The following is a 70,656-nucleotide window of genomic DNA, read 5'->3' as shown; positions in this document are numbered from 1 at the left end:
CAACTCATTTTGCTAAATGATCTGACGTTCCTCAATTTTTCTTCTTCATCCCACCTCCTGATGTCCCTGGCCTTGGCCACAGGAGTTAGTTCCCCAAGAACACGTGCAGACCTTCTCCAAAGCCTCTCATCCAAAGCAACAAGAAGGAAAGTGTGGTTTCTAATAGAAATATTCTGCATGTTCACTTTTTTGATTGTTTCTCATGAAGCAACTGTGTAACATTTCCAGGTTTTGCTCTTGCAATGTTGAAGGCATTGAATGGCACCTGACTCCCATATGACTGCCAGGACATGAAAAACATATTACCTACTTTTTGCTGGATATGTTTAGTGCCATTTAAAGATGAAGTCTTGACGGCCAGTGGATGAGGTTTTCAGTCTGATCCATGTTGTAGATCGGGTACGGTGACCACCAGCAGTAAAGCAGGGTCCATTTCTGATACTGCCTCAGATGCATTCCTACAGACATGATGCAAAGGCCACCGAAAGCAACAGCATCCTGGACATCAGTGAACTTCGGGCTGAACACATGTTATTTCAGAGATTGCTTTTTGGACGGGGGGAAGTGCTTCAGCTTCCATGAGCACTCAGGTATATAGGGCAGGAGGCAACTCATCTACCCATGACCACCTAAAGCTGGCTACGACTGATGTATCTACTCACCACAGACCCACCTACAGCCATGAGGAGGGACAGGCATCACCCTGGGGCGGTTGATCCTACGTCAAATAGTCATCCTACAGCAAGCAGAATGAATTGCTCTCGGAAAATGCCTCTGTCTTCATGGGCTATTAAAGTAGATGACTAGTCAAATGACTAACTTAAAGTAGACACCACACTCCTAGATAGCCAAAAGGAGATATTCGGGCTGGATTTTTATCCTCTCCAGTTGCACCCAAGAGCGCCTCTTTCACCAGGGGCTTTTGACTTCAAAACGGAGTTTCTGCAACATCCACTGACAGAGAAGAAATCATCAGAAAATGTGGTTTTCTTTGATTTCACAATATTCTTTCCATAACTAGGGCTGTCAGGCTTGTGGACATGGTCGTTTTTTAAGTACAGTATCTCTGAGCCCCGGGTAGGGCTCTGTAATTCAGGAATTATGCTGAATTAACCTACTCTACGTCAGTCATCTCCTCCCAGCAGCACTTCTTCCTTTCTCTTTGCTCCTGGCCATGACTGCATTTAGTTCTTTCACAAAGACCATCTTTTAGCTTAAGAGTTTTCCCCCAGAGAGTTCATCATCAACAGCTACCTTACTTTAAGTCCCTCTTTTAGTCTGAATAACATTCCCTGTGTAGACCAGCATTATAAAAAGCTAAGAGATGTGAGTCCCTGTTAAAGTGAATGCCGTCATTGCCCAGTCGCAGTGGGTCAGGGCACTTCCAGCACGGTCCACGGCTCTTGGGGGTCGATGGAAGAATTCAGCTCCGTCGGGAACCTGCGCTTAGGCTTGCTCACCGGCTCGGGCAGCCCGGGTGAATCGACATCTTTTACCATCACCGCCTCGCTTTTACTTCTGGATCTTACTCCTGCCTTACGAAATCCGCCTGTTGAACTGCATCAACAGGGATGAGGGTGGGCTGGGCATCTCGGAGCGGGCGGCTTCTTTGTGTGAAGGGAGGCATGGTCCTTGGGCCTGGAAACATCTCTAAGTCAGGGTTGTTTTGCCGTCCTGGGTGCATGTTTCAACGGCAACATTATTGTAAAACAGCTTTGTGTTTACTTTGTGTACAGAAAAGATAAAATCAGCATTTATATGCAAACATGAACCAACAAGGAATTTCAAAATCCTGCCATTTCACTCCTCTGAGAAGGAGAGCCAGGGTTATTGTGTAACCAGAAACATCTGAAAGCCGGGGATTTTCTGGGTCTAAATTCAATTTAGATTATAAGAGGCTAATTTAGGATCTGACTGTATCACCTTGGGCAGCCAAAATAGGATCTGAAACACACGGAGACAAGGGCTTCGGGGCGGAGAGTCCTCCGTTTTGGACAACCTGGGACACCGCGTGGATCTGAATTCTCCCTTTACAAATAAAGTGAAGAAACACGAGAGCCAGCTGCTCAGCCGGGGTGGGCCACCTCAGCCCACCCTGATGTCCCCGGCTGCCCTGGGGGACAGGGTTGTCCATGCGCCCACCCCAGCCCTGCCTTTCCAGGGCAGCCAGCGCGCACAGCTGGAGCAGAGCTCAGCAGAGGTGTGGCCGCTTGAATGTCAAGGCCTGAGAGCGTCAAACATGCAGAATAAGGGCTTTAACTGGGATTTCATAGCTGGAGCACTGTATCGTGCCTCCACGCATTTGCGGTTGCTCAGGGACGCGTGCGGGGGGGAGGGGGAACTGGGAAATACGGGGTTCAAAGCAGGGCACTGCTCATGGTTTCCTAAAAGCAAATACCCACAGTAAAAACTTCAGGGCACAGGTGTTACCCATCTCCTGGAGGTCTTGATGCTCGTTAAGCACCCTGGAGAAAAAGGCTGACTCTATTTAATGCAGAGCTTTAGCCCTGGTGAGTGTGGCCCTGCTTCTGGCTGATTGGAGCTGTGTGGCTTTTGCTCTTCTGGTGGAGCTGCACCAGGCTCAGGGCACCATTTCTAAATACCTTCCCTGGCTTTAAAAATGATATGTGAGGAGAACCCAGCGCGATGGATGCTTAAACTCTGTTTGAGGAGAAAAATAACCCTGTGGGAAGCACTTGTGAAGAAGAGCACCTTCCTCGTCACATCCAAAGCCGTGCTGCCTGTCCCAACACTGGGTTCAGCTTCCCGTGGGCTGGCACATCCCTACCTGGTAAGTGGGAAAGCAAGGTGCCCTGCACCGCCTCTCTGCCCCCCTGCAGGGAGAGCAAGGGGATGGTAGGACAGGGTGGTGTTTCTCTGGTGACCTGAGGATGAAAAAGAGGAGTGGTGGGACCGTTTGCGGTGCTCGCTGGAGGAACCCCATTGCATTGCCATCCCTTGCAGCCAGCAAAGGCAAAGCTGCCAATGCAGGACCGCAGCCCTGGCAGGTGGCTGAGCTCTGCCAAAGTGAGCAGAGACTAATAAAGATTGATAAACCAGCAGGAACTGAAGGGAAACAAATGCAGGGGGGGAGAAAAGCCAGGAGGGGAGCGAGCAGCCCACAGGCACGGCGGGACGAGCTGGGGGTAGGCCCTTGCCTGCGCCCAGACCAGCAAATTTCTTTGTTTCTCCCCCAGTAAACATCCCTGGTGCAGGCTGTGGCTGGATATTTGCTCCTCCGAGGCCCATGCCTGAGTGCCATAGGCCACCCCAATGCAAACATGGCTCTGCCCCGTCCCTCAGGGCCTGCTGCTATGGGCATTTATGCGTGCTGGAAAAGGGGACATGCTGTCTTTTGGGGCCAAATCTGCAAAAGCTCTCTGCGCCCCTTGGCTCACTGCGGGGTGCTAGGCAGGTTGATTCACCCCGGAGCACCACCACCCCATAATAACATCCCCATGCTCACGGCCCCAGTGCCACCACTGCCTCGCTGGGGGCAAGTGGAGGTGCAAAAGGGAGCATCCGCCCTGGGGGCACTCTCCCTCCCACCTGCCGCCCTCCCCTCTCCCCGGGGTTTATTTACCCATGGGCGCGGGGATAAATGGGGATAAGGAGGTAGAAAAGGTCAACTGGGTGGTGGCCACAAAAGGGGACATTGTGCCTCTGGGGAGGGGGCGGAAAGGCCTGAGGAGATGGGGGCACTTTGATGCAAGCTGGATGAAAGCTGGGGGGGGGGGGGGGGGGGGGGGGCGACACCAACACCTCTCCCAGCTGGGACACAAGTCAGGACAGTCCCTTTCTTTAGATGGATAGAGCCGGGCAGAATGCAGGGAGGTGTTCCCCATGTTGTGTGTGTGTCGCCCCCCACCCCCCCAGCCCTTTCAAGCGCTTCATCCCTCCTCAGCCTCTCACTTTCTTCCACTCTTTCCATTTTCTTTCTTTCCTTCACTCCCCCGCTCCACCTCCCGCTTCCAACTGGAAAATGGGGAGATACACAATGCGAAGTTAATTTAAAGGAGTGGTGGGGAGGGGAAGACTGAAGGCAGCACTGGAGAAAGATGGGCTCGGGGAGCCTGTGAGGAGACCCCCTCCATACACAGGAGCCATGACATCTGTGTTTCACCATGGTTTTTGGAGCCTGGTGCATGCTGGTGACTGCAAATCCTACGGTAGGGCTCAATCTTGGGCAGAGAGTTCTTGGGGCTCTTAAGCCATGTGGCCCCCTGCCCTCTGAGGTGCTTTAGGAGCATAAAGCTGGAGCATCAAGGCTACCCCCATGGCTGGAGAAGTTTGGGGACAAGCTCTCCCCTCTCCAGATGCCCCCAGCTGCTTGTATGGGGTTTGCTGGGGCCAATTTCTTGCCACAGGGGTGGCTGCAGCGTGGGGCACTGCCCCTCAGTTCCCCGGGGCTCGCTCCTGGCTTGAATCTCATCCGCTCTTCTAGCCCCTCGGTAAGGAAGGAGGTCTGAAGTCCTACTGCCTCAAGTGAAGACGCGAGGCAAGCAGGCAAAACCAAAACCCCACCATACGTGTTATTTCTTCCAATCTGCCAGTTTTCAGCTGGCCACCCGACTTTTTCCGACACAGACTTGCTAGCGCTTTGTTAAGATAAAGGCAGAGCCCAGGATTTTTCAGGTAGCTCAGATGCCACTGCTGTACTTTGATGCTACAATTCAGAGGTGCTTCAAAATCTCAAGAAAACTGAAATTTAAAATAAGTTGATCCAAAGTGGAGTCTTTGCTTCAGCAAATGGTCTGTTTTACGTTTCGACCATGCAGATCTTTGGAGATTTCAATAGAATGTTTAACATTTTGGAATCAAAAGTCATTCTATCCAAACAACTCCCAAAATGAATAATTTTGTAACCCAAATGCTGTGCTTATAAAATGCTTCTTATTCACTGCATCTTCTTTTTCACTAAAAGAAAAAATTTTTTTCTTTTTCTTAATGGGAAAAAATCTCCATTCAGATAATAAATTATCAGGGGAAAGAAAGCAGCAACGAATCCCCCACTTAGTTTCTTTTCAATAAATAACTTAATCAGCTCTGGCAAGGTAATAACTTCCACAATGCTCAGCTCAGAACTTAGTTGGAAGTTCACTACTTGCTTTGTCGCACGCTGACAAGCAATGCTTGAAGTGAATTATTTTAACTCTCCAACAGAAGTCTCAACTTGCTTCTCTTGTGCAAATAACAAAAAAAAAATAATCTAAATGGGCCCGAATAAATTAACACAAGAAATTTACTTTGCACTTATCGTAACCCTTCTGGCTTGTAACAATCCGCGAGGAAAGAGCCACACAGCTATTTAGATTGCTTCTGTTCAAGCAGCCGTGCATCGCTACCCGGTGCCTGGCTATGCCAGGGCTAATCCAACCCTGGCTTCCTAGTGGGATGAGGTAGCCTACACTGAGCTCCTTCGGCGATGCCTAAGCCGCTCCTTGCTGTCGCTGTACCGAGTGCCCTCCACGGTGGCTGAAAACAGCAGCTGCAAGACCCAGTTATTGTACCCTCTACAAGGATGCAGTGAGACAACGATGCACCGACGCAGTGATGATGCTGCTTCATCAGGTCAAGGCTGGTGGCGGTGGGAAGCTGGGATGGGGGGGGGGGGCAGCAGCACAGCATGGGTAGCTGTTTGGTTCACTCACAAGGAATGGTCCCCGGTCCTGTGGCCCCAAACACAGCAGAAGGCAGCCTGCCTCTGCTCCCCCTCCAGCAGCCACAGAACTCCTCATCCTCTGCTCCTTGTCCACCTCCGGGTGATTTCTGCCACGTGCACACCAAGTGTAGCCCCTGTCCTCTACCCCAGATCCCACCAAGCGTCCTGTCCACGTAGCTCAGGCCCAACTGGCCATGGGATGTGCAAGACACGGACACTGCCCTTGCTTTCTCCGGCGTGTTTTGCTGCACTGAGGGGGTTGGTGATGATTTCTGCTGGGCCCGAAAGAGTGCTCAGAGGTCACTCTAACAAGTTGCGTGCTTCTCTTTAACGGCAAGACTTGCCTGCCGGCAACCATTAGCTCTCTTCAGCATCATAAACAGAGTCAAATTGAGCTTACACCACGTCTGAACTTGGCTGAGGCGCTATTTTTTCTGCCAGTACATCGCTGTTTTCAACTCCAGTCAGCACTGGTTTGAAGTTATTACTGTCTGGTGGTTGGGGTTTTTTTGGTGGTGTATGCATCCTAAATGAGCTTTGTGGTCTCCCCACTTCAAAAGCGTCTCTGCTCTCACCCCTCTTTACTGGCTGTCCTCTAGCAAGACCAAAGACCAAAGGGTATAAACTATCTCAGTAGCATCCCAGGTCCACACGGCACGTGAGGATGTAGCCTGCGGGACAGTCACCCGAGCTGCTGGAGAAGAGGTTTGGGGGAACCAGGCAAGGAGACGGTGCAGAGCCACGCTGGGGCACACCGAGACCCTGTCCCCATCCTTGCCTCCGTTCAAATCAGACCCAAACACAGCGCGCGCCGCAAACTTCAAGCTGCTTACAGCGCGTTTCACCCTCTCCGTTGCCCAGTTTGCTCCGGTGCCAGGTGTCTCCCGGGCAAGGAGAAGCAGTTCTGGGGGCTGACTGGCGGGTGCAGAACCCCCTTGGCAGGAAATCGCGCACAGGTGCTCCACCGGGGGAGGGGAGAAACCACTTCCACTGACACCAGTTGGCTTCCCTTCCATATAAGCAAGCCCACGTGAAGGTGGGCTGGTGGCAGGGATGTGGGAGCCACCAGCCTGTGAGGAGGGCTTTGCAGGTACTGTGCTGGTAAGAGGATGATGGTATTTACTAATGCTTCTAAACTAGATTTTTATTTACCCAGTGGGTTTCACCTGCTCTTTCTGTGTATGGTTCTGCGTAAAGGGGCTGCGGCTTCTTTGCGGAGCCTTGGAAGAATTGTGTGTGTGTGAAAGTGGGAAACCGAGAGAAAGGGAAAATATGTTATAGTATTGCAACACTTCCTCTTAGTATTTAATATCCTGACAAAATTCATCTTTTCTTAAAGAAAAAAAAAATATCTTGAAGTGCTTCACTCAAGGGAAAGATATTTGCTGTGTTATAAAAGTGTCAACATTTCACTAACAAATTGGTCATTCCTTTGGCAGTGACTTTAACAGAAAATTCCCCTTGGGGCTATCATGCCTCTCTCTGTTGGTTTTTCTTCCCCTTTAAAAAAAAAAAAACAAAAAAAAAACAAACAACTTAAAAAGCAAGCACAATTTACTGGGTCTGGTGACTGGATAACTATTGTACTGCAGGCTTTAAGTGGTGGGGCTGAGGCCAGGAGATGAAAGGAGATCAAGAGGGGAGAGAACTGAAGCTTCTCCAGCAGCAAGGTGGATGCTCGTAGGTCAAAGCTTGAAGCGCTGCCCTGGTCCCTGCAGCTAAACAATCATCTTACCAGAAGTTTCTTCTTTTCTGTTGTTTATATGTCTGATCTTACTAACATCTACCCATAAACAGAAACATTTGGGGGGGGGGGGGGTACAGCCTAATACTTGAAGTCATTTCTCTGGGCTTCTTGCTCTGATTTAATGCACTATGCCTTCTACTGCTGACCACTTTCTCACACTTGTTTCTCCTTTTCATTTCCGTGTTCCTCTACCCGACTGTTTATTTCTCCTCTATTGTAAAACAACACTGATCACTTGGGCAGATATTAAATGTCTGTCTTGTCTTGGTTTTTTTCCGCTCACCATGTGTAGATGCTGGTGTTGGAGCCTCCCAGCTGGCTGGGGTTTCTCTGATGGTCTCTCTCCTTCCTCACCTGTGTGTAGCGCAGCCATGCTAAGACTTGTGTGGATCACGCCGCTTATTCATTTCACAGAATCACGGAATTTTCAGAGTTGGAAGGGACCTCTAGAGATCGTATAGTCCAACTCCCCTGCTAAAGCAGGATTGCTGAGAGCACATTACTCAGGACCGCATCCAGGCGGGTCTTGAAAATCTCCAGAGAAGGGGACTCCACAACCTCCCTGGGCAGCCTGTTCCAGTGCTCTGTCACCCTCAGCGTAAAGAAGTTTTTCCATGTATTTGAACGGAACTTCCTATGTTCTAACTTGTGCCCATTTCCCCTCGTCATGTCACTGGGAACCATTGAAAAGAGCCCGGCTCCATCCTCCTTCAACCCACCCTTTAGATACTTGTACGCCATTTGCCACCTTGTTGTGCCCTGGGACAAAAGAGAGGTGACAACGGGAGTGAGGGGACAGGCAGCATACTGCAGAAAACAATTTATTCATCCTGATCTGAACAATGATCTCAGTCTGATTGTAGCCTCTCAAGAACAGTGAAGGACCTCCATTTAAAATACAGTGGAAATCCCAGTCTCTTACGGTTTTGCCACACTTTCCCTAAGCTAAGGATGCTGATGTTCCCCTTCAATTTTCCCCTCTTGGTGATGGTGACAGCAGAGGTGCAAAGCAGCCCCTCTTACTGGGAAGCGCCTTAGCTGTGCCGCTTCTCCCATTTTTATACTAGCTTTAGCCTCTTCCTCCATAGATCTTTATTATGGCAAAATAATGGATGGAAGAAATCATTTGGATATAATAAAAAGACTGGGCACTGCTAAGCGTAAAACCTCTCCATATCCTCACGGGAGCATCCACTCGCCTCTCCGAAGAGCAAGCCCGAGGGACAGGCTTGAGAAGACCCGTGGTGAGGTCCCGAGGGATGCTCTGAAAGCACCTGGCAGAGCTCCTCCGTTCACGTGTGCCGGGGCACGCACAGAGCTCAAAAGGCACCGGGGCTTCCCGGTGTCCCCAGGACTCAAAGTCATTTTTTACACTGCCTGATCACCTCTTAAGGGTGCCACGTTAACTTGTGATTACAGCTGGTGCTGCTTTAACGTTGTCAGCCCCATTACTCCCAGGTACACCTTTGGCTCGTGCTTTGTCGATGGCAGTTTCTGGGAAGAAAACCGAACCCTCTTTGGCCGATGCCCAACCTGGGCAAAGCCAGGCCAGCTCTGCCCGCTGTTGGCTGCGCGAGGGGGCCGCCTTTCTCTCCCGCACGCTCCCGGCCCGCGTCCAACGCAGAGAAGAAATGCCTGAAAACTGTTACTTGTTAGCTGGCTATTCTGTGACCTGCAGGAAAAGAGTGGAATGACCTCGGGCCTGGTCTTAGCACACGGCCGTCTGCCCGCCAACCGTGGCAGGCGAAAAGCCTCGGTAGGCAGACCAAAGGCTGGCAAGACAAGTATTTTCCTGGCGGCCGCTCCCCGCAGACGGGAGGGGAGGCAGAAGCAAGCTGATACGCAGAAGCTCGCCTCGCTGCCTCTGTAACAAGATCTTTACAATTTGTTATAAATTGGAAGCCAACCCTCGGCCGTTCTCTGCAGGAGGATCTGTGGTAAAGCTGGTCGTTGCTGGTGATATCACGCTGGTGGGAACAGGAGGAAGCCCTCTTCCCTTGGGCTCTTATCTCTTAAAGTGGTCTGAGGCAGCGCTCTCCTGGAGGACCCCTGTGATGCTGGGGCTCTGCTGCAGCCACTTGCTCTACGAGAAGGACCAGCAATGCCATCCTGCCATGGAGATGTTGCAGGGCACCCTCGTGCCTGCTTCCTGCAGCTTCTCATGGTGCACGAGCCTTCACGCAGGCTGCATAGCCCTTGCCTACTAAATTACTTTCTTAACAACACGTGAAAAAATTTGGAAGGAGTGCAGCCGTGGAGCTGAACCTGAGGTTGCCCACAGGGGGGGGTGACAGCATCATTTAGGGTGCAATAATGCATGGTTGATTGCAAGGAACTATTTTTACCATGTGCTGGGCTGTATCGGCTTTGGGTAACCAGAAAAGCTTCAGCCTGAGCGACTCTAAATGCCAAAGGAAGGGACCATAGTTGAAAATTGAAGAGTTCTTTCAGCCTGGGGAGGGAGGCAGCTAATCCTGACACCATCCTGCAACTTGTTTCTGCTTCATTAGACATGGCTGTGACCTGTGAAATATGCTGCACAGGAAAATAGGAACCTGTCAGTGGACGTAGGTATGAGAGGTTTACAGAAGCTTGCTGCTGCTGCTGCCTTTTTTTTTTTTTCTTCTCCCCCCCCCCCTTAATTCTCGTAATTCCTCAGTGTATTTCTGCTGCCTGAATCTGACTCTCTCACAGCTCTGTACCTTTGAGCTGGGTTTGTGTCTTCCTGGGCAGCTGGAGTTTCCACGTTAGGCACTGGATTTCTAGTTATGCATCTAAAGAGAAATGATGTGCTCATCAGAGACGTTCCCCCATCCCTCCTACAAGTGTTTTGGGTAGCGGTTTAGGCAGGTACCCAGGCTTCCTGGTAGCCCCCACGGCAGCCCTTGGTTGATGGCAGCTAACCCGAACACTGCAGGTCCCACCATCACGTGGAGGTGGCTCCTCCAGGCAGGGGAAGCATCTGGCTGAGAAGGTAAATCTGGTGTTACTCTTGCTGCTTATAGGTGACTTTTATGGTTAGAGGTCTTTCATCTTCAAGTCTTTGCTCTGGCGCTATTTTGCATAAATGGAGCAGAGAGGTCTAGGTGTGAGGTTTCATTTGTGAATCTTCTCAACTTGGTCCAAGAAGTCTTCAGGTGGCTGCTGAAGAGAACAGGAGCGAGCCGGGCTGGCTGAAGGTACCTGCTGTCTCTGCAACCACCAGAGAACCTACCTTGCATCCTCCCTAATGCTTTCTCAAAAGGGCAGAATGATTCAATACCCTTCTCCCTGGTGTAGCGTCTTTAGATCTGAGAATCTGCTAGCGATTGTAGTCACCGTGGTTGGGGAAGAAGACCCTCTGCCCATCTTGTGTTTCTAAAGCAGGTATACACGCTCCTCCCTGCACCCTCAAGTGTTTAGAATACTCCTGACCACCTTGGTGGTTTGGTTTTTTTTTTTTTTTCCTCAAAGTGAACTGCACATTCCTGATTTCACCCTACTTAGTTTCTACTGAAACCCTGGCTAAGGTAACTTGTGATGCTGACTAAGCTCTTCCCCCCCCCCCTTAATATTGCTTAAGCAAAAATGTTCACAGCTATTTTCTTGCCAATGCAGTTACAGTTGATGCTGCTTTAATGACGCTGCAACAGTACCTTGATGTGATGTGATGAACCTAGTAATGATGCTGGGAGTTACTCGACTGAGAGCTAAATATCGCTCTTGGAAATACAAAAATAATCAGTGCTCCTAAGGAAGGAAAGCAAACATCCTGCCAAGCAGCAGTAAAACTCTCTAAACAAATGCATTCTGCCATAATGGGACACTTGTGCAGATAAATGCAGCGGTTCTGATTTCTAAATTGCTTGGAAAAGATGGCACGCTGGTGTTTTAGGCTGAAAGTATGTGGGAATCTGCATGGGTTTGTGCCCGACTGAATTTTTGCAGGTCATCTGTGAGGATGAAGCCCCTAAACCCCCACTGGGCAAAGGTACCGTGTCACCCCCTAACCCCACCAGCTGCTGTCAAGTATAGCGGATCACCCAACACCCAGGTCAGCTCACAGCTCTCGCTCCTACCTGTGGGGCTGTTGGAAGAGCCAGACGGGACAAAACCTTTGCAAGTAATTTATTAAGCACTTCAATTCCCCGCCCCTTTGAAATGGGCCTGTTTATTAGAGCAACTTTGATTAGAGAATGAACTTGAAGCACAGTAACTATTGCTCCTGCTTGCAGGCTCCTAAATACTACTTGCCATTACAGCCTGCATGTTCCCTGGGGTTTTTGCTTTTTTTTTTTGCTCTTCAAATGGAATCACATATGTGGAACACTCTTACAGATCTGGATTACAGAGCATCTACTGCAATTACTGAATTTGGGGCTGCTGAGTGATCATACGCCTGAAAACTTCTACCTTCCCAGTACTAACACAGCAGAGAGATTACGCACACAGTCCCTGCAAAGTAGGTCAATTTTAATAACCCTTTCTGCTTTGTGTTCGCTCAGCATATTCTATAGGACAGCCCATTTTGCTCCATTGGACTAATAACATTCACTAGAACTATTTCAGGGAAGTAACAGTCTCCGCTGTAGTTTTTCATGCCATCGTCGCTGTGTTTTGTTTCGCAGCAAGCTGTCTTACCTCCACTGAAGCAGGGCTTCAGCATGAGCCAAAAAGTAAGGGACAGAGCTTAGGAGTCTCTAACAATAGTTTCTAAGGAGCAATTCATGTTTGCTTATTGCCTTTAGATAAAATATACATACAGGCAGTTGAAGTTAGAGCAGCTTAGAGTGGGACACTGTTGGTTATGGGTGGTTGTTGAATGACAACACTGTTCCCAGAGATGCTGCTGTCCTGAATAAAGGCAACCCAACTCCTAACTAACTGCCAGAGCACAAAAGACTTTACCTTCCCATGACTCTCCCATGGCTGTAGGCAAGGGCAGTGCAGCCTGCAGCACCTTCTGCGCACCCCGGAAAGGAGTTACCAGCACTGAATTGGCCCTGTCTCCTCTACACGTGTGCATCTCCCTGTACATCATCTCTGCAGTACTTGTGCCGAGTTCAGAAAACTTGAAGGGGGGGGGGAAATCAGCCTGGAGGTTATGCTGTGCTGCTCTTTCTCTTCTGCAGATGAAACTTGGTCCAGGAGAACTGCCTCTCCACAGTACCACTCATTACTCCCCTCTCCCACCCCCTCAGGCAGAAGTTACTTTGGACATTTGTGGCAAATACATGCATCTTACAGCCCTGAAAGCATTTATAAATAGAATTTTTATTTATAAAGTCAATTTACATAAAATATGATACTCTCTTAAAAACTGCATATGTACAACTTAAGAAATCCTAGCAAGTGCATACAAAAATGCCTTCAATACATTTTTTTTAAAAAAAAACAAAAAACACACAAACACAACAACAAACTTCAGTTTTCAGAGAAGTGGACCTTCACACCAGGCAAACTCGGACACCACATTAAGACACAACATAACTTTACAGTCTTTTACTAAAGTGTTTGGCGAGAAAAAAAACCCACTTTATATAAACCATGTATGTTCCCAAAACATTCTAGCTGGCAGTGTTCAAGAACAAGGGAATAGGACTTGCTAAAAATAGAACCGTCTCCTCACCCCTTTTCTCCAAGGTTTCTTGTACAAAAATAAGTCTTCATACACCAGTGTTCCCACAGGCAGTTCAAGTTACATATAAAATAGAATCTGACATGATAAAAAATTCCCTCCTCCTCCAGAAACAAGGAAGCAAAGGGTTTTCAATGTCTTTTTTTTTTTTTTTTTTCCACCCTTCCACCGGGAAGCAGCCGTCGGGCGGGGGGGGGGGAGGGGGCGGTAAGCGGGGTCGCTCAGGTCTCCTCTCTCGGTCGGCGGCTCCCGGCGGGCAGGTGGAGCCGCGGCCCCGGAGCCGGTATCGAAGCCCCGCCAGTCCTTTACACCATTGCACTTTCCACAGCCCGAAGACGAAGGGTGAACCCGGCGAGGAGCGCAGCTAGCGGGGTCCCGCCGGGATGGTGGTGCTGGTGGGGATGAGTATTTTTTTGGGGGGGGGATGCTGGCTGCTGCGGAGAGCGAGGGCGCTGAGGTACTGCAGGCTGAGGGCGGCTGCGGAGAGATGTGCAAAGAGCCCCGATGGGTACGTGCCCCGCTCCCCCGAGGGGAAGCGGCACGGCACCCCCCACCCCCCATTCCCCTCTCCTCCCCTCCGGCTCCCCCCTCACCTCCCGCCGGCTTCAGTAGCTCCCGAGCCAGCTGGTGAAGTCCAGCAGCTCCCGCTCCTCGGGGCTGAGCGCCGCGTCGTAGCCGCTCTCCTCGGAGGAGCAAGGCGAGCCGGGCACGGAGGAGGCGAAGGAGGGCGAAGCGGAGGAGTAGCCGCCGCCGCCGCCTCCTTCCCCGACGGCGGCCCGCACGCGGCCGTCGGGGAAAGCGGCGGCGGCGTCGTGCTCGTCGAGGAGCCGCTGCAAGGCGCGGATGTACTCGACGGCGGAGCGGAGGGTCTCCACCTTGCTCATCTTCTTGCTGGCGGCGCCGTGGGGGACGTGCTGGCGGAGGGCGGCGAAGCCCAGGTTGACCAGCCGCACCCGGTTGCGCTCCCGCTCGTTACGCCGGGCCACGGCGGCCGCCGCCGCCGCTCCGGTGCCCGGCAGGGCGGCGAAGGCCAGGCGGCGCTTGCAGCGCAGCAGCTCGGGGGAGGCGGGCCGCCGGCGGCCGCGGGGGGCGGCGGGGGGCAGCGGCGGCAGGGCCCCGCCGTTCATCGCCGGGCGGCCACGGCGGCGGGCGGAAAGCGCAGAAAAAAAAAAAAAAAAAAGTAAAAAAAAAAGTAAAAAAAAAAATATTTTTTTTTTTTTTTTAAATAATTTTGAAAGGAAAAAGGGGGTGGGCAGCGCGGGGGGTTTTACTTACTCCCTCCCTCCCTTCTGCTCCCGCCACCGCTCCGCGCCTCTGCGGCCGCCGCCGCCGCCGGACGGCCCTTATCAACGCGCCGCTCGCGAGCCCCCGCCGGCCGCACGCGCCGCGCACGCCGCGCCACACGCGCCCCCCCCCCCCCCGCCCCCGCGCGCGCCCCCGCCCCCGCGCGCGCCCGGCGCGTGGCGCCGACAGCCCTGGCAACCCCCCCTCTCCCTCCCCCCCCCCCCCCGCGGCCGCCCCGCCGGCGGGAAAGGGGAGGGTCACCCTCCCCTCCCTTATTTTGCCACTTTTTGTCCTTTAATCACCGCTTCTGTTTTTAATATTTTTAACGTTTTTAATATTTTAATTTAATTTTCATTACTGTTCGGGGGAGGGGCTCCCCTCTCGCCCCGCCTCCCCCCCCCCTCGTTCCCCCGCCCTCCCCTCCACCGGCACGCACAAGCACCGGGGGTGCCATCCCCACGTCCGGTCCCTTCAAACGTGCCATTTCCCCCCCTCCCCCCCCCCCCAAAAAAAAAGAAAAACCGGGCACGACGTGGGTGACAGCGTCGGGGACGGCGGCGGCGGCCCCGGGAGCGCGGCTGCCCCCCCCCCCCCCCCCCCACGACCGCCCCCCCCCCGGGGCTGTCCCCGCGGAGCGGTGAGTGGAAGCAGCGCCGCCGTCAAACACCGGAGGGGGGGGGGGGGCACCTGGCTGCCGGTTGGGGTTGGTTTGGCAAAGCGAAGGGATACAGCGGGGCTCGGCTTTGTTACACCTACCAAAAAATTCATTAACCCCCCCCCCCAAAAAAATGATAGCAGTTGCGTGAGTCATCTTACGAAGGCCGTTCTCTGCGCGCCGACTTTTCAGGCTTAAATGGGAATTTCGAGGAGAAAGGCGTGGAGAGGAAAAGTTAAAAATGCAAAGTTTTGGGGGCTCGGGGGGGGGGTTGCCCCCCGGGCTTCCCTTTGCCGTGGCCAGCAGTGCCGCCCGGCTGTCCCCTCCCAGCTCCAGGGGAAGAGCAGCGGGGTAAGGTGCTTTCAGAGAGCCAAATTTAATGGAAGGGATAAAGGAGGTGCTCCTTGGTATCCCGGGAACCCGCGGGGAGAGCTGATCCGCACGGCGTTCTGTTTGGTAAACTGGGTGGATGGAGGGGCTGCGGTCCACTCTTGGCTCCAGCGCAGCTTGCGACATCTCCTGTCCTCAGGGCTCCTGCCCACCCTTTAAAAAAAACACCCCCAAAAACAGTGTGATGCTACGACATCTCTGACAGACACTTTCACTGGCTTCGCTGGGGTCAGCTCGGGCCCTTTCTGCCTTGTCCCCTGTGCCACCCACCGAGCTGGTGCTCATGTGGCCCCTCGGCGTGACCATCTGCGGGAGGTAGAGGGTGCTCATCCACTTGAGGGTTTGCAGCAGCTGTTAATTGGGCTAAGAAAAGTGCTAATTGCCTTCTGCAAGGGTCTTCCTCCACCCAGAAGTGTGAGGGCAGGGAGGTGTGGGCAGGTTCAGCTACGTGGCCTCATTTTTTGGCAGGCAATGTAACCCCTTCCCGGGAAGATGCTCGAAGCCGAGGTCTCTAGCAGCAACCTGGTGGCAGGGACGCGTATGTGCCCGCGGCAGAGCCATCACCGCACAGGTAGGTGCCAGCGAGGCTCTGCGGCAAGATGCGGGTACCAAACTGAGGCTCTGTATCCCTCAGGCTACCCTGAACCGCTGGGGTGCTCCTCCTGGGGTTACAGCTAAGCCAAAATTAGTAACGCAAAGAACCATCCATGATTTCTAGATGTGACACAGAGGAGGCTTTTTTCTACCTGCGCGGGGTATTTAGGGAGCAGCGAGGCTCCACCGCATTGGAAGAGAAATATTTCTGCCGGGGGTCGGTCGCGATGGCAGCGGGTTGAAGGAGCGATCCCCGCCACAGCGTCGCAGGCGGCGGGGCTGAAATTCCTGGAAATGACGGGAGGGACCCTGTGAGCGCTTCGTGTGTCTGGAAATCCCGCTTAAGCATGCATCACCCAAATTTGGTGGCTTTCAAGACGCACTTGGCCATGCCGTAGACCTGGGGGTAGGTGGGGGGGGGGGGGAAAACCATGAGCAGCCGAGCGGCTCCTCAGAAGGGTTTGGCCCACGAGGAGCAGCCCGTGGAGTGCGGCGCAGCGTTTTCCCTGGTGGGTTTTGGGGAGCTGCTCAGGCGTATAAACGTGTTTGTGTGCGTGAGCGGTCACCGGATCGCTTGCTCAGCTCAAGCCACGTAACGTTGGCGCTTGTCTTCAGCATCTCCAAAGCTGGCTTGGCTGGCGCGGGGGGCTTCCCTTGTGCTCCCGAGCAGAAGTGGCTCAGGCAGAAAGGGCGTTATTGCCGTGGAGCAATATCGACGTTCTTTTCTTACCCCATCTTTAATTTCTGATGCAAGCCCTTCTCGCGGGAAAGAGGAAGCTGCTGTCTTTGAGGCTGTTCAGGAGAAAAACTTGTGTATCAAAGAGCTGCACTCAAGAGTAATAACTGGATTTATATCATACAAAAATGACTACAGGGAATTTTTTTATTTTTTTTTATTAATAGCGCACCATTCGAACACCAGTAAATCCAGTCTCGAGGGACAGCGTGCAGCCTCCAGCCCCAGCGATTCCACGCTCAGCTTGGCGGCGAACTTGACTTGGCCAAATGGGCTTCAGGGCTGCTGATGGCGACGTGTGTTTCCAGCCAGATGTGGCTGTCGGGTCCAGGCCTGAGCACCCCACAAAGCAACTGCTTACGCTTTCTTAACAATACAGCTATTTTCCCGATGGTCTGAAGGAAGGTAGGTACATCTTGTACTCTGAGAAATGTAATCTTATTTGAAATCTCTTTATAAAGTTAATGACTGTGTAAGATCCAGTAGAACACGACATCATCAACACTGTCTGTGTTCACAATCAACTTCCTGATCGTAATCCGGGGGGAGAGAGAGCACCCAGTGATGTGCCACCCGTCCCCAAAAGGTGGGTGGGGAGAAGAAATTCTCCTCTCCTGGCACAGGTAAGGCAAAAGTGATAAACGCGTGGTTGGCGTGGACACCTCGTGGCCCTGCGTGGCTTCGGCCGGCACGGTGCAAGGTGGGTAAAATCTGCTCGGAGAGAGGGTAACTGCTGTAAAGGTCCTCTGAGCCCTCACGCTATGGGTTATTTCTTACGTCTGCCCAAGGTGAGGGCAAAACGCTGCCACCTGAGTGTGGCACGTGTGTCGGTGGGAACGCGGGGGACGAGGCGCTGGGCCAGTCCCGCTGTGACCCGGGCGTTACGGGCAGCTTACACGAGCCTTGGTTTTGTTTTGTTTTGTTTTGTTTTTCCAAAACTTTCTGGACCTCGGTGGAAAGTTGTAGGGGTTCTGTCGTGACAAGGCTTGAGAGAGCATGGGCCAGAAGTAAGTGGCGAGGGGCGGTCAAGCAGCCCCGCTTGCCAGGCTGGGCTCTGCTCGCACTGGTTTTGCTGGGAGTGGGGCGCGAGTTGTGTCTTTAGGTCTATCACCAGCACAGCTGTTTCCTGGGCAGTTATGGTTTGCAATTAGATACCATGTGGAAAAGAAAAAATTATTTACTTTATAATAATATTTATTTTACTTTAATATTTATAATACTTTATAGGGAGGTATGCTTTACAGCTATGAGTGCGGTTGTTTCACTTTGGGGGGGGGAAAGGAGTTTATTTGAGTTTATTCTTTGAAGGGAACTCCCTATCTTCAACTTACACTCTTTTCAAATGTGATCCTTCTTGGGTTTGATGAACTTTTTTTAATAACTCTTCTGACATATATTTTTTTTTTTTGGCGCACCTACAATTAACTTCAAAATGCCTGGGAATGACTGGAGGATTTCTGAGACACGCTTTGGAAATAACAATAAATTAAAAAGTCCTTTGGAGATTTTAGGATTTCTGTCGGGTTTTTTTTTTTGTTTCTCCCAAGGCAGCCTCTGGTCAGCCTTGTTTCCATCCACAGCGCGGTTGTATGGTGCATTTGAAGCTCGGCAAAGCCCAGCACCTCCCCCTTTTCTCCTTCCCTTCTTGAAAAGAGGCAGCCCCGGGGGTTTAAAAGTTGATTTTTTTTTTTTTTTTCTTTTTTAGCTTTGATTGTGCATATGTGCTATATGAATGCTAAGCAGCCTTTACAATGCATCCTTGTGATGCGCCCGGGAAGGCAGACGCGGGCTGTGAGGTCTCCCGGGCTTCCCGTCATCCGTACGGCTTCGGTGCGGTTTGATACGGGCGTGTTTTATTTACGAGCGAGCTCTAGGGTTAATGCAGCCGTGCTACGGGCGGTAGCTGAGGGACCGAACGGGCTGAGCCAGTGACACCTGTAAATCTGCCGCGTTTGGAGCTATTTTCTACTGGGGAGGAGAGCTATTTTCCCTAACGGTTGTGTGGGGCTGGCAAGAGGAGGGAACTCCCGAGAGGCGGTAGGGATCTGGCAGGGATGTGTCCCGCCTGGACGATGGGTGTAGTTTTGTCTCCCGGGGCCACCTCCTCTCCCCTGCCTCCAGCCCGTCCTGTCACGGGAGCGTGAGTGGCGGCGCCCCAAAGCCGAGGGGGGGGGGATTTCTCTTACCTGCTGCCTGGCTGGAGTTCGAGCAGCCGGGGTTGGGGTGCCGCTGCTGCGTCCTTGGAGAGAGCTGGAAAAGGGGACGGTGAGAAAGCGCTAGCACGAATTCAGCCTCTTCTGCTCCATTCACGTTTAGTCTCCCAAGTTCACCCCCTGCAGCATTAACACATCAAATCCCCCAGCTCTTTTAGGACCTCCATCCGACAGCGTGGGCAGCGTTTCCTCCCTCCAGCTCGGAAGAGGGTTGGAGGGTTTTTTTTTTTTTTAGCTCTGCGAAAAATATGATCTGGCTTTGTTCCCCTTTTTTTTTTTTTTTTTTTTTTTTTTAAAATCAGTCCTTTCCTTCTGGACCAGGTGGCACGTCCTTCCGACACCCGTGCAGCTGGGGGTGCCGGTATGTATTTTCACAACCTAAAAGAAGGCTGTGAGCTGCTACGAGGCTAGAGGAAGAGGGCACCTGGGCTCCCCAGGGTATTTTCAGCCTCGCTACCCTCTTTCTGAGCTCCGTCTGATAACCAGAGATAAGGGAGGAAGCCGCAGGCGGGAGCTGTGGTCACCTGTGGGGTTTTTTTTTGCGCCGCGTTTGGGAGCGATAAGTTGTGCTCTTGCAAAGGGAACCAACCGATAAAACCCGGCAGGGCGGGCGGGCGGGCGGCAGGCCGAGCCTTGCCAGAAAAGCCACGCCGCCGTCCAGCCTGCGCGCCGGCTGCGAGGATGGTTCTCCGGCGGCGTGCCTCCAGCCCTGCCTCTCTTCCCGCTGGGATGGGGCTGGGGGGGCTGGGGGTTGGGGGTACACCCTGCTTCTCGCCAGGGCTCCCCGGGCAGAGAGCTGCCGAGGCAGGAGTATGCCGACGGCACGGCACCCAGAGGAAATTTAGTCCCGGAGAAAGTGAAGTGCTGTAAAGACCCCCTTTTGGCTGTCCACAATGAAGATGCGCACGCGTGGCTCCCCCTGCGCTCACTTCAGTAGGGCCCTTGCGTGCGCCTCCTTCAATCGGAGCCCAACTTCATGATGCCCCAGGTCTGCTAACGCTCCTACTATTGACTCTCTTTTTGGGGGGAGAGCAAATTCTTTTGCTCTTTATTAGGTTTTGATGTTAGAAATTCACATATGTTCTGCCCCGGAGAAATCTTTTGAGCCCTACCTATATGGGATAAAGCGTAAGATGGAAGAAAGAGAAACGGGAGAAAACGCTCCCACCCCCGAATCCAGTGCAGCATCAGAGCAGGTAATCAGGGGAGCAGGCAGGAAGAGAGAGTGTTGAGTGCTGGAGGTGGGAGAAGCATCAGAGGACACGGGCAAACTCCCAGCAATAGGGCATCTGCAACCAAACCAGAGGAAACATCTGTTTAAAGCCAGGTGCTTAAAGTTATGGACCTGCTTTGAGAGCTCGGTGAGGCAAGTGAAGGTGCCTGTTTTTATGGCCAGATGCAAAATGAGGTAGAGCATCTTTCATGGAAAGACTAGCAGCACTTCCAGGGGGTGTAGATGGTGATTTTGTGCCTTCTGAGGTGGTCCTGCAGTGAGGTGTGAGGCTCCTGCAAGGACGGAGGAGATCTTTGGGGAACCGGGAAGAGAAGTGCCCATCTATTCCCTTCAGAAAGCCCACTGGAGTCATCCAGGCCTTCGGGAAGGGTTTCTGCTGGCCTGTGGGGACCTCTAGTGTGAGATCTGGCTTTGTACAGGTCTCCGGTAGCGTGCGTTTAGGGTTGGGGAAGGAAACTGGGGTCTGGGGGAAAATGGAGATGGGCTGCATGGTTTTTCTCGTGTCCCTTGCTGTGACACAGGCTCCAGGGGTGCTCACGGCGTGCACCACCGCTGCGCCCTCGCTTCTAACTCCCCATGGCTCTTGGTCGGGCTTCTGCAGCTGGTTTTACACGCAGAGCTGCGCTTCATGCCTTGTTGCAACCCTTTCAGATTTAACCTGTAACTCCACCTGTGGACCAATCCTGCTGCCTCTATAACCTGTGCCCCTTTGGTGGTCATTCCCCTTGAAGATGCAGGTGGACAACACAACCGTCTGTCCCATAGCACCAGAAGAAATTATGGGTGCTAACAACTCTGCATTTGGATGCTGTCCTAACTCAACCACGGTGTTTTATAAGGCACTTTCGGCACCTGGCCCATGGTGAGGACCATGCGGACATGGTCACCTTGCAGCTGTACTCCTGTCCCTGTGAGGTTTGCACCGCTGTGGATGGTGTTTGGTTCCTGCTCCTGGACGCGTGTGGCTGGGCATCAGCTGTCTCCCCAGCCTGTTGCCCTCTCTCTGTAGTCCTCTCCCTACTGTTGTCCTTCCCTGCTGTCCACCTGTTGGTCTTTCTCAGGTGGTTTCCAGCTGATGGCTGGAGTAGGAGGGTCTCTGTGTGCACATGGGTACACCAGTGTCCCCCGCTGGGCGTCGGGGAGCCCAACCAGGGCAGGCACCCACGAGCCATGGGGGACACCTGTTTTTTGAAACGGCTGTGGCAGCTCTCATTGGTGTCCCGGGAGGTTGCAACCAAGATGTTTTGCAAGAAAGCTTGCAAGAAAGCTAGTGATATAGTGAGAAAATCATGACTTGCTTTTTCCTGTGCACATGGCTTTGTGCAACGCACTTTCTCTTGCTTCTCTTTGCTCTACAAAATGCATCTTCCTTCCTTTTTTCACTCCCATCCTTCTTCTTCTTTGTTATTTTCCTGTCGCTACAGGTACTGATGTGGGATGGTTTTACCTTTTCCCCTTCTTTCTTTGCCACCTGGGGGGAGCGCAACTATTCTCCATCATTCTGTTTCACCTCTTTTCCACCCGTCTAGTTCCAAAACTAAGGATGAGTAAGGCACTCGTCATTCAGCCTCCTTTTGGCCAGATTGTTCTTGAAGCTTCTTTGCGATTTGCTTTTGGGCAATATGCATTCAGCAGGCAGCTGGTTTTGAAGACCAGAAGTTACCCGAATCTTCTGTCCATGGGTCCACGGGGTCTTCAGTGCTAGGAGAGGAGAAAGGACAGAGTCAAAATATTCATGGACAGTGAGGGTCTTCTGAGCAGGGGTTTATGTTTATGTATACCCATTTTCGTGAAGAAAAGACTACCAAAGGGATTTTTTTTTTCCCTCATCTGCAAATAAAAGTTTTAATAGAGTCTCAGCCAAAGGTTATTGCTATGTGGTGGGTTTTAAATGGGGAAGGAAGACTATTATGCAGATCTGTTTGGGGGTTTTGATGTCTTCTTTAAACAACAGGTTATTTTTTTTTCTAAATAACACTTTTCTAGACTTTTTCCCAAGATACTATTTATGCATATTTAAAAAAAAATAGTTATGACAACGTTCATTAGGCAAAACTGCACCCCAGTGAAAGCAAAAACCAGGGTATTTTGATACTGACTCTTGATTGAACAGTTTTAACATTTTTTTTAAGGAGCTTTGCTCCAAATTTCATGAAAGGCTGTTTTTCTGGATGCCTTTCCTCCTTTCCCAGCCGGCTGTGTGTCAGAGCTGATGGCAGCCCACCGAGAGCCCGGGCAGAAGGCAGCTGCTCTAAAGGAGATTTAATAACTGGGCGGGAGGAGGTGCATCAGCACGTGGTGGGAACTACACTTCCCGAGAGGCCCCGCTGCGGCCAGGCCTCCCTTAGGTGGAAACCCAGGCTTTATCAAGAGCTGGAGGGAACAACTGCCAGCTCTCTCCGGGGACAAGCAGCCATGGGACTGAGGTGCAGCGTGAGGACCACCAAGTGCCAACTTCTGGCGACCAGCCTCTGTGTCATGGTGAGCAGGCAGGTTTGGGGGGGAGATGAAGCGTCGCCTTTCCCGTCCCCACTCGGAGAGGGTCGGGTTTTCCCACATTCTGTTTTTCGCGGGCGGAGGGCAAGCAAAGCCAACTGCCCGGGTTATCGTTGTGCCCTGGGCGGTTATCGCTGGCCACCAGCATCGCCGCCCCCCCCCTCCTCCGCTGATAGACTTCTGGTCTCTCAGGGCTGGCACGCCGCTGCAGCTCTTTCACAACCCGGTGGCCGCCTCGAAGGAGAAAGAAGAGATCGCTGCCGGCAGAATGGGTGGTTTTCAGAAAAAAAAAAAAAAGATATTTGCTCTTCTGTCCTTGCAGCAGAAGAGGGAGGATGGACCTGCTGCAGTCACACTTGGTGGTGGGAGGGTGCTCGGCTGCAGGTGGGATCGGTGAGGATATGAAACCGCGAGGCTTCGGTGGAAAGATATGCGAGACCTGTGGATCCACACGGCAAAGCCAAAGCAGTTCTAGGGATCCTTTTTTATCAGCTTTTGAAGCAAATTCAAGGGAAGCCTTTTCACAGCTGCTGATGGGAAACGGTGGAAACTGGGGAACACCTCTGCTGGATGTTTTTGAGTTGTGTGTGCTTGTTGCTTTTTCACTTCATCAAAAGTTGCAGGCTTAAAAAATAGTAATAATCTGTATTTAGTTCAAAGAAGGTTGGTGGCTCGGAAAGAGTATAATTAAAAGGTGATGCCATAGTTTGAGTCACACGTGAGATTTATAGTTTGTCCAAATTTCAACATTTCAGGCCCACTGGCTGTAGTGACTGTACGTTGTTCTCTTCCAAATTAGCAGAATATGTTATTTGGAGAAAATCACAGGAGGATTGGTACCACAGGTGTTTAGAGGAGATGCTAAGGCACAGCTGCCATGGATGGCAAGAATCACGTTACTGCTCTTGGGAGGGTTTTAGACTGGTGTTTCTCAGAAATCTGAGCTAACTGGTGTTGCACTTAGCATTTTGCTGGGCGTGGATCGAGATACGCAGTAACGCACAGCATAAAGGATCAGTACGTGCCATAAATTAGGTTATTTATAAGCAGAAAAGGCTATGGATTGGGTGCATTTAGTCTCTAAAACTATAACTCTCAAGCAAGAGCTATTAGTCTGCTCTGGAAGAAAATGTTACACAGTGGGGATTAGTATTGACACCAAACTGTCCCATTTGACACAGGGATAGCTGCCTGGTGTTTCCACATCGTAAAGGCACAAAATGCTGAAACCTTGTCTGGGGACCAAGGAGTGGCCTCGCATCTCGTATTTTCCAGGTTCATTACACTACAGTTGGAGCTGGTTTTAACTGTCCCGCTGCGGTGGTGCCTCTGTCCCGGCTCTGCCACCGGTCGTGCAGCGAGGAGCCCTGCTCTATAGCCAGGTGCCATCAGAAGTGTCCCCTCTCCATCACCTGGACTTGCTCTGGGCAACACAGAGGGTAACATGCTGGTAGTCACCCCATGCCTTCGGCATGCATACCAGTGCTCTCAGGGGTGGGACAGAAACACGGACAGCCCGGCAGCATGTTGCGGTGACAGAAACCAGCACGGATTGCTTATAGTGCAAAACTCGGCTCTTTTCACTCGACAATATGAAATAGAGCCAACGGCAGGCAATGGGATGAGCATTGCAAAGAGCAAAGCAGAGAACATCATCTCTGCCCGAAACCACCCTTGAAGCTGGCAGCCCTCGTAACTGCAAGCGTGTACTCCCGTGGGACTGCACGGGTGCTCTGCAAGAGCATCGATCCTCTGGGCTCTCTTCACGTGGTGGGAATTTCATCCGTGGACACTGGCCAAGAGACCGTGGGCTGTGTGGTGTCACGTGCACTCATTGTGCAAGACAGAAGAGGATCTTTAGTATGTTTAAGTGTCCGGGCTTTGTCCTTTTATGTGCATTTTTGGGGTACATGCAGTAGTCTTCGGATGATCGGGCTGTCTGCATCTGTGTGGGGCTCAGGAGTATCCAGATACACCTCAAAGCTTTGTGTGCGCGTAGCAGGAACTGCCGCCGTGTCAATCCCTTCCTAAAAACCTTCTTTTCCAGCTGCTGGGGTTGTCCATTGCCACGCTGAGCACGGTCACTCACTACGGGCTCCATTTCACCCTCCTCAGCAACATCTCTCTGGAGAGCAACTCCTACAGGGTCATCCACCACGCAGGTAGGTTGCAGTCGCATCCCAGTGAGACCTTTGGTGAACCCAGAGGCTGCAAAATCCCCCAGAGCCGTCAAAGGAAATGCAGAGGCATCGCAGAAGGGGGCAGGGGCTGGCTTTTGGAGGATGCCCTAGGACTAACGCAGTCCCCAGACCATTTATTTTTGTATAGGACCCACAATTTATTTTTGTATAGGACCCACAATTTATTTTTTGTATAGGACCCACACGCCTGGGACCGAAGGGTGCTGTGGGAGCGCAGGGTGCTCAGGCGCTGCTGCGTTCGCTCCTGTTCCTCTATTCACCACCTCCCCATCCTTCCCCTGTGCTGCAGTGAAAGCTCAAGGGGAGCTCAGCCGCAGATGGACCCAAAGGTGCAGTGGGGCCATGGGAACACGGGGAGAGGGACTGTTACAGGAGCTGAAGCAGAGCAGAGAAAATTGAGGCTGGGAGGAGAAATGTATGGAAACAGCTGGTTTTGGAGGAAATGTGGGTTGTTTGTTTTGTTTTTTTTTTTTTTCTCAGCACAAGGGAGAATAAACTGAGTCTTGGGTACAAGGCTAGAGCAAAGAGATAAGAACAGCCCAGATACTAAAATACTCTGCTCGCCTCTGCTGCGCTTCTATCTGCCGCTTCTCCCGAGCTATACTCTGGGCTTAAACGTGCTCCTACCCTCTCTAGACCCTGGTTCTCAGTTTCACCTTTACAAGGCAGGCGTAAGGACCGTGTTAGTCCAAAGCTAAGGTACATCCCTCCCCCTTTCCTATACACCCCGGGGATTACGGAGGTTGGCACCGCATTCGGCCTTGCAGGTTCTCCCTCCCCAGCCACCCCTCTCCGGCACTGCTTCCACCTGCTTTGCTCGCCGGCGTTAACTCTTTATCAGGGTTAGCCCTGAGCGAGGGCTGCGAAGCCCATCGCAGCGCCGCGGTCCCCGAGCCCTCCCCCGGGGTCCGGGCCGTGACCCTGCCTTAGGCAGGAGGAAACCGGAGGGCGAGTGTTGCACCCGATTAGCGGCGCGCGAAGTCCCGATAGGGGCCGTGGGACAGCTGCTGCGCATCAGCATGCGCCCCGCCGGCCCCGTTTCGGGGGGGAGGGGGGAATCCTTATCAGAGAGCTGAAATAATTGACAGCTTGTGGTCCGTGGGGTGGACCGACACCCTTTTAGGGTGCTTCGCTCTGCTGGAGCTGTGGGAACCGCTCAGAGGTTTACGGCCTGGCCGCGCAAGCAAAGCGTACGCTGATGGGGGGGGGGGCATTGAAAAAATTATGAAACAATTTCAGTTCTGCAACCCGGTCCTCTTGGACCAGCTCCCCAAAATGCACTTTTTGCCCCCTCCCTAGGCCTCCTCCGTTAGCCCTAAAGTCTTGGTGTCTGACCGCAGTTCCCATATCCGACTTCCTTCCAGCTTTCTACTTGGGGATCTGCCTCAGCATGACCCTGATCCTCGCAGCCCTGCTGAGCTCTGCCGCCACGGTGCGGGAATCCCAGTGCCTCACCGCCATGGTGCGTATTGGGAGGGACTGGCTGGGAGGGGCTTTTTGTAACCTTGGGCTGATACCCTTAAAATGCGGTGGTGGGGGCTGTTTTGCCTTGTGCTCAGGAGCATGCATGCCTGGGGAAAGGACGGCCTGTTGCTCCACCCTGTGCTGCAAGGGGACATTTTTGTAAAAGGGATGACCTCGCAGACCTCTTCCAGCTGAGGACTGCATCCTTCTGCGTCTTGTTTCTTTTGCCAGGGTGCTGGGCCAAAGGGAGGTGCTGATCTCCCAAAGCAATTGCAGTGACGACAATGCCCAGTGTATTCTATGGTTTTTTTTCTCACCAAGTCAACATGTGGTTTGTGTGGTGAAACCTTAGCAGTGCGATTTTGAGTCCCACCTTGTTCCTCTGACTTGTGACAGCCAAGTCGGCCCCCCCTCGCTGCAAACATCCACCACAGTGATGGTGCGAGGCGTACGAAGCATGGAAGCAGGCACCAGGGCTTTGGGCTGGACCCTCAGTTTCATCCTCCAAGGAGATGTTGGAGGGGTACCACAAGAGCTGAAATGCCACCTCTCTCCTCTCCATCATCCAAAGTGAAGTGCCCGTTTGGGCCCGAACCGTGCTGGCATTAGTAAACTGGACTGGGAGCTCAGCTCCATTTAAAAGCACAGCCCACACGCAGGGCTTAGTCTGAACGGAGCATCTTCCAGTCTTGGGGCTGGAGGGAGGAGCAGAAAAGCGCTGCTCACTGCATATTTGCCCGTGTTGTGTGAAGGGTGGGAATTAACAGGTAGGTTGCTGTGCACGAAGCAGTACTTAGTGCAAAATAATTGCATTGCTGTCATACGTAAACTAGCTTTCAAGAGATTTATCTAATCTCTGTAATTGGAGAAAACCATCCTGATGGTGGAAATCAGAAGCGGACACCTTTAAAACTTAGTGCAAAGCAGCTACTGAAGGTAATGTTTTCACCTTCTCAATACGCAGTCTTCCTCTCTCTGTCTGAGATGCTCAAAGGGGCCTGAGTGACACAGTTCCCGTGAAAACCGCTAGCGGAGTATGTATAGTTCCCCTCTTCTGCTGAAGTATACTTTAGCGTGTGCCTGCAATTACTGCCTCTAAAACAGCAGATGGGTATGTACAGGCTCGGGGAGATTGTCAGCGTTGCCTGAACTTTTCTGTGATGTTGATTCAGTTGCCTTACTCTGTGTAGTATGGTTTGGGACATGCCACTAGGTAAAAGAGGTTCTTAAAACGATAGCTGTTTCCTGAAGGGATAGTTGAAGGAAAACATATCCGGTGAGTTCCAGCCTTGCGGTCCCTCCTCCAAGGGCCACCTAATGCTGCTCATCTTTCCCCTTGCCAGGAGGGTGAGGACAAGAAGGTCCTTTCCTCCGGACCTTCGTGGAGTCCCCCAGCCCGGCTGGTTTGGTGTAACAGAGCCAAGCTGTGGACACCAAAGAAACCCCTGGCTGGCAGAAACCCCAAACTAGCTATGTACTTTTCTCGGTGGCTCCTAGGGCACCCTGTCCACTTTGCCTTAGTGTTCACAGTTTGGGTCCTCTGGGGGAGGTGGCCGTCTTCATTTTGGATCTCTGACGATACCATTGCAGTGAAGACACGCTATCTTTGCCTTGGGGGAGGAGGAGGAAGGGTGCGAGCTGCTTTCCCGGCGGCTGTGGCGATGGGGCATCCATCCCGCTCTGCTCTCCGCAGGGGATAACGGGATGCCCCTTGCTTGCCTTTAAGCTCCGTTTCCACCGTCTCCGGCAGCGTGAGGGGCTCGCAGGGCAGGGCAGGGTGTAAGGGGGAGAGGGGGCAGCTCGCACCCCAGCGGGGGACCGCTCCTCCACCGCGGCGCTCTTCCCCGGGAGCGGCCGGCGCGGCCGCGGCTCCGCCGCTGGAGGGGGCCGCGGGCCCGCCGAGCTGCCGCTCCCCGCCCCGCCGGCACCGGGAGATGCCGGGGAAATGCATCGGGGAAGGGAGCAGTCACCGTAACCACTGCTGGGGGGGGTGTGTGGTGTGTGGCACATCCCCAACCCTTCAGAAACTAACGGGGGGGGGGGGCTGGGAAATACCCAAAAGCTGGTCACTGGCATCCTTATTCTCTTCTCCTTGTTCAAGCAGCTCATCAGCATCTTAAATCTCACAGGGGAGTGTCGTGGTTTAGGCCAAATCGGCTACTGGGGATATGGGGGACCCCAGATGAGACTGACAGATGCTCCCCTCTATCGCTCTACAAAGAGAGAGGCAGAGGAGGGGAAAAGAGACTTATGAGTTTAGAAGGAACTAAACTACTTTAATGAAATATTAATAACAAAAGGAAATAATGAAATATATACAAAACCGTATCAAGCTCCCAGGATGACAATCATGACACCAACTGGCACTGGGGCAGTCCCAGGCTGGACTCAGTGACAGACGGGAACTGGATTCCGGATCTGCATTCAGGATCAGGATAAAGGGAAGTGAACAGACAGAGTCCTCCTCAGATGTTGGCCATTAATGAAAAAAAAGAGCTGACCCTTTGATCCCTCAGCTTTTATACTGAGCAAGAGGCAGATGGGATGGAATACCCTGTTGGTCAGTTTTGGGTCACCTGTCCTGTCCGCTCCTCCCCACAGGTGGGACCCCATGACGCTTTTCCGCTTCCGACCCTCCAACGGGGCAACTAACAAAGTCGGTTGGCCTTGGGGGTTATAGCAATAAGTATAAGCAAGAGCTTCTCTGCAATCCATGCCTGGGCATCAGCTATAAACATAGGTCTTATCACTCTGAGAGAGCGAACATTGTCTCCACAATATGCTGTTAATTTCAGTAGTTAGAAGACGCCCAGCTAAGAAGCAAAGTTACAGAACAAAATTGGTTCTGTTTTACCTCAAACCAGGACAGGGAGCTTTGCTTATTCCTATAAATTGCCCCCCCCCCCCCCCCCCCAAAACTCTGTATCTTGCAGCGAGGGCCAGCAGGCTGCTTGTTTTCCCACCGGTTCCTACCCCTTCCCAAGGCTCGTAGTTAAACCTCTGATGTGCGATAAGAAACGCGGGTGGGGAGAGCCAGCCCGATGGCTGCCCTGAGATGTAGTCGCAGGCAGGAGTGGGGTTCAGGCCTGTGGGGCTCTGAAACTTTTTGCGGTGTCGCGTCCTGCCCTGCTGATCCCCGCTGGGCTGAAGCCGGCAGAAGTGATCAGCCCCCCCCCACCCCAGCTTGTAGCTTTTTTTCTACTTGTTAATAGGATTTTTCACCTTCCCCCCCCCCCCCCCGCTATTGATTTTAAAGGACTTTTACTCTCCTGCAAAGCATGTGTCTTATTTAGAAGACCGTTTAATTCACTCTTTAATCAAAGAGGGAAGACACTGGAGTATTGGTGCCTGACATCTGTGGCTATATAGGAAACCGAGCCAAGCTCGGGGGATGTCTGCATCGATGTGGCTAATCCACCACAATCCGGCTTGGTAAACCAGCTACCCAGGGGAAATGCTAGCCGGGATGCAGACGGGCTCAGAGGAGCATTGCCCCGGTCACTGACCGGTTGGGCGGATGCCGTCTCCTTCTTGTGCCTCAGTTTCCCCACTGACTTTTTCTTTTTTGGCGTCTACTTAAATTATAAATGCTCCCCCTGCCTGGCTATATGTGGAGGTTTTTGTGCATACAAAGGAGGGGGCTCAGTCTTTGCAGGCCTTACTGGTGCTGTCCTTATAACGATAATGGCTGCACAGTGGTCAGAAACCAGGACGGGTCAAATTGGTTAAAGCACACGTATCTCAGGAGCTTGTCTTGTAACTGCATTAGCAGCATCACCAGTCCAGACAGATGCCACTGAGCATCCACTGATGCTTGTGAGGAAGCTGGTTTCTAGAGAGTAACCGAGAACTTAAAGATAAAAAATTATGTTCTAAAATCCTGGACTATTATCCCAAAGGCTTCTTTTAAACAGGGATGGTAGTGAGAGGTTTATTGACTGCCCTCCAGTTCTGGCAAACCCGGCTTTGTGGTGATCCGTGGTCCATCGTGCAGTCAGTCCTGAATGTAAACATCCTGCAGCTCTTATGGCCCCTCAAGGCCACGTCGCTATTGAAGGGGAGGAGAAGGAAGGAAAACTGCAGTTTTGCTAGTACTGCTTGTACAGAGGAAAGAGTCTGGCTCCGGTGGGGTTTAAGGGACAGTGAGCTGTTATCTGGTTGGATGGAGAGAGGATGGAGGGGAGGGGAGGGGGGGAAGAAGCAGGGAGCAACACGCCAACCAGAATATCCCAGTTGAAATTCTTATACCTGAAATTTCCAGCCTAAAAAAACCGCTCATCTCCAGCAAAATTTGTGTTCAGGGTGGAACATCTGTTCCAAGCACCAGCACCAAACAATTTCTGCGGTAAAGAAAGCCTCAGTCGATGGCCGATATAACCCAGTTTTTCACCCAGAGTGATGCGCCAGTAGGGCCGGCAGACAGCACAGGCTGTTTGCTTTACTGTTCCCCAGTGTATCGTTGCAGACGATGTGTGGAGGGTCCTTAATAACACCGCCGCGCACTTCAGCATCTTGCTTTCGCAATGAATCTGTCTCCCGTGCCCTCTCCTGTGGTACAGCGCTCCTGAGTGAGGCATCCGTGCGCCGGTGCTCCCCAGGGAGAGGGCACGGGCAGAGCCGACGTGCTCAGTTGGAGCCGAGGACGGATTCCTCCTTTGGACTGAGATCACCGGTTCGTGTTTGCTCTGTGGAAAGGCAAAAATGTCACGTGGTTTTACGTTGAACCGGGTCAGGGAGGGAGGGATGCAACCTGATGGATGCAATCTGAAGTTAGCTCCCCCCTTTCCCTGCCCCTGGGCTGTGAAGTCTGGCGGGGAACTGGCCCTTGCCATGGCCACGGGGGCACCCAAAGCAGCTGGAGCTGAGCAGGGAGCGGGTCGGCACCTTCCCTGGGAGCACGGGGGTTTGGCAGAGCGACCGAACCCAGTCTGAGCTAAAGGATCCCTCCCTCATCCGAAGCGGACCCCCTTAACCGAAAGGGAAGCAGCAGAAAGGTGAATTAAAAGATACGCCAGGCAACAGACGAGACGCCGTTTCTGCGGATTCTGCCAAGTCCCTCGGGAGACAAACTGTTCCTTGCAGCAAGGATGGAAACAAGGTCATTCATAAAAGAGTAATTGATGTCTGGCTGGTGACAGCCCTCCGTGAGGCTGATGTGGCTGCCTCCTGCAAAGGGAGCAGGCAGCAGCCCCTGGCCGGCTCCAGGGATCTCCAAGGGTCTGGGAGATGGTGAACCAGCCTCGACCCTTCTGCATTTCGTATGCAAACTACGCGTTGCCTTTTTCTTTTTTTTTTTTTTCCTCCAAATGTCTTCTAATGTAATTAGAAAGTTGCTCTTCCAAAAGCCTTTTGGCCAGGAAGGGAAAAAGCAGGCTATAATTCATTTATAAGATGTTCTCGGAGCCGTGTAATTGCTCCTCACCAGCTGGATGGAGAGGGAGCTTCCCGAGGGGCTGCATCTCAGTATTCCCAGAGAAGCTAGACAGAAATAAAGGGAGACCTGTTGCTGGAGGTGAAGGACGGAGATGTGGGGTGGAGCTGAGAAAGGGAAGATGAGGAGGTGGATTTTAATCTGCTGGGGTTCCTGGCCCCAGAGAGGTGGCCTAAGTGCTGGAGCTGGTGGGGGAAGGAACGGAGAGCACAGGGGGAGAAATCTGGGTGGTGCCCACTGGCATGTTGTTATTCCTACTCTCAGGTTCATGGCAGGTCCTCTTGTTTGCACTTTTAGTGGAATGATGTGCAGAAGAGCTTTCACATTGCTATCAGTGCTGGTTTTTTCATCTGCCATAATTTTCTCTTTTTTTCTTTTTTTTTTTTTCTTGTCTTTGAGCCTGATTTGGGTGAAAATGTTGACTTTGTTATGCTGTTTGTTTGGGGGGGAAGTTGTTGGAGGAGGTGCAAAATGCGGGGTCTGGTCCTAGCAAGGAGCAACCTGAAATGCCCATGTAACTTCACCTCCTCCCCCCTCCAATTTGTGCTGTACCTGCAGGGGTTGAATCGACAACCCCAACCAGGTTCAGGCTTGGTCGTGCCATGCTTTGGTCCATGGCATCTCACTCTGCATGCTCTTCCCCATCTTCCCTACTTGTATCCCCCTTGTCACGCCAGCGTTTGATCAGACTTTCCCCTCCTTTAGGGTCCCATTTCTCCCATTATCCCATTTCAGCTCCTGGCAAGGCAACAAGTGATCTCACCACCTATACGGCCAGGCAGCTGCCAAAAAAATAAAAGGAAAGGAAAGACTGGACATGCATAATTTAAGGTTTTTCGTAAGAGCCGTACCAGGGTTTTCCCCAGCGTCTGATGCAGAACCTGAAAGAAGGCAGCCCGGCCAGAGTGGGGAAATGCCAACGGCAGTCTTGTTCCTGGAGCAAAGCCCCCAGGCAGGGCATCATCCTGCCGCGAGCAGAGAAACGCAGCGGGCAGCAGATGGGCAAAAGCCAGCAAAAGCCATTTCATTGGCATGTTCACATTCATTTCCAGGATTTGAAATAGCACATTTTCCTTTCTTGCTGCATATGGCTTTTTTTTTTTTTTTTTTTTTAAAGCATAGTTTTTAAGCAAAAGTTTTTTGGTGAAGCAGAATTGGTAGCAGCAACACTCTTCCTTTCTTTAAGCTTGAATTTGGTAAACTTTCAGGAAAGATTTAATCTTTTATTTTTTTAAGTGATTTCAACAACATCATACTCATTAAAATGCTCGTAGAAGAAAATTAGAAACCCAAACAAGCTGCCATCAGTTGGATAATTTCCCTCTGCTACGTAACTTCGTGTCAGAAGAGGGACATTTTCACAGAAAAACTTGGAATAATTTTCGTCTGATGCTTATTCATCATCTTTTGCCATTCTGAGAGTAGAGCTGTGGATTCGTATTTGATGAGCCCATTTGGCCTTCAAACGCTTTACAGGCACTTTTTTCCTTCCTTTTTAATTTTTTTTTTTTTTTTTAATGTGAACAAGATCCTTTGGTCCAGCTGTCACAACAGGCAAGCACTGTTTACATCAGGGTTGGTTGGGTTTTGTGTTTTTTGGGTTGGTTTTTTTTGTTTTTTTTTTTTTTTTAATCAGATTTGTTCAAATAAAGAGGCAACGCATCTAACTTCCAGCTCTGCACGCCTAGGGAAGAAGGCAAAAGTCAAGCCACCTCCTGCGTCGTTGCTGTTATTGTTTTGACACTTCAGGGTCAGTTGCTGGCCTTGATTATATCCCTGTCATCCTTTCGTCTCACTGGGATGGTGCTGATTTAAGGAAGGCGGCTCGGCCGTGCCGCTACCGCCTTGCTAACAGGGTAAAGTCCGGCTCCTTTTCCAGAGCAGGTTGCTCTCCATCCCGGTTACTCGCTTCTTTATGGACTATTTGCGTGGATCTTTCCCTCTTTGAAGCTGATACCTATTTTAAACACTGGGGATTGAACCCCGTGAGTAAGGAGGTGGTATTCTGGGGCATGGTCCTGCTGTGGAAGAGGAGCGTATCGTAAATACAATGGTTTTCTTTCACGGAATCGCGGAGTTTTCAGAGTTGGAAGGGACCTCTAGAGATCATCTAGTCCAACTCCCCTGCTAAAGCAGGATTGCCTTTCTTTCCTTTTTTCTTTTTTTTTTTTTTTTTCCCCCAAGAGGAACCTGGGCAGAACAGGTTAACCGCTGCGCAGAAAGCCATGTCCTTTTTCGGTCGATCCCTTCAAACAGCCACAGTGTAATTAGAGGGCTCCTGATGGAGAATCACATTATTATCTATCTAATGTCTTTTATGAAACTAGCATTATGAAGGTTATTAAAAGAAAGTGATGTTTAGCTCTGCCTTTAAACTTGCTCAATCGAGTGTATTAAATACATCCCAACGCTGCTTTTAAATGAATATTTTTCTCTCCATGCTGTAACTGCTGGTGTTTTTCCTCTTTATCCTCAGGGATTTTTCTGTTTTGCTCTGGCCTTCTGCGGATTGATCCCAGCTGCCTGCTGGAGGTACACGCACAGCACGGAGGTAAGCATCGGCCGCTGGGAAATACCACCAGCGTCTTGTCGGATGGAGATTTTTTTTTTTTTTGTAGCAATGGTTTCTCCCGTAAAAGGGACATCTGGTGGTAATTAAGCCGACCATGCTGAGGTCTATCACATGCGTGCTCTGTCGCATCCGTTCTTTGCAAGCGCCTTCATCAGCTGCCTCTCCGATGAGGTCGTCTGAAGGGAGAAGCCACGGAAACCCTCACGCAGGGCAAACGCTTTGTCAAACAAACAAAAAGCAAGCCTCGTTTTAAATAGCTTTGGGATTTTTTTTTTTTTTTTTTTCAGGGGATGTTTTCTTTAGTTTTAGTTGAGATGCTTGGCTTTTGAAAAGTCATTTCCAGCCAGCTCTAATTCCTGCTAACGTCAATTGGGAGCCTCTATCCAAAGGCGGTGGCAGGTTGTGACTGTTCGGGTTGTCTCCGGCAATGGCCAGGAGAAACACCCCGGAGGTGTGTTTACTAACCAGCAGCAGCGGCACAAGTAAAAACGCTAGTCTGAAAAATGGCGGTTTGGGTCGCTGTCACGCTGGACTAGGAAAGAGAAGATTGTATGAGGTTGAATTTGCCGGAGAGTTGGGGTTTGAATTGTTGACGCAGAGCTTGCTGGTGGTGTGGTAGATGGTGTTGGAGGTGCGAGGTGCTGGGGAAGCCGAGGTGAGGCGTGCAGAGTTGCTAAGGGGGAACCCCGCGCATCGCAGTGGATACGCTTACTCCGGGGCTGGGATGACCCTGGGGCCGGGGTAGCAGGCTGCTGGGGAAAGCAGAAATTGAACTTAATATTCAACAGCCTGAAGAAGTTTAGGTGTCTTTTTTAACCCTTTCCTAATCTGATATATTTTGCCTTTTGTATATTTATTCCTCTTCTCATCAGAGGAATTTGTTGCTGCTTGGCCTTAATTCCCCTTCCTGCATCCCTGTGCTGGAAAAAAAAAAACAAAACCCAAAACATTTTAAGAGACTTAGGCGTGCCAAAAAATCACGACTCCTATATTTCGAAAGGAGAACACAGATATTTTAGGCGGGTATCCAAATTATCTAAAAGTAATTCAGATAAGTGTTTAGGACTTTGATAGATGTTTTATGCTGTGGGTCAGTCCCCGTCTCCTTTTTGCTCCTACCCAGCCCCAGGCACGTGCTGCAACCTGCGATGCTCTGGCCAGTGATGAGGATACGGGTGATGTGAAACATCATCCTGACGGATTAGGGTCATGTTGATGCTGCCAGATCATCTCTGTAGGGTTACAGAGGTTGTGGGGGATCGAAGACCAGTGTGTCAGGAAAAGAGCATCAGAAGGGATTTCATTCTGTGCTCCACCAAAATCCCAGAGGCTCGATCCATGCTAGGACTACGGCAATTGCACTTCTGGGGACCAAGAAGTCCTGTCCTATAACAGTTCACTGTCCCGTGCAAAACTTAAAATCCAGTCCTTTGTGAAGCGGAAGTCTAAAGGGCAAAGTCAAGGTTAAGGGGAGGGGTAAGGTCCTGCTTCTCCAGAAAGTTTGTCCAGAGCTAACCAGTGGCCACAGTCGTTGAAAATCCTTTTGATGATCTGAGATATGCAGACGACTACGCTGGACCAGCCCAAAGTTACCCACTCTGAGACAGGCTCGCCCGCTGTTGGCCAAGGTAGAGGCATAAAAACCCAGCGAGCACCAAAGCGATGCTTTTTCAGATGCCAACACCTTGTGGCTCAGCTGCCTGCCGGTGGCACCTGCTGGTGCCTTCGCCTTTAATGCACTCAGTGGATTTTTCCTCCGTGAATTTGTCCAGCTGCTTCGGAAACGTTTGTTCGAGTGAGTGCTGGTGGCGCAGCAGCGTCTCTTATCTCTACGCTTACATGGCTGAAGCAGATTCAACCAGAGCTGAGAAATCCACGAAAAAGCCTTTCCACGGCCTCTGCAGGTATTTTTCCCCGGCCTCAGGCAAAACTATCAAATTTTTTTTTTTTTCGCACTAACAGTTTAATACGGAAATAATTTTGTTTTCATGACCAACACAGAAGGGAGGCCTTGAGCGCAGTTTGCTCCTTCTGCAGAAGTTTGTAATGAGAGATTGAAACAAAAGCTGTGTTAGTAAAGGAGAAACGGCACCAGAAAGTGTGTCTGGTTGGTCTTGTGAAATTGCATTATCCAAATAGACTTATTTAGTTACACTTTTTAAACCACAAACAGGGAGTAGGGTCTAAAAAGGCTGCAAGAAAAAGTCGTATATTGGGTTAATAGAGGGATGTGCCATTCAGAAAAATATTTTGCTGAAAATATTTAAAGAAGAATGACTTTCTCTGTGTATCTCTTAATCACTACATGTGTTTTCACTTAAAATGATTTTCCTGGTGGTTTTTTGCTTTGATTGCCCTGCCCATAAATGCACCCACGTGTTATGGTTAGCTTTAGTAGCTGGTTGGGTTTCTTTAAGCAAAACAGTTTCCACTAGGCAAAATGAAGGTTTTTTTTGTAAAATGTTTACTTTCTGGGTAAAGAAAACCAGCAGTGTTTCTGACAACAGAAAAATTAGCATACCATTAGAGACAGTCTTGAGTTTCTCTGCTTTCTAAAACGCAAATTGAAACAGGGAATAGAAATGAGGACAGATTTAATTTGGGGGGTCACTTACAAAACGTATGGAAATTCGGTTTCCCTTGAAAGATAACCTGTCTCGGCAGTGAGAGAAATGCGGATGTGAGAGGAAAATGCAGATGTGACAGAGAAGTGTAGATGAGACAAATGCAGATGTGACTGCCCCTTCAGGACAGAAAGACAGGTAGTGCAGTGGCACAGAAAACCAAATGGAGCAGGGGAAAGACTCCTGAAGTTTCATTACAGAGCCATTTGTTTGTCTGACTTTCTCAAAGTAAAGAGCAAAATTAAAGCAGGTCTCCTCCCCCAGCCTACTGCCTGCCAGTACTGTCAGAAATAGTTACTTGTGGTAATATTGGGGGGAAAAATCAAACTCGGCCAAATTTACGGGTGTCTTGTAAGCCTAATGGGATGTACGCAGCTATCAAGAAAAGATAACTTGGTAACGTAAAACTGAATGTGGGTGAATATGTCCACTACACTACAAAATACATTGACTTTCCAGTGAAAAGCAGACAGAAAATCAGCCTGCTCCGTTTGGAAATGCCAGCCGAGAGCTTGGTAGATCCCATCCTCTCCCTCCCCACGGGTGAGGTACCAAACACAGGCAGTGCAGAAAGTGGAGCCCTCCCCTCCCTCTACAAGCCAGGAGATGGGTGGTTTGCTCCTCCTTATCAAAAAAAAAAAAAAAAAAAAAAAAAAAATCTAAATTTCCTTCATAAAGCAGACCCTTCTTACAGAAAATCATCTAAAATGGAAAAGCCCAATTTCCAGTTGAAAAATTGTTTTGATGGTTATTTTCAAGAGGCAGTAGATAGAAATGTCATTTGAACATGATGAAAGCAAGAAGCCCTTTTTGCCTTTGTGGCTCCTGTAGAAACCTGTTTACAGTAATTCTTACAGAGAAGCTACACAGGACAGGAGAAAAATAAGAGTTATTTGTAAATATTCTATATTCTCAGACATGGGCACTGCAAACAAAATGTGAATCTTCTCATTTCCTATTCTTTTCTGCATTTGTGACCTTCTGTAGCACCTGAACGAATTCTTTCGAGCAGATGCCATGTGTTTTAATTTCAAGTTACCTGCATCCCAGATAGACTCAGTGTCACCTGTCTTTATTCTTAAAATGACATATACCAGACATGCAAAAATCTTGACTCTGAGGTTTATCATGCTTTACCCTAAAAGGCTGATCCCTCTGTTCAGCATCATAGTTATTCCTGCTCTGTTGACCCATCCATGTGGCCAACGAATGGGTTTTGTGAAGTCCAGGCCTCCTCTGTACTGTCTTCTCAGGCAGCTTTGCATTCGTCTGCGTTAAAGTACTTTTAACGAGGAACTGATAAAATACTTATGAACAAAATGGGGAAAAACAAATAACGAGTAACATCCCAGATCCTCTCCCTGTCTTGCCAGCATGTATAATGCAGCCTTTCTGTTAGGTCCACCCCCAGTTTACGAAGAAACACTTTGCCTTTTAGCCAACGGCACCAACCGAAAAGGTGCTGCTGTCACTTGCAGAGGTGTGAAAACTTCTCTGGGCGCATCAGCTGCTCAGAGGAAAATCTGAAATGAAAATATTTGTAATCTGGAGGTTGTTGAAGGACCTTTTCTCCTGCTAGCTGTAGGGCTGAGCCATTCGTGTTTCAGTATTTTCTAGTTCGGCTTGTTCCTGAGCCCCATCCTCACCTGCTGTGCCCAACACTCCTCCTTCACCTCTGTCTCATCATGCTCTCAAGCCCACGGCTCCAAAAACACCTCATCCCGGCCTCCAAGCCCCTGTGACACTCTAGTGTGTTTTTCTGCCTGGCTCAAATCACTTGAGAGAGTTATCCCTTTCCATGTCCAACCTAGTGTGGACAAGGGTCTCCATGAGGGTAAGGAGCACGTTTGGTTGCCCTCCCTGTGGGCCATCTGGCCAAAATGTGGTCTTGGTGGGAAATGTGGTCTTGGTAGGAAAGTGTCACAAACCTGTCAGAGGATGGACACTGGTGGTGCAATCAAAGTGAATGAGAGAATGATGTATAAGAGAAGGCAGGGAGGATGACCTCTACACGAGCATAGATTAAACAATAGGAAGAAATTAAACATTAGGAAGAAGTTTTTCACTTCAAGGGTGGTGAGGCACTGGAACAGGTTGCCCAGAGAAGTTGTTGAGGCCCCATCCCTGGAGGTGTTCAAGGCCAGGCTGGATGTGGCCTTGGGCAACGTGGTCTAGTGGGAGGTGTCCCTGCCTATGGCAGGGGGGTTGGAACTCGATGATCTTCAAGGTCCTTTCCAACCTAAACCATTCTATGATACTGTGATCTTTGATGCAACAGCTGTGGTAACCACGGAAATTATGAGTTTTTTGGCTGGCTTTCAGCCATGTTAGGATGTCCTGATTCCTGAAGCCAAAGAGCTGAGTCTTGTTTTCCAAAGTTATTTTTACGGCAGCTCCATTACCACAAACCACTGCCTGTTTTGGTGAGATCTTTTAGTCGTTCCCAGCACCAGCCTAAAGCAGCTGGGACCTGCGATGTGGAGAAGGACATAGGCGAGACCAATGCCACATCTGACACAGCTGATGGGGAACGCTGCTGCTTCCTCTTCCTCCTCCCTAGCTTTCCTTCTCTCCTCACCCATTAACTGCTGCTTTAAAAAACTGCCCGTGGAGGCTGGAGGAAAGGGTAGCCTTGCAGCTGCGGTATAAAACACTTTTGGTACCCTTACTAGCCAACACAAAAATAGGTTTGGGGTTTCGTTCTGGGCCCCGCTGTGAAAGTTTTGGAAGAGTTTCAATGTCACATCATCTTCTGCTGCTCCCCTTCTCTGCAGCAGCTTAGAAGGTCCTTCCAGCCGCCCTGCGACGCCGTCCCCGTAAGCCAGTCAGGGTGACAGGGTGAATCAGCAAAAATAAAATTGCTGCAACGTGAAAGGAGTTGTGCAACAGAACGAGCTTTTTAATTACAGAGATTCATTTGCAGGTAAACCTTAGCTTAAAACCAATTAAATTATGATTTCGCAGCTCAGGTGAAAAATTGACGCTAAGCACTGGTGCGAATAGTTGCCCATACTTCTGGCATGAAGGCCCAATTTCCCACGTCCTTTGGATGAAGGGGTCACTTGGATTTGCACTGACTGCAATGATATGGCAATCTCTTAATTTTCAAATGGTCTCTCAAGTTGCCGGGTGATTTCAAAAGGAGGTTTCACCACTGGCTTTTGGCTCTGCATGAGTAGAGAAGCATTAGCCTCTTTGCGTTGCACTGCAGGTAGTCGGAGAATAAACATGAGGATTTAGCTTTTTATGGGATGGGGAACACAAACCACCCACGCACACTCAGGTTGTCCTGAAGTCTTGCTCTGCTTGAAACTTTCTTCAGAGGAACCTTTTTGCTCTCCCCTCCTCACACTGGGAAGGAGGAACAGAATCTTTTATGCTTTGCTAGCGAGCAAGGTGGGACCTTTCGAGGTGGTGGTTTTCCAGCAGGGGCTGGGGTGCAAATCTGGGATCAACAGCTGCAGCTGATAAATAACGAGCATTGCTACACCTGCGGCCTGCTCTTGAAAAGAGCAGCTTCTCTGCTCCCTTCCCTGCATACGGGATCAGCGCTGGTCTTCTCCTGTCTGCAGCTCTTCCTCCCAACCAGCACCTTTACGACACCGGGCGCAGCGTTGCCTGGGTGCTCAGGAGGCGCATCCTGTCTTTGCATGCCCAAAACCAGCACATGCATTGCTTGTTTCTGCAGGCGTGCAAGGAGTGACCCAGCACTTACCAGGTAATTTCTTAAGTGGGATTGTAGAGGTCCTTCCAGTGGGAAAGCAATTCTGTGGTTTTTTCCAGGGTGCGTTTGGTTCTGTCGCTCCCACTAGCGGTACGCGTCGGGGCAAACTCTTTACAGGTCCCAACGTGTCTCATGTGAAAGCGATGCTGAAAGGCAAGCTGAAGTCTTAGAGACTTTAGTGGGACTTAAACGCAAGCTGAAGGCATGTTCGGGTGCTTTCTGAAATCAGACCCGAAGCATACAGGTAGTTTCCTTTTGTTTTCTAAATCAGTGGGGTTGGATCAAGATTGTAGCCGCTCAATCGCAGCAGTGATTTGGCTGCCAAAACGTGGTGGATAGTCTGATGTCCCCCTTGTTCTTGCTGTTATCCTGCCAGGCACAATCATTTTCAAGTAAGCGCTGAGCTTTTGCAGTCTCTGCAATCTAGGGGGGGGGGGGAGGGGGGGAAGCCTGCCCCTTTCCTTTGTGTTTTTAAGAATCGTGACTCTTTCCTGGCGTTTCTGGTCTCATCATACGCTAATGGCCCGCTTCCCCCAGCGAGACTCTGCTGTCCTTTGTCTGACATGCCACACAGGCATTCACACTCATCAGTTTTATAATTTATGGCTGCCCTGGCGTTGAACCCGCGCGGCCCCATTTCTGCCGCTTTCCCTGGCAGACTGTTAGCTGGAGCTCCCATCCCCAGCAGTGTCAGCCATGGTACCCGAGGCCACTTGGATGGTCGCTGTCGCCGTGGCACATCCGACCTTCCCGTGGCTGTAGGATGCTCACCGCAGCAGGGCGGCCACCGCCAGCTCAGAGGTGACGGTGCTGCTCTGGGGCTGGCTCTGTTGCTGATGCTTTTAAACTAAAACTGTTTTCATTGTTTTTCAATATTTTCTGTCGGGAAGCAGTCTTGCCTGGCAGTGGTTTCAAGTACTACAGGCGAGAGGGGGAATGACTGAGCTAATTTGACCACTATATTGGGAGGTTCATAAAGTACTGGATTGTGTGTCCCAATGATGGGAGCGCAAAGGATCGGTGAGGGCCCTCGGCAGCATGTTGCATTTGCAGTTCCGTTATAAAATGGACAGAAATACTTAAGTTTGTTTTAAAAACCAACCAACCAAAAAAACCCCAAAACACACCACCAGACCCCAAGAGTACCTTGATACACTGAAATTGGTATTACTCACAAAGGATGCAGCCCCAGATCTGGAGGATTTAGGGGAAAAAAAAAAACTTGTTGGTGTTGATTAACTGCTTGCTCGGTGTCCCAACACGCTCAGTGGGTTTTGGGAGAGGTGATCTTTTGAACAGTCTGTGTCACAACAATGACTCAGGACAGAAAGAGAATTTCAACACCCTGTTTTACTCAGCAAATCCCAGGGCGGGAGTCACAACAATGCCTCCCACATGGTCAAAATATGCTTTATTCAATATTTTTCTCAACATACATATATAGCTAATTTCGGCATAGCAGCTATTTCGAATAAAACATTCAACAACGGCTAACTTCGGCATAGCCAGTATTTCAAATAAAAAATTCGGCAACAAACAATGAAGTAGAAGAAAGAAAGGAGATGAAAAGAAGAAGAAAGGAAAAGAGAGGAAGACAGGAAAGGTAATTATCACCACCCTTGGATCCAGCAATGAGTCTCGGTGGTAGTTGTCTGGATTCATGAAAGGCAGGTCCTGCTTCACACACCTGATCTCCTTCTATGACAAAGTGACCTGCTTAGTGGATGAGGGAAAGGCTGTGGATGTTGTTTACGTGGACTTCAGTAAAGTCTTTGACATGGTTTCCCACAGCATTCTCCTGGCGAAACTGGCTGCTCACAACTTGGATGGGTGTACTATTCACTGGGTAAAACACTGGCTGGATGGCCAGATGCAAAGAGTAGTGGTGAGTGGAGCTAAATCCAGTTAGCACCTGGTCACGAGTGGTGTTCCCCAGGGCTCGGTACTGGGGCCAGTTCTCTGCAATATCTGGACAAGCAGATCCTGTGCACCCTCAGTAAGTTTGCATTCAACACCCAACTTAGGTGTGAGTGTCGACCTGCTTGAGGGTAGGACAGTTCTACAGAGACACCTGGACAGGTTGATCGATGGGCCAAAGCCAATGCTGTGAAGCTCAACAAGGCCAAGTGCCTGGTCCTGCACTTGGGTCATAACAACCCCATGCAGCATTACAGGCTTGGTCAACAGCTGGCTGAGTATGAGCCAGCAGTGTGCCCAGGTGGCCAAGAAGGCCAGTGGCATCCTGGCCTGTATCAGGAATAGTCTGGTGAGCAGGACTAGGGAAGTGATCATTCCCCTGTACTCAGCGCTGGTGAGGCCCCACCTCAAGTACTGTGTTCAGTTTTGGGCCCCTCACTACAGGAAAGACATAGGGGTGCTAAAGAGAAGGGCAAAAAAGCTGGTGAAGCGTCTGGGGAACAAGTCTTATGAGGAGCAGCTGAGGGAACTGGGGTTGTTTAGCCTGGAGAAAAGGAGGCTGAGGGGAGACCTTATCACTCTCTACAACTACCTGAAAGGATGTTGTAGCGAGGTGGGGGTCAACCTCTTCTTGCTAGTAACAAGCAATAGAACAAGACAAAATGGCCTGAAGTTATGCCAGAGTAGGCTTAGGATTAATATTAGGACAAAGTTCTTCACAGAAAGGGTTGTTAAGCACTGGAACAGGCTGCCCAGGGAAGTGGTGGAGTCGCCATCCCTGGAGGAATTTAAAAGACGGGCAGACGTGGTGCTTAGGGACATGGTTTAGTGGTGGTTTTGGCAGCGTTAGGTTGATGGTTGGACTTGATGATTTTCAAGGTCCCTCGGTGTAGCAGGTATTTCAAATAAAAATAAAAGGGACTTCAAGGTCCCCCCCAACCTAGACAATTCTATGATTCCTCCAGCGGTAGGTGCACACAAGGCACCTCACATTCGCGTCTTTTATAGACTAGTCCCTGCCCCTCCATCGTGCCCATCGCGTCCCCTGAGGACTTATGTCACTAAATTGGTTGTGAGCTTCTTTTCTGCCCCTTTTTGGAGTTGTCTTGCTCAGCAACACTGAACTGTGCATCCTCTGACGCTTCTGTTTCTCACACATGCGCGGTCTTGTTCTTAGAACTTTCTAGAATGGGGGTTGGAGGAGTGGGCCGCTAGTGTCTCTTTTCTACCTGTGCCTTATCTCATTAGTGTGGTAACATATCTTCTGTGTTTGAGACATTAGCCCTTTTAGCTTCCAGTCTCTTATACCACCATGTGGCTCAGTGGGTTGAATCTCGTTCCTGTAGAGTTTGTCTTCTCCTCAGGTGGTGATCTTGACGTACCGGACAGGGAGACAGAAAAGAGAAGATAGAGAAGAAATAGCTTGAGTAATGATACAGCACATTATAGCTACAGTAATCATTAAAAATATAAACCCACTCAGTAACACTATTTTCATCAGCCGTGCTCCCCACCCCATAAGTCCCAAAAACTGTAGAAGAGAAGCGAATCAGGAGTCAGGGGAGAGTCTGTCAAACCAGTCTTTTGGTTGCAAGGATTGGAGAAGTTCAGCAGTTTGGTCTGCAATCTCATCTTTGCGCGAGCCTCCGTAATAGAGGTAGTCGCACTGCGGATGGTCACACAACATTCTCCATCTGAAAGATTTAACGTTTCATAATGTTAAATTTGCTCTCTTGATAACAACATGTCGAAGGCTAGGCAGTTCTGAAGCGTCATTTTAGACGTGTGTGGAACTTGTAAATTTAACTCGCCAAAAGTGTCTCTAGTTGTCGTGGTTTTGCTCAACCCCCACGGCCATGGTGGAAAATCAGAAGAAAAAGGCAAAACTCGTGGGTTGAGCTAAAGGCAGTTTAACAGAACAGCAAAGGAAAGAGGAAAAACAACAACAGTAACACCAATAGAGGAATGTACAAACACGATTAAGGTACCACCGCTCACCGACCAGACTCCCCTGAGCCACCACTTCCTGCCCCCTCCCCAGGCCAGCCTCCCCCCTATAGCATGGCCATGGCTCACATGGTATGGAATACCTGTGTCTCCTGCCAGCTCCTTGGGGAAAATAAACCCCATCCCTGCTGGAACCAGGACGTTAGTCCAATTTGACAATACATGTACTTGTCAAGTAATATTTTCTAAGGCCCACTGATGCCTGACTATCAGTCCAGGCACGTTGGACAGGGCTCTTAATTCAGATTTTCAAGCCTAGAGTGTAACAGTCGGGCTCATGCACACCATGTATCCGATCATAGATGTGACTGGGTGAGTCTAAGGATCGTTTTGTTTGCAGACTTGACTTGGTAAAGTTAAACACCCAGTGTGGGCACAAGGACACGCAAGGGAAGTATAATCCCACATTTGAGCCCAGCAGGTGCCACTAAATTGAGGCGTGAATAGAATTTTCCATCTGAGCACCCCCAGGCTAAACCAAAGGGTGCTGAATAAAATCTGTTTTTACAAGTCCAATCGTCCACATAATCTATCAAGTAAATGGGAGGAGATGTTGGAACAGGTACGTGTTTTAAAGGGTAATGGATGTGTGGCACACAACAAGTACCAAGCCATGTTTACATAATCAGATGCACTATAGGTTCCGCTACAAAGAGGATCTCAATTTAGGTATCCTTTGAAAGGGTACCCCCAACATATACATGTATCTCATATCAGCACCCCAATTCTAATAGCCATGATTCAGGAGGATTTCCTGGACCTGTGCTACAATCAATTACTTTATGGCAAGAAAAAAGGTTGCTAGGAGAAAGGCAGGGTACTTCTATGTACTTCAAGGGGTTTAGGATTGGATTTTCTATGGACCACACCCATTGAATCACAGAATCATGGAATCTCCTAGATTGGAAAAAACCTGTAAGATCATCTAGTAGATTCTGAGGCTCAGTCCCAGTGCTATTCAGGAGTAGAATACACCAGGGAAGAGCGACATTTAAGGCATAGGTTGCTTCATAATAATTATGCATCTTTAAGGGATAAAATTCAGAATCAAAAGGAAAGTAGGAGCAAGGTATGGAGTAGGAACTGGCAGGGTCAATTTTTATCGTCTCCAGCAGGAGAGTCACATTTCCCTCCTGCACACTCCGGGTCTGTCCTACTCGCCCTTCAGGCAAAGTAAAATTCATCTCCAGGTGTGATGCATGACAAATGTTCCATCCCCAACAATCTTTATAAGTTCTTTTATAATATGCAAAAATGGTATAATTTTGACCAAAAGTTTTGTTCCAGTTGGGATGGTGGATATTTTCCACATAGCCGTTTGCCAAAAGATGATTCGCCTTCCATTTTAGATAGGTGTTATTAGGAAAGCACCGTTTTGTGGGGAATCGGACATGGGGTTGTGTTACTGACTGCTTTGTAGTCGGATTGATGGACACGTTTATGGGTGTTACAAAAAAAACCTCGGCCCTTGCTCAGCGGAGGAGGGGAGAGTGACACAAATTCCCTGATCAGTGTTATTCCATATCCACACAAAACCTCGGATTAATTCCCACGCTACATTTGTACGGGGGGAATTACAAACTTCAAGAGAATTACCTTAAGCAAAAATAGTTGAATATCCATATTAGGCATCATAACTTATTAAATCTCAGCAATATTAGGTCTCCCAAAACACCTTTCATATGTATACAGCAAAAGCTATTAATGCAACAAAACAAAGCTCTATGGTAATTATCAAAGGTTCCCTATATCTTCTGCGCTGCTGCTGGGAACACTCATTTGTAAGTGAAAATAAGAAGAAATTCTCTTCAGCTCCTTTTCCTTGTACCTGTAAGAGAGCAGAAAGAAAGAAACTCGGTTCTACTGAACCAGTTAAAAAGAAGGTGTAATCCACTGGGTATTTATCCAGTGCTCTTTTCTGTGGGCATCAGTGGCAACCCGCAGATGGATATTTATACAGGTTTTCAAAACTAAGGACACTTCCCCTATGGTAGGTAAGTTGACAAGAGCAGACTGACCTGGGTAATGGAAGGGCATTTTGGGGGTCTTCCTTCTTTCTTTTGCCCTGGAACAATGGAGGGAGGTTTTGGACAAAAAGCTGTAAGTCTAGGACACCCATTTATTCCCCATTGGTCATTTATTTCCATTACCATCTCCCAGAGACGATTTGGCCATCCTGGCTCATGGGGTTTACGGAAACTTTTCAAGAGCTTGCTTGTTCTTTCAACTATCCCATTAGCCTGGGGAAAATATGGTGTATGAAACACCCACTGTATCCTTTCTTCTTTTGCCCACTCCTGTACTACTGGTGCAGTAAAATGGGTCCCGTTGTCTGATTTAGGGAAGGAGCTAAACCAGATCCATAACCCTTTTACAGTACTTTCGCCTGTGGCTGGTGCTGCTGCTTCTGCTCGTACTAAACCTGACGCTTCTTCCACGAGCACATACTGTTCTCCTCCTGATCGTCTGAAAGGCCCTATATAGTTGATTTGCCAGGTTTCCCACAAACCTTTCCCATCCCACAAATGAAGCGGTGAGTCCTGCAAAGGGTGTTTTTCCAGTCTTGTACAGCACGTCTAGTACGGCACACACCACAAGCTGAAGTCATTGCGGTGCACAAGTCTCAGGTGACAGGCCATCCTTGGCTTCCTCCTTCTTTAAAAAGGTCTTTAACTCCTGAATGTCCTCACTTAAGATGCAACCATTCTACCAGATGTTCCCACTCCTTTTCCTCCTCTCCCTTTGCCATGGCCACTAAACCGGTGAGGGAAATCTAGTTGATTGTTATGGATATGCACTGGGTGATTTCCTCCCTGGTGGGCTGTTACCCATCCCACAAATACGGGTTGCAGCCGGGACTCTTTTTAGCATTTCCTCCCACTTTTCTTTTTGCCACACGGGCACTTGATTTACCTTCCATTGATTTTACTCACAGAAAGGGAGACACTCCATACAACCTTTGAATACGGCATAAGAATCTGTATAGATCTAAGCGGTCTTAGACGTTTCAGGTTCTTTTTTGGTCATGCTCCAAACGGCTACTATCTCCCCCACTTGGGCACTTCCCTCCCCTTCAGTTATGATTTGGTCCCCAGAGTCTACATGCAGCGCTACGGCCCGGTATTTCCACGCTCTCCCTTCCCTTTTTGCAAAGACATCTGTAAACCACACGTTCTGCAGATGGGGTTCATATGGGGGTGTTTCCTTAATACTAGAGGGAAGGGGCTCCTTACTTGGGGTGTTAGGTTTTCCCTGTATTTGGAGCATCTTTGGAGCTCCTTCCTCTCCCTCGTAAATGTGAGAGTAGTGTTCTAATTGGGCATACCATTTTCTAATAGATTCCCATTGTGCGACCCCTGGGGCCAGAGGGCTGCCCACCAGTACTGGCTGGACAACCCTAAAAGGTCCCCTTAAAAGAACTGATTGTTTCCGCAGGATTTTTTTCTGCTTCCTGGAGAGCAAGGCTTACTACAAAGAGACCCTTTTCCTGGGTCGAGTACTGTTTTCCTGCATCCTTAAAACTTTGCGAAAAGAAATCTATGGGGCGAGTGGGACCTTCCGGCCCACATTGCCACAGACATATGGATGCCCCACATGCAGCAAATCCCCACTCAATTTGGAGCGGATCCATTGGCTGGATGGGGCCTAGGGCTTGGTATGTCCCTGCTTCAAAGATCAATAGCTTCAAGGCTTCCCTGTGAGCAGGGATCCAGTCCCAAACAGCCCTTTTCTGGGTTAGGTTGTATAGCGGACAGGCTATGATGGAGAAGTCTGGGACATGCTTTCCCCAGAATACCAGCAGGCCTAAAGCATGCTGCAACTCCTTCTTATTCTCTGGGATTTTTACCTGCTCCAAGGTAGTTAAAGCCCTGGGGGGAGGAGGGGGGAAATGCATATTGTCCCTCCTTTCCACCATATCCCTAGGAATCTTAATTCAGGAGAAGTTAATTTATTTTTTCAGTTGGGATTTTGAGGCCCAGGTTTTCCAGATGATCGATAATATTAGCCTGAGTTTTTCCTACAGCCACAGCCTCTGACCCACCCATAAGCACATCATCTATATACTGATACACCTTGACTCCTTCTTCTGGAGTAATTTCAGTCACAGCCTGGGCGAGGGCATGATGTGCCAAGGTGGGCAAGTGTCAGTACCCTTGTGGTAGTCAGGTGAAAGCATACTGGATACCTTCCCATGCGAAGGCAAACCTGCCTTGATCGTTCTCCTGTAAAGGTAAAGAATATGTCCTTTACACCAATAGCAGCTAAGATCAGATGGGACTCTTCTTGGATGGTGGAAATTAGTTCAGCTATGTTTGGCACAGCTGCTGTTAAAAGACTGATATTAGCATTTAGACACCTACAGTAAATGGTTAGTTGCCACCTCCCATTCGGCTTTCGTACAGGCCATACTGGGGAATTGTACAGGCAGTGGGTCTGGACGATCACCCCTGTTCTTGTAATTCTTGTAATTACTTGTGGGTTTCCACATTTTTACTAGCAATTGTAAATTTGGAAGAGGCAAACTATGCATTAACTCTCGATGGACACCTTTATTGAACCCTTCTTTCCATAGCTGATTTCTTGATCCCCTACCTACCTCACTTTTGCCCGGCGGATAAGATGTCCTACCATGTACTTCGGTTCTGCGTACCACTGCAGCAGCTTTCATGTCTTTACCAATAAACTTCACTTATTGGCCATTATTTATCAGCTCCTGAGCAACTTCTCCCCATGTAAGGGCAGCCCCTCTGCCAGGTCTGGCCACTAAAGTTGTTCTCAACTGGTCTTGAAGTTGTATTGTAATATCTTTGGTGAGTTGGGAAGCCCTGTAATCAAGGGAGTCATCCTCTCTGGGTTAACAACTAGTAACACAGGGAAGGGTTGACGAGTAACAAGGTGTCTGTCATACATAAGTTGGAGCCAAGCCACCTCTTCTATGCTCTCTGTAAGTTGACTTAACCCAGGAGTAGGAACAATAATCATATCTCCTCTGTTAATGGGGTCTAATCCTCCTGCCCAGTATGCTGCCTGCTGAGTCAAGGACCAGGGTTCCCTTGGATCAGCTACAGTCAGGAATACCCCTGGACCCCAATATCCTTGAGTTTCTTCCTCTGACAGCTTTATTCTATCTCCCCTAGTCAGAGAAACTCTCCAAACGCATTCTGTTTTGGTGCCCCTAGCTTGCCTACTCTATTTTTCTTGCAATTTTGCTAGCTTGGTTGCATTACATGGTATCTGGTGGTAACGTTAGGCTCAGCAGTATCTCCATTGTTCCCATACTCAACTTCTGTCTTAATGAAAGATCGTAACTTTGGATTAGACGGGGATTCTGCCTTAGCCGCCTCTGATTCCTTCCAGGGGTAGTGGGTATCAATTTCTTGATGGACAAGGTCATCTTCCTTGGGAAGGCTAGAGAAACTAGGTTCACTACCGAAATCATTTTCATGCTCTGTTAGTTGTACCCTCAAGTCCCTTTCCCCAGTATAAGCTTCCCACAAGCCTTCTTGGAGGTTTTCCACAACCCGCTTCCCTTCTTTCACTGTTTCCTCATCCTGTTGCCATCTAGCTCGTTCTACCTCTAATTCTACCTGTAGTAACTCATTCTTGCAGAGATTCACTCACTTCGCCTTCTGTTTGCTTAACAGCATGCTTATCTTTCTGGGTGGCTATCAGGGCAACCCCCAGGATGCCACAGACTATCACCTTGCCCTTACCGGCCTTAAAGTGGTTTTCTTTCCCCAAACTTTTTATCTGTTCTGCTACATCAGTCAGAGATTGCCCATTTTACTCCGCCCAACTGTTGTCCTGGTGTAGTAGGACATGCTTTATATCCTTCTAACAAATCGAACAGCGGGAAGCAGACAAGATCAGGCTTTTCCTGGGTAGCCATGATCTTCTGCCAGAGAATTTGGCTTCAACTGAAAAGCTGTTCTCCCCTCTGCAGCACTCTGGCTGGTATCCCCCTTTTCCATTATAAGCCTCCTTACTGCTTCTCACAGACTATCCTGTCCGTGACACCAATTTAATGTCCAGACCCACTTGGTGGGTTCAGGAGAGGTGATCTTTTGAGCAGTCTGTGCAGTACTCAGGAGTCACCACAGTGACTCAGGGGGGACGGAGAATTTCAACACCCCATTTTGCCTGGTGAATCCCAGGGCAGGAGTCACAACAATGCCTCCTAAATAGTCAGAATATGCTTTATCCAACCTTTTGCTCAACATACATATGTAGGTAATTTTGGCATATTTCAAATTAAAAGTTCAACAAACAACGATGGCTAATTTTGGCATAACTGGTATTTCAAATATGAAATTCAACAACAAACAATGAGGTGAGAGAAAGAAAGGAGATGTAAAGAAGAAAAGGGAAGAGAGTATGATAGGAAAGGTAAGCACCACCCGCCTTGGATCCAGCAGTGAGTCTTGCTGAAGGCCACCTTCGTTCCTTGCTGAAGGCCACACAGGCAGCACCTCGTCTTTGTGTCTTCTATAGCCCCATCTCAGCCCCTCCATGCCCATCACTCCCCCCACCCCCCCCCAAGGACCCACCTCACTCTCCATTAGTTGTGAGCTGCTGGTCCACCCCTTTTTGGAGTCCCCTCCCCAGCAACAGGGACCTGAGCATCCTTCCACCGCTCTCCCTGCCCGGCATTAACTCCTTCAGTCTCCCACACGTGTGCAGTCTGTTGTTCTTAGAACTTTCTAGGAGGGGAGTTGAGGGGGGGCAACTAGCGCCTCTTTTCTGACTGCGCCTCATCTGGTTAGGGTGGTAACATCACTTTTCTTCCACCGAGTGTTTGAGACATTAACCCTTTTAGCTTCCAGCCTGTTACACCGGGAGTTTCTGTGCTTCCCTGGTGTCCTGGTTTGAGCAGCACAGGACTGATTTATCTTCTAATGCTTGGGAAGACCGCACTTTTAGAAGACTATAGTGTCTGAATTTGTGAAAATACTTACTTTATAGCCAGCTATGGTGTGTGGGCTTCAAGGTCTCAAGGTCAAGTTTTCGAGCTGGCCAGGTGTGGGGATAAGGAGGAGCAAGACCCGAGCACTTGACCCAAGCTGGCCAATAGGAATATTCATACCATGAACATGACATTCACTATAATTTAGAAAGTTTGCTGTGAAGTTCTCTCTGTCCCTTGGTGGCTGCCATCCTGAGAACTTCTTGGCCCAGTGCTGGACCCCTGAGGCCTTCCCTTCCTCCTGAAGCCATAGTGCTCGCCGTGTCCGACATTTGCTGTCCACTGCTGGGAGTGCACAGCTGCCTACTGATGGAATTGGCTGAGTATAATCTGTGCATACTCTGTATTGGTATCAGGATCAATATTTTTTCTTTAGTGCTATTAATGTTAATTATTTAATCTTAGTCTATTAAATCTGTTTATACTTCAGCTCCTGGGTTTATTTTTCCCGATTCCCTTTCCAGGGTGGGGAGGGGTCACCGGGTGATAGAATGATTGTCTAAACGACAACAAATCGTTATAGGCTTCTCCAACTATAACACCTGGAAAGCATCTGATGCTCTGCCACTGTCACGAAGAGATGCTCCTGGCTGCATCCCAGTAGCACAGAGGTGGCCTCGGGGGTTTATGGCTTGGTTGAGCATGAGACTGTGATGTCCCCCTGCCCCCCTCGCTGGCTGAGCAGGTTGTATAGTGCCCATACATCTAGACTTTCGCTGCTGTTTTGGGGCGTGGAGGTGGGAAATGAGGAGGAGGTGAGCAGGGTAACAGCTCAGCACTTTCTCTTCTTTTAAATGTTTTGCGCAAAGACCTGCTGGAAGCGCTGGGATCAAAGAGAAATAGCGTTGTAAGGCTTCGCTTTTCCTGAATTTTTTGTTCCACAATGGTTTTTGTTCTATTTCCTTCTGTGTATTTGCTCAGCGATGGACCAAAAGATGGTCCGGCATTGCCTGGTCCTTTTCCAATACCAGAAAGTGAGGGGAAGTGCATGAGTTATTAAAAAATATGTATGTGTATATGATGTATAAATTTACATATACTGGAAAGAAAAGGTGAAAACCATTTAGCTAAAATCCGTGTCTGGATCTCTGTCTTCTCACATCAGTGGTCCCCTGTGACCACCAGCAGTCAGAGGGAGAGCAGCACCTTCTTATCTTCTGGAGTTTTCCATAGGGGGCCTCAAAGGCCGCTTTGGTTTGCAGCGCTGGCCGGATTTCTGCATCTGGGATTGATTGGTTTCAGGACGGCTGGAGAGGTGGGGAGCTGACATGCTGCAGCGTATTGTAATGACTGTGTTAGATACAGCAGCGAAGACCTGGTCGAGCACAGGGTGGGGGGAGCCCATCTTACCATGTGCTCGATCCGCAGGGTGGGAGTTGCTCTGCAACTTGGCTAAAGCACCCGGAGGAGTTTTCCCTCCTCTGTTTCACTGCAGTTGCATCACTGCTGTATCCAAACCCAAATGGTTGCATCTGCCCTCCCCCCTCCCCCCCTCCCCTCCCCCCCAGTTTCTGACATGCTGTGAAGAGGAGCATTTCTGCACGCTGGGGAGGAAAGGGAAGAAAGAGAGATAGTGAAACGCAAAAGTGGTTTTTCTTACTGGAGCAAGGAAGGAAGGGTCAACCAGTTTATTCCAATTTCACGTCTTAACTGACTAACTTGCAGTTTGTAGCTGAGAGGCAGTCTGCGGCAGCTGCTGCTGAAGGGATATTTCGGAGTGGCGCTGGTGAGTACACTCCTCTGGGTGATGCTGAAAGAACATGAAGTGCTGAGTGAGGCTGCAGTTTCTTCTGAGGCTGCGTCAGCGCGTGTACTCGGTTTGGTACCTCAAAGGCACGAAGAGCCACAGGAGAGGAGGATGCTCCTTCTGTTTGCCATGCGTGCCTTCCTCCTCTGCCATGTCAGCAGTGTTCCTGTTAAGCAGAAAGGAGAGAAGTGGGTTTGTCTTTGACACAATCCTGACATCTTTTTTCACTATGTTCTCCTTGAGTTCCAGCTCTTCAGAGAGATTTTTGGCCAACGACTGTTGCAAAGATGTCTCACTCAGTAGGTCTCAGACTGTTCTTCTTGGTATGAGTCTCCATTAGTTTTCCAGCAGAAATCAAAGCGACTAGCTCCGGTTGCCTTGTGTCAGGTATTCACTGGCAGCAGGAGGGGGATTCATTGACACCTCTGGCTTGCAAAGGGATCGGGAACTGAAGGCTGACCTCCTCCTCTCATCTTTCTGTTCCAAATCCAGTTACAGGTAAAAATTATCCTTGATAAATAACCCAAGTCAAGAATGACAATTTTCCTCTTGAAGGAGGTAAGACTGAAATTTGCTTTACTTTCTAATAGCCAAGGGCAAGAACACCAATGGCTTAGAGTAAATGCCTTCCTGCAGTCATAAATTCTGCTTCTTGGGGGATAACAGATGTAAAGGATGATAAATGATCTCAAAATTCCTTCTTTCTTCTACTTTAAGTGAAAAATGCTACTCTTTTGAGTCAGCTGGAGTCAGCCGCATCAATCTCAGTGGTGATTTTCCATTTGTTGTGTCCAACAACCTATCGATATCATCCCTAAATGAATGTTTCATTAAGGAATGCAGACAGAAATGGGAGGCAGCAATTATTTGACTAATTTAGAGCTGGAACGTTTCACTCTGCATCTTCCAGGAAAAGAATGACTGTAAGGTGTGACCTCTGTATCACTTAACCTGGAGATTTTTCTTAAGCCAAAGTCCGGCTGATGTTTCATCTTCAGCTCTTGGTGTTTACTGATGAGCATCGCAGGCGCCATCTCCTTCCAAGTGAGAGCTTTGTTCAGAAATACTCTCCAGCAGTGGCTCATAGCATGTCACTAGGATCAGGAAAATCCACTTGACCATAATGATGCTAAAATGTGGGGAGAGTGTAAAACCTTTCAAAAAGAAGCCCAAACAGACTTTCTCTTCTCCAGCTGTATTGGTCCATTATGTGCTAATTACTGGAGTTAAGGGATGGGGCACAGCTGTGGTTTTCTTCAAGCATGTTATTAACACTATCAGTACAACCGCGCAAACTCAAAAGGCATCCTGTTGCTTAAGCATGAGAGAAGGCACCCTGATTGTTTGTAATAGTTTTGTTTTTTGTTTTTTTTCCAACACCTGGTGTAAGAAACGGAAAAAGAAAATAATTTTGAGGCAACGGACTGAAAGTTGCCCATTGGTGGAGTGTTGGGGATGGCTCAAAGCAGTGCTGCTGTCTAGCTCTTCACTGTGTTGTGTCCCAGATCAAAGGAAAATATGGGGATGAGCTTGCATCTGCTGGATAAAATAATGTTGCAAATCAAGACAGGTGATGAAACCACCTGGTGGCTTTGTCTGGTGCTCTCAGGTTTTATTTTTTACATCATTAGGCATGCATGAGTTAGCAAGCCATTTTGGGCTGGATAGACACTGCCACGCGTGACTGGTGCTTCAGAGCTCGGCTGCAGCTCTGAGTGTAAACATAACCCCATCCCAGGCAGCAAAGTTGCCAAGATGATGGTTCATTAGTGCAATCTTTTTTGCTCTTATGTGTCTCGTATGTCTCCTTGTTAAACGAGACCTCTTGTATGCTCTGTGGCATGGTCTCCTGCACAGAAGGAAACAGCCAGTGATAAATGCTTAGATTTAGTACTTTATACCTACTTCTGAAATATTTAAATGAGAAACTGAGATTTAGTACTTTTATACCTACCTCTGAAATATTTAAATGAGAAAGCTCTCTGCAGTAATCTTTGAAAACAGATCGCCACATTGTATGAAGACAGCAATTTTCCCCTCCAAAATCAAATGATACTAGAAAAAATCAGACAGACGAGGTGGAGGAACTACAGTCAATTCACTCTTTAAAAAAATGTTTTTTTTAGTTTGATATTCCCTTCCCAGGACCTGAATAGCGTATTCAGATAATAGTTGGATATAAATGCTAGATATAATTGCTAGATAGAAATGCTGAGAAAGACTAATCAGCAAATTGTACTCTTAGGCTGGCCCAGACACACTTTCTAAAAGGAAATTAGTGCTATAAAACATTTTACACTTAATCCTTTGTGCTTTCAGTTCTTGGAGGCTGCTTGGCAGAATGAAAAAAAAAAAAAAAATCAGTAAACAACTGAGAAGCCAGCGCACAAGCAAGCTCAGAAACAGGGCGCAACTGAAGTCTTTAGTAGTCATTATGTACCTGGAGATTACCCTCATCATCATCATCATCATCATCACTGTAGTCGAGCTGGCTGTGAAAAGGTGACAGCTCGTGATTTCTTCCCTTATTGTTTCCAACAGCTGGAATAATTTTCTGCCATAGCTTTGCTGTGACAATCTTGTTCCTTCAATTCTTTCCCAGCCACTCTTTTCCTTCAAGCAGCCTTAGTCTAGAGAAAAGAAGACTGAGGGGGGAGCTTATCAACACTTATAAATACTTAAAGGGAGAGTGCCAGGTAGATGAGATCAGTCTTTTTTCAGTGGTGCCCAGTGATAGAACAAGAGGTAATGAGTACAAACTTGAATATAGGAAGTTCCATCTTAACATGAGGAGGGACTTCTTTACTTTGAGGGTGGCAGAGCACTGGAATGGGCTGCCCAGAGAAGTGGTGAAGTCTCCCACTCTGGAGACGTTCAAAACCCACCTGGATGCCATCCTGTGCAACCTGCTGTAGGTGACCCTGCTGTGGCAGGGGGGTTGGACTAGATGATCTCCAGAGGTCCCTTCCAACCCTGACCATTCTGTCTCAATGTTTAATGGCCTTGCATGGTACCTAATATAACGAGGAAGGTACAAACGTGCACCGCTGCGTCAGGCAGGACTTCTCCTGGCTAAATCCATCCTCTCGTGGTCTCATGCACCTGGCAGGAGCTTGCTAGTCTGGCAGCTGCCGCAAGCTATGGGCAGTGGCCAGCAGCTGCCAACATCTGGGCAGCTCACCTGCCCCTCTCCCAGGTTGCTTAGTGCAGCACGACCACCTGAGAAGCTGCTGAGGAGGACATCAGCCTCAGTTGGGCCCTGAGGTTTATTATCAGGACAAAACGCTAATGAGCATTGACTTTTCTGCATAGAGAGTTGGTTCTGGTGGCATGGCCAGAGCCTGCTCTGCTGCTAGGGAGCCTGTGATGGTCTTTGCAGATGAAACGTCACTGGACAAAGTCTCATCTTACCTTGGTTTAAGTTGAATACAGTTGTAAATTAAGCAGCCAGATCCAGCCCAAAACTCACTGCACTCAAAGGAGGGTTCTTGCCAGTTTTTGTGAGATTTTGGGGAGCGTGCCCAGGCAAAGCAAAGGGCTTAAAACTACCTGTCCCAGCATTTCCCAGCCCAGTGTTCAGTAGACCTTTAATGTTAAACTGTTAGATTGCTTCCAGCCCGTGAACCCTTGCCTGAACGTAGCAAAATGCTTGAACCCAGCAACTTGCTCGGAACCCCTTTTTTTTTGTCATAGAAATTTAGGCCTTTTGGAGGGAAGCTTAGCATCCTGAGCCTAAAGATAAATACGAAAAGGCAAAAATTGCACATGCAGCACCATTACCTTACCAAGATCCATATGTATGTTGTCACAACACAAAATAGGTTTTATTCGTGCATCTTAGAATGGGGTTGGGATATTAAAAATGTGATCATCTCTTGGTTTAAGAAGCCATCTGTTCTATTCTTCCTTCCTTCCTCAGCAACACGAGGCCACAAGAGGAGGTCAAAAGATTATTCTTTTTTCATTATTCTTAATCCAATTCTTCAATGGAAATGGATGCTCTTTTTATTTAATCCGTTTATTTAATTGCTGCTGCTGGAAAGCTATCTCATGGCCCACAAGAAGTTAGAAAAGCTTGGATGTTTTCCTTTTTATTGGGGTTTAAGGTTTTCTTAGGGGAATGATGGTGCACAAGTCTGCTAGAGATCTTGTCTTACTGCTGCACCCATCCCGCTCGATGCACTCTGATACAGGAGGTGACAAAATGAGTGTCCTCTCTCCTCACCTGTGTGGGACAGCTCAGCACTACGCACCTTGCTACGGAGGACTTTTTCCTTGGCTCAGAATACCTGTGCCCTGTCTGTCATCGGACCTGTCTCGTTAAAGCTGCGTTGCTCCTGCCTCACCTCCTCATTGCTCCATGACGGGTGATGGAGCATCCTGGGGGGAGAGCATCTTGGCCGCAGAGAAACCCCCCCAAGCCCCTCCACTTCTATGCCCCGTTAATAGCCATGGAAAATCTTCTGATGTGAGCCTTTAAACTCTATTCCTGGTGGCCCGGAGCTGAGATGGATACAAGTAATCTTCTCAACCTCCCTCTCTCCCCTTCCTTGTTATCAGCCTCTGTTAGTTGCTTGCGTTTTGGACAGCTGGGCAGGGTAGAGCAATATCGCAGTGATGGCTGCAATCGCTTTGAATGACCTCGGTTTCACCCCCGAGCACCCAACATTGGGTGTTTTTTTTTCCCCCTAGAGTAATTTCCAAGCACAGCCCCTTAAGGCTGAGCTGAAAAGCCTGTCTGAGAGGTGGCTCTGCTGCCGGAGCGCCTGTCCCTCCCTGCGTGGCCACCCGCTCTGTTTGTCTCGCCAATCGATTTTCCCTCCTGAAAGCCAAGCGCTGCTTTCAGGTCCGCTCGGATCGATGCTGGCGAGGAAGCGAGAGAAAACGAAAGGAAGAAAAAAGGGTTTGACTCCGGGCGCTGAAGGCAATTGTCATATTTTTTCCCTTTGAAACCCGAGTGGGAGTTGGCTGGGATCTGTCAAGCTGTGAGTTCTCACACATTCGGTAAATATTTAGGGTCTGATTCACTGCTGAATCACTCTGTTATTTTTTTGGCTCTATTTGGAGGAACTCCTCCATCGCTGGGATAATGCCAGCCATCTGAGGTCCTCTCACCTTTTTATTTTAGCATCTCATGGTCATGTGTGCCTGTCCTCACAGTCACCCATCACGACAGGGAGACGGTGTCATCCCTGCCTGGCAGAAGGACTTGGAGGCACGCTGGTCACAAGCGCCAGAGTTCTTCTCTGACCCTAAATCCAAAACTGGCCAAAAGCTCCAGCCATCAGCTGGTGAGACCATGGTGTGTTGCTGAAGGGTCCACACATAGCAGGAGGTGGTACACATGCAGCATTGCAGTCTGTCTCATGGGACTCGCCATACTGTGGGTGCCCCTTGGTGCGTGGTGGGTCATACACCAGCTCCTGCTGCTGCATGGTGGTCATTTAATACCCGTGCTGCTTGTCTCGCTATACCTGGGAGACCTTCTGGGGGGATGCGAGAGGAGCATATTTCCCTCCATAGATGACCACAGTCGGTGTTTTCCACGTACAGATCTCTGATTTCATTGCAGGTGGAAGACAGCATGATGGATGTGTATGATCTTGTGTACGAGGAGGTGAGGAGGAACACCTCCAGCTTCAGGAGGCACGAACTGACTGCCATCCACGAAACAGTAAGTTGTCTTTCAGCCTTAGCAGAAAACCTTGCCCTGGGGTATCTTCCTGATGGTTTCAGCAGGCTGGGGCTGATGCCTGTGTTCTGCCTCGTGGATGCTGCGATGCCATTTTTCCCTCGGGAACTGAGTCCTCCAGCCTGCTGTGAAGTCTGCTGCTCCTTCCTACTCTTCCTTTCCCGAGTTTGACCAACAAGATTATCAACAGGAGGAAAGGGCCACCTAGCTGAGCATTGCTCTGGTGCAAGATCTTCAGAGCTTCCACACTGTAGCTGATATGTATATATGGTCTGTCTTAGCAGGCCCTCTGCCGTGCTCCCTGTCGTGGTATGAGAAAGTGGATATACACGTCTCTGGTGTCCCTGGTCAGGTAGAGAGAGTGGGTGACTTCCACATTGTCCAGCAGAAGTATTTGAACTTGGTTATTTCTGTTTGCCCTTGAGCCTGGAGGTTACATGACCTCTTGCAATGCTGGAGACCTGCTAGCAAGCTCCCCAAAACCACCGCCCTGCATGCTGTTGGCGCAGGGGACTTCTCTGTAACTCAGTAGGTGGGCAAGAGCGGTTGTCCAGAGCATAGGGAGGATGCTTGCCCTCAAAGCCGCTGGAGATGAGTGAGGTTGTCCCCCATGGTGGGTAACTCCCAAGTCCCCACTGAGTAAAAGGAGATGCCGTCCCCTTGCGCAGCAGGGCCTGTTTGGGCAGTGAGTTCACGGCACGCAGCAGGGCTGGATGGGAAGGTCATCTCCGCTCGCCTGTTTCCAGTTATCTCCCATGCAGTTCCCTTTATCCTTCTGTGTTTTCTTAAATCATCATAACAAGTACTTTCCGAAGCTGCTTTCATCCATGCTTCTCAAAAGGCAGAAAAGGGCAAGTGTTTCTCATTGAAACAACCGTGGTGGCCCTCAGAGACATGATCAGCCATGGTGGTGCTTGCTCTGCAGGCTTGTGGAGCCACACACCCAGAGTCCCCCTTGGCAAGGAGAACCAGGCAAAATACCCAGCTTCATCAGTTGCTTATTTTAGCCACTTTAATTTATGAAGAAACAGTCCTTCTGCTCCTTTTGTTTTTTTCTTCCTTCTGCTAATGCTCCAAGCTGGCCAGTTCACCCTGGCTATAGGAAACCAGCTCCACAGTAGGTGTTGCTGGGGAGCCACAAGCACTGGAAGCATAATCTGTGCATCCCTCGGTTTTCCGGAGCAGCCACTGAGAGAGCTGGTGTGACCATGGAGGGAGGGCTTGGCCCCAGCCCCAGGCAGCAGTCCTGGAGAAGCACTGGGAAGTTTGGATCATGATCCGTCCACCTCCTCTGAATTTAACCTCCACTGCTGCAGCCATTGGTTGCATACCTAGGTGCTTTGCTCCTTGCAGCCCTTCCTTGTGTAGCCCTGCCTGGGGCAACGGGGAGGAAGGGTGGCCCATCGCTGGCACCTTCTGCCGCAGCGGTTGGCGGCGAGGGGAGAGCCCCGGAAGGCGGCTGGCAGACCTCTCCCTCTCTTCCAGTTCCTGTGCTGCGGGAAGCACTCTCCGTTTGGAGACACGGCCAACGTTGAGCACAAGACATGCCCATCCAGCCAGTTGCGCGAGGCAGGACAGGTAAGGGAAAGGCTTCTTCCACCCTACAGTGGGGTTGTGCCGCTACTCATTAATTGTTAAAACCTCACTGGTGTTTAATTATTAATAAGAATTGGGGCTTTTTCATAGTTCATTGCTATGGGTTGGGGTTTGTTTTGCTGGGGGGGTGTTGCTTTAGTAAGGAGGCATCTCACCTGATGGAGGATCCCTGGTGGATCAGCAGGTCTCAGACCCGCAGATGGGGTTTCCTTTTCAGCGCTAGAAAGCCTTCAAAATGTTTGTGTTTGCAGCCTGTCGCTTCCTTCCAGCTTCCTCCTCGTTTTCTGCCTCTGCAGAGAGTGTGAGATATCGCGGGCATACGTCTGAGCTCAAAAAAATGTTGGACTTTTCCATGTGACACTAGTTTCTGAGGCTTAAAAAGTGTCCCACTAACAGCAGACTTGTAGTTTGCCATAATTCCTTTTCCCCAGGGCATTAAGCAGGTATTAAAATGAGAAACTCATGAAGCAGGATGATGATGTCCAACAGTAGCTTCAGCAAGTACACTTCATTCCTCCTCTTTGCAGTATCTCAGTGAGGCTGATGGAGAAGCTGCCGGTACCAGACTGCCTTTGCGCTGAAGCTGCAATGTAGACTTCATAATCTCTGAGCAAATCTGTTGTATGATTATTTTTCTTCCGCTGGAGTAGCCAAATCAGCTGAAGTAGCTAAAGCTGCCAGCATCAATATGTACGTTGTCCCTAGGAAAAACAAAACCGTGTTGCTACAGCTATACGAAAACATTGTTGTTAGGCGAAGATGTCAAGCGCTAACAGGACGCCGTGATGCGCAGGCACGTGTCAGCCCGCGGGGCAGTGTTTCAAAGTGCCGCCGCCGGGGACGTCACATCTCGAAGCGGGCTCGAGCTTGGCTCAAAGAACGGGGAGGGAGAGCAGGGCAAAACTGGGCACCGTAGGGGTGGCTCTGTTCTCCCCCCATTAATGGCTTGCGGAGGGTGGGAGGATGTATTTTGCCACCCAGGGAAGCTCAGAGTTTGGTAGCTGCGCTACGTTCACTCTTGGCTTTGAGCGCTCTTTCTTCCCTCTGCGAATCACGTCATCGAGGGCATGCTCTTGCATTTTTGGAATGGCTCTCTTGGCTAACACCTCCTGGATTCTCGCGGGGCCGGCTGGCACGCTTCAGGCTAATGTATATTAATGTTCGCAACACCTTACGAAATTGAGCTGCTCATTAGTATCCCTGGGGAATGCATTTCGCGTTATGGCGTGCTCTGCTTTTCCATCTTTTCACTTCCCTCTTTCCATTTTCCAGCGGGTGGAAAGGAAAAAGCTGGTGCGCGACCACGCTTACCTGTGCGCACGCACATCCCCCACAGTCCCAAACGCATCACGCCAAGAAAATCGTAGGCATGTTGTAGTAACAGAAAATACACTGCAGGGGTATTTCTGGGGGTTGTGGTAGACAGTAAATTATCCATGGCCCAGCAATGTGCCCTTGTTGCCAAAAAGGCCAATGGAATCCTGGGCTGCATAGGGAAGAGTGTGGCCAGTAGGTCGAGGGAGGTCATTCTCCCCCTCTGCTCTGCACTGGTGAGGCCGCAACTGGAATAGTGTGTCCAGTTTTGGGCTCCCCAGTTCAAGAGGGACAGGGAACTGCTGGAGTGAGTCCAGCGAAGGGCAACTAAGATGATTAAGGGCTTGGAGCATCTGCCTTATGAGGGAAGGCTGAGAGAGCTGGGACTCTTTAGCCTGGAGAAGAGAAGGCTGAGGGGAGACCTTATTATGGCGTACAAGTATCTAAAGGGTGGGTTGAAGGAGGATGGAGCCAGGCTCTTTTCAATGGTTCCCAGTGACAGGACGAGGGGTAATGGGCACAAGTTAGAACACAGGAAGTTCCGTTCAAATACACGGAAAAACTTCTTTACGGTGAGGGTGACAGAGCACTGGCACAGGCTGCCCAGGGAGGTTGTGGAGTCCCCTTCTCTGGAGATTTTCAAGACCCGCCTGGATGCAGTCCTGAGTAATGTGCTCTCGGCAACCCTGCTTTAGCAGGGGAGTTGGACTAGATGATCTCTAGAGGTCCCTTCCACCTCTGAAAATTCCGTGATTCTGTGTTTGTCTTCCCAAGTTGCAGCCAGCAGCAGGAAAAAGGAGAGCTGCCCACAGAGCGGCCCAGATGTGCAATGCTGCGTCCCCCTCTTGCCTCCCTTTCTATCTGGGGTTGTGGCAGGTGCTGTTGGGGGGGACAAAGTCCCCCACCGAGCTGTTTCCGTGCTGCAAGGGGTGTCTCTCTCTTCCCAGGACTGCCTGCAAGAGATCCGGGACTTCCTGAAGAAGCACATGGACTTCGTCTCCACGCTGCTGGGTGTCACCATCGGCTTCACGGTAGCTATGTCTGTTCCTTCGCATTTTGGCCCTGAGAGGCAGGTTCCAGCGCGGGAGGTGTATCCCAAATTAGCCCCCAGAAGCCGGGATGATTTTGGAGACTGGCAGCAGAGAAACAAGCGGTGGTAGACTCCACCGTGGAAATTAAGAAAGGGCCAGGACTTGTCTTGGCCAGGCTGTGATGGATGGAGGGGTTTTCCTGCTCCTGCAGTGTCTGCATTTCATCCGTCCAGGCTTGCCTGAGTGTCTTCTCCTGCAAGCGAGAAACCGTGTCACCTGCCACAGAGCTTGTGGATCGGGTGGGAAGCCGGCAGCAATTGTGGAAAAGGAGACGCAGTAAAAGCTCCGTATTTTAGGAAACTTGCTGCCTCTCCTTGCCCGATGCTTGCTGGCTGCCTCCCAGCTCAGGCTGGGAAGTCCCTTTGCACGGCCAGAGCTGGAAGCTCTTGAAAGCTGCTGAGCACCAGCAGTGGAGCTGGAGAGCTGTGCAGAAAGGGAAAGTCTCATCCTATTAATGACCACTAATGAACCCGGTAAGGTGCATCTCAGGCAGTGGGTGGGTGAAGCACGGGCTCTTAAGGAGCAGGCTGCAAATGAGAGGAGCAGAGCGTGTTGCCTGGGCTCCCAGGTGTCATCTTTGAAGGAGGATCCCACAGAGGAGCAGTAGGATCATCTTCGGAGGATGGCTTGGGTAGAAAAGGTCTGCACTGAATTTGTGAGACTTATTTGAGGAAGGACAAAATCAAAAATGAAGTGCTGAGAGAGGAGTGTGTCCTGCAGCAGTGAGGGAGCTTGGTGGCTGCACGGGGATGGTCCCTTCGGAGCTGGAGAGCACCACTAATTAAAACAAGCCTGCTTGTATTCCCACCCACTGCTTGGCAGAGGTGCATCACTGTAATTACCTCTACATGAGGACTCTGCATGTGTGGTGAAGCGCGCCAGAAAAGAGTACGTGCCAGGAGACTCCTTTCTTCACCGTGAAAGGGAGGTTTGGTCTGCTGTGATATCTCCATGCTGGTCCCAGCTGGGGCGACCTTTCCTGACTGAATGTGTCTTTGGAGATTGTTTTACTACTTGTGTCCGCCTTGGCACAATTATGCGTTCAAAGTCTCTCCTCCATCTAAATAAAACCCAGAGGATCAAACACTTTTGTATTTTATGCTGCTAGTAGTATGTTAGGAAAACCATCAGGCACTGCTATGCAGCTATAAATGTAAGGTCATGGGCGAATATTTGGTGTCACTTTCTAATTTTTCTCGGGTATAGGAGGAATTTCACTGCAGCTATATTCTGACAAAAGCGGGAACGTTTTTATTGTATGTATCTTTTTTCACAGCTTGATGCTATAGCCCGATAAGGCGGCTCTCTTTGAAGCGTGTGCGAGGGGAAATCTCTCCGCGCGGTTTGCTATTGTGATGGCAGGATGCAAAGGAAGCGCGCAACCGGGGCTATAGGTGCTCTGATGTCACTCTCCCTCGGCCAACAACGTGCACGTGTCCCCACATCAAGCCCCAAGAGCAAAGGTGCTTGCACGTGGAGGCAGAGCTTTAGGAAAGAGCACGTTGTCGCAGCCCTCGTTATCCTTCCCACAGCAGCCTTATCTCCGCCTGTGTGAATCCCGATGTGTGTTATACCGGGCAGCATATCACGACACAGAGGAATTATACTGTCCTCTGCGTTCGCAACCGTGCACGTGCACGGGGTGGGGGTTGGGCTTTGTTAGGGTCTTTTTTGTTGGGTTTCTTACTCCAAACAATACGTGAGGTTTGTTTTTGTTTTGTTTTGTTTTGTTTTTTTCTTCTCCCTATGTTATCTTTACAAAAGGCTATTATTATGCCAGAGATATGTTTGTTTGCGCAGAGGAATGCTTCATGGCAGGAATTTGAAATCTGAGTTTCCTGGTTTCTTCTCATTTCTTGGTACTTTTAGGACTGGGTTTGAGCCGTACTGTGCTAATTCCAATCAGATGCTTTAACCACGTGTTGAGGGAATTTTTTTCTCCCGTGTTGGAACTGGTGTTCACCATTTTACTGGAAAACAGCTCTCTTAAGAAAAATGTGGCATCCTGACACATAACTTCAGAAGTGCCAAGTGGACTAACAGGCAACGTTTATGATCGCTTATTTGCACAGATGGAGCATCATAATCAGTTTGGCATTTAATTGTGTGCCCGTCTCATTTATTTCCTTTTTAGGTTTACGGGATGATCCTGACCTCATTCCTCTGGTTCTCCATCCACTTCAGCGGCAACCTGGACCGGAAAGGCAAATACACCTTGCGAGAGAGGTAGAAACCCGCCGCCTGGGCATCCCTACCAGGTAGAGCCAGCTCTTGGCGCAGGAAGATGTCTGAAGTCACCCACAAAATCCCCTGGGAAGGCGTTGCGTGGGGTCAGGCAGTGGGATGTGTGTCATGTGTTTCCCCTTCCCACACTACGAGCTGTCATGCGTTTCCAAGCTGGTCAGAGCGGACGATGCTCTGCGGAGGAGCAGTCCCACACCTTCACCGAAAATGGCCAAGGACCGAGACATGCACCTGGGCTCGGAGATGCAGATCGCCTCACCGGGGAACGTACAGGCTGTAGCTCCACAAGCGGCACACAAAGAGACCCTTAGGACAAAAATGGAGAGAAAAGCCCAGCAAAAATCACAGCGCTAAACCAAACTTCTCTTGCGCTGTCGTCTGAGCAGTTCCCTGTGACCCCCAAAGATGCAATCTTTCTGGGAAGATGGCTTTGGATCACAGCCCAGGACCGGTCTTTGGCTATCAGCAAATACGTGGACACAAAGTGTGTCATTGCTGATAGGAAATGTGCTCTCCTAGCCTGGACACTCGTAATGATTGACTTTGGGCACGTTTCTGATCGTGCCCGAGTATGTAGGCATCTACCGACTGTCAACTGTTTTTCCCCTGTTTTCAAATATTGCCAGATTTACAGAGCTTTTTGTGGAGATCGGGGTGGGGGGGTGGGGGGAAATCGGAAAGCAGTGCATGAGCTTTGAAACAAGTGACCAAGCATAAGGACATATCCCTCTGTCGTTCTTCCTTGCTGATGCGATGCACCATTATTTTTTAATTCTTAGGATTTAGTCAACCTCCTAGAGCTTGACGCCACGCAGATTTCACAGGAGCTTGTTAACTTTCAGCCTTAGCGCTGTGTTTATCTGGCGTCACTAACCCACTGCGCTGCTGTGCAATACAAAAGGACTTTGGTATTACACATACAGGCAAGGACTGAAGTTGAAATCTATAAGAGAACAGGACTGATCTCCAGCCAGGTCAAACAATGCAATGTCCAACTCCGCATCCTCTTTACGTCACCTTATCAATAATAAACAGAAATTTTAAAAAGCCTCAATCAACTGAAGAACTCGGCGCTCAGCCTAGCTCAAACGACAGCTCCCCGGAGTGCTTTGCCCTCATTGCAAGGAGGCAGAGCCATTTCGGAGCTTGAAACCCATCGCTGCAATGGATTTAGCACCTGCCGGAAAACCTGCTGTAAGCTATATGACGATGTGAAATGTCTGTTGAACCAACAACAGCTTTCACTCCTCTCCTTCGTTGTGGCTTTTAGCCATGAAAAACGGTAAGTAGCAATTGTTTATTGAGGGAAATGTGGAATCCCCCATGCTGATGTTCAGGACAGGTCCTGGCCCTCAGGCAGGGGCTATTACACGTACAAGAACAGCAGTACAGCCTATAGCACCCGGTTAAAATTTTAACACGGCTGCAGGTGTCTTGCATTGGAAGGAATTGCTCTGGGGGGAGGGAAAGGGCTGTTGCTCCTCACCCCGCTCCCTTGGAACCAGTGGAGCTTCACCATTGACTTCACAGGAAGCAGGATCAAGTTCAAACCCCTCCAGAGTATTACTCAAGCTACCTCCTGGCAGTCACCAACACGCCTCGGTCTAGCAGGGATTTAGTGGTGATATGCACTTGCCACCGTACCCACTTTCTAGCAGTGGGGAAAGACTCACTTACATGTATATATGTACTATTAATTCTATCGCTCTCTGGAGAGAGACAATCTCCCTTGTGAGCTCCGGCTGCTATTGTCCAGGCCACTGCTATTGTTATTCCTCAGGCCAGCTGGCAGCTTGTGTGACTCATGGTTGCTTCAATAAAGATGAATTTCTTGCAAAAGGCCGTCATTCCTTCTCTTTTTCTGCCGTGCACGAGGCCGCCTGCATTGCTCGGAGGTTTGCGTCATGGAGAGCCCTCAGTAATTCTTTCAGTGCTGGGAAGAGACATTCCCCACGGGGGCAGCTGGTGCTCGCCTGTCCCAGAAGCCAAGTGTGCCTTAGCACCCGAAAGGGAGAGGACGGCATTGGTCCTTGGGAGGAAAAGGAGCTGCTCATCAGCCTCATCCTACCCTCGGCCAGCTGCTGGGGCAGCAGGCACGTACCTCACGAGGAGTAACGCAAGCAGAGGCGGGAAAAAAGCTTAAGGACATGTTTAAGCAATAAAGACCGGAGTATTTGTACGAAAGGAATCTCTACAGCTTCGCTTTTTTAAACACTAGGTAGCCAGGTCTTGGCCACCACTCTGTGTTGACTGGACAACTGATGATGTTCTGCTCTGTCAAAAAAATCCATTGGAGATCGAGCAAATCGGTGGAGTCTATGTGTTCGGTGTGGGTTACCTGCTTAAGCCTCACCAACTAGTAGAAAAGAGCTCTGTTAAAGCTTCACCACCAGGACTGCTAAAGCTTTAGGTACTTCTCCTTCCAGGGTCAATTTTTAATGTAAAGGGATGATTTTGGACAGAAGTGGCATATACGTGATAAAGAAACCTGAAAGGCTATCGTATCCACCTCCCCCGGCTCTCGTTTCCCTTGAACCCTTTGTGATCACTGGAACTTCATCAGAAGAAGCAGGCATCTTTCCAGCACTGGCCATATTAGGGGTGTGGGTGTGTGTAGCTTCTCTTTTCACACCTCTGTAATGATTTTTTGCTGCTTGCGGCAGGGATGAGAACATGACCTGCACCAAACCATCTCACGAGGGGTTAACGCGCCTGGAGAGTCATCATTTCTTCTTCCCAATAAGCAGCAGATTGGAAGCGTGCAGTTTCTTGTCCCAGGGAGCTGGAAGTTCCCTTTCTCCCTCTGATAGCCAACCATGGGGTTTAGGGAATTCTTTCGGTACAAAATACTCCAACATACTATAATAAAAAAAACAAAACAAAACAAAACAAACAAACCTTGTTCTCTATGTACACACCAGCCACCTCGTGAGTGTTATTCCCATTTCACCCGCTGCTGGAGTTCTCCTGCGAGGAGCAGCACCTCTAGTGAGTGGGTAGCAGAGCCGTGACCGGCCGGACACACTCTTCTACCAGAGCTCGTACTGGGTGTAGCAGCAGGGGCTCCCGCCACCCTGCGATGACATCCCGCCGCCGTTTTCAAGAGCAGGACAGCGGATACCTTTGACTCCTCGGTTTTTAGAAACCCGTTACAGAAAAATGCAACGTTACCATTTGGTTCGCGGTCGTAGGAATGGCGGCACCCAGGGATGGCTGGATGGAAGCTGTGAGGTCTCGAGCGGATTTTTTAGCACCTGTGCCAACAAAAAATCCCCGTCCTGCAGTCAACGGGCTTAGCATTTACCAGTTCCTAATTTGCTGCTTGCTATCTGCAAATTACAGCTCTTGTGCAAGCAGAGCAAAACCCCGGGAACCTATTTGTAAGCGCTGCTGAGATTTGCCCGCTGTTGAGAAGAGCAAGAGGGAGATTTTGTCAGGATAAGAGCATGGGGTCGAGCAGTGGGGATGCAAAGCCGGCAGCCAGGCTAGGAAACACCTGCAGAGCCTTCCCAGGGCTCGCGCGAGGGGAAGCGGGCTGTTATAATCGTAATCATGTCAACGCTCAAACTACGGTAGGAAAGAAATCCTTATTTATGTAGGCCTAGGCAAAGGCAACAAAAAAATTAAAGCGAGACCAAAGGTGCAAAGTTCAATGTTTAATTGTGAATTGGCTCCAATTAATTGTCAAGTAAGCTCCAGCAATTATCAATTAGTTCCGCTAAGGTCACCTGGGCAATCACAGTTTGGCCTCTCTGCGGGTACGAGTTAGTTTGTGCTCATGCGTTACTCTTTTCCTCTTATTTTGGACAAAGCCCCAGGTCTATCTGAGGACATGGGAAGAGGGAGCAACCTAAGGCCAGGTGATTACTGACGGGACTGGGGAGCATCAGCCCATGGCAGCTGCAAGAAGCCTTTTGTGTGGTGCTCTTCATCCTTCACTGCCCATGCACAGCTCGGGTCCTGCTCTGCCAGCGTGAGCATTCGTTTTCATCTGAAGATGAGGAGAAACTTCTTTACTTTGAGGGTGGCAGAGCACTGGAACAGGCTGCCCAGAGAGATGGTGTCACACACTCCAGAGACATTCAAAACCCGCCTGGATGCTGTGCTGTGCAACCTGCTGTAGGTGACCCTGCTCTGGCGTGGGGGGTGGGGTGGGGTGGACTGGATGATCTCCAGAGGTCCCTCCCAACCCTGACCATTCTGGGATTAATTTCCCCCGAGGCTTTATGCGGGGCTCACCGTGTGCCTGTGGTAGCCCAACCACAGCTTGCTTATGAGCCAGGGGAGCTTTCCCGGTGCCCGCTCCGAGGGCAGCGGATGCTGTTTTTTCAAGGTACTCCTCCCACACAACCCTCAGGGCTTCTGCAAATCTGTTTTTTCAGTACCCAGAAAAAAAAAAAAAAACACCCAACTGAGGAGCTCAGAGCACTTGTGAAAAGCACAGGTTAAGCAATTTACTGACTCTCCAGAGGCATGCGGTGGTGAGGAGAGTGGGACTTTCTCAGCCTCGTGGTGTGCTGGCTCGGCTCCAGAATGTTTTGCTGTTTCCTGCCCTTATTGCCTGTGTGTCTGCCAGTTCCCGCTGCCAGCAAAATAGAACTTCCTCATGCAACAGCCCCTTTGTTGTCCCTAAAATAAAGGTTCTTCACCCCCCGGTGTGCAAAAAAAACCAACCAAACAACCATCGCCACACCGAGTCGGGATATTCGTCTTTATTTCAGTTCTGCAGAATCGGGTAGCGGGCGTTTGACAACAGCCAACACAGCACACATTTTTGACAATCCAATATTTCTAGCGGTAAGATACAGCTGATTGGTGAGCTGTAGAGTTCCTTTACCATCCCTCATCATGCATATGCATTCAAGTTAATGTTTTAAACGTGTTGGGAGATCCCCTTAATTAGCGTGCTTATTATTTACAAGAGGGTGTGTGGTTTAGTACCATAATCTCCTAAGGCTCCTCTCGGATGCACTCTTATCTAAAGTCCATTCCAAATACTATACATTTTGTCATCCTATACTTAGATCAGAGATGGGCAGTGTACTCCCTGCGTGGACCTTGTTTGCCTTCCATAAGTTCTCAATATGGTACTCCTTCAACAATAATTATTATTAGACTGAACATTAGGAAAGAATTTTTGACAGAAAGAGTGGTCGGGCATTGGAATAGACTGCCCAGGGAGGTGGTTGAGTCACCATCCCTGGATGCGTTTAAGAGACGTTTAGATGTGGTGTTGTGGGATATGGTGTAGGGGAGAACTTTGTAGAGTAGGGTAGATGGTTGGACTCGATGATCCCAAGGGTCTCTTCCAACCTAGACAATTCTATGATTCTATGATTCTATGATTCAATTTCTTTGATCTAAGTTTCGGTTAATTGTTTCTACATCTAGTCCAGGTGGATGTGCAAGGACACAATTAATGATGATGGGTTTTGATTTC

The 70,656-nt window shown here is 49.6% G+C and overlaps 2 protein-coding genes across 2 annotated transcripts; one reads left to right on the top strand and one right to left on the bottom strand.

Moving 5' to 3' along the window:
* Positions 1-13,631: 13,631 nt before the first annotated feature.
* ASCL2 (achaete-scute family bHLH transcription factor 2) lies at positions 13,632-14,153 on the bottom strand (the record flags this gene model as incomplete). The annotated part of the gene is made up of 1 exon (XM_082485694.1): positions 13,632-14,153. One exon carries the CDS (start codon positions 14,151-14,153, stop codon positions 13,632-13,634), a length of 522 nt encoding a protein of 173 aa, XP_082341820.1.
* An 8,394-nt stretch (positions 14,154-22,547) lies between these two features.
* On the top strand, positions 22,548-65,428 carry TSPAN32 (tetraspanin 32; the record flags this gene model as incomplete). The annotated part of the gene is made up of 8 exons (XM_082485416.1): positions 22,548-22,613; positions 24,676-24,790; positions 26,194-26,291; positions 34,201-34,275; positions 58,852-58,953; positions 60,457-60,549; positions 62,829-62,912; positions 65,107-65,428. 8 exons carry the CDS (start codon positions 22,548-22,550, stop codon positions 65,200-65,202), a joined length of 729 nt encoding a protein of 242 aa, XP_082341542.1. The 3' UTR covers positions 65,203-65,428.
* Between the last annotated feature and the right edge of the window lie 5,228 nt (positions 65,429-70,656).

The sequence above is a fragment of the Vanellus vanellus genome (genome assembly GCF_965231255.1).
Source record: "Vanellus vanellus genome assembly, chromosome: 6".
In the NCBI taxonomy this organism is placed as follows: Eukaryota; Metazoa; Chordata; class Aves; order Charadriiformes; family Charadriidae; genus Vanellus; species Vanellus vanellus.
This window is presented reverse-complemented; position numbering and strand designations above follow the sequence as displayed.